The sequence below is a fragment of the Agelaius phoeniceus genome, chromosome 4 (assembly GCF_051311805.1).
Source record: "Agelaius phoeniceus isolate bAgePho1 chromosome 4, bAgePho1.hap1, whole genome shotgun sequence".
Classification (NCBI taxonomy): Eukaryota; Metazoa; Chordata; class Aves; order Passeriformes; family Icteridae; genus Agelaius; species Agelaius phoeniceus.
Genome location: NC_135268.1, coordinates 54,970,702 through 55,042,790, shown reverse-complemented (window position 1 = coordinate 55,042,790; position 72,089 = coordinate 54,970,702).

Sequence of the window (72,089 nt, the reverse complement as noted above, 5' to 3'; positions counted from 1 at the left end):
TTTAGGTGTAGTGGCAGTGGTACAAATGTCACTATTCTTCTGCATGGGCTTCAGCTGCCTTATAGAATATCTGTGGCTTTGGGTAAGAAGCCTAAGTAACTTTTCCAAAATCAGTTTTTAAAGTAAACACACAACTTTAAATATATTCCCACAGTTCTAATGACACTGATGAGATTTTGTGACTTATGGTAGCCTTTTGCACCAAGCTTTTGCTGTCATTACCTATATATCTCATTTATTAAAAAAAAAAAATCATTTGGTAGAACCATTGCTCCCATAGCATGAGATAAATTGAAGAAAGGAACCATTCACAGAGTACACAGACATAGATTTTTTGCTGGTGGACACAGTCAATATCTGTCATATCTGGGTCTGTAATATTAAGATCCCACTAGAGAAGTCTTCTAGATATTCTTATCCATGGGAAAAGAATTGCTTGCACAAAATTTCTGTGTAACTTCCAGAAAAAAAAATGAACTAAGGTCTTCAGCTTTCTCAAGTTAATAATTTTTAAAATCAAAAGAACTATGTTAGACAGGTGATGAGAATATCTAAGTGAAAAGTCTCATCAAGCACCAGAGAATCCCTCTCAAGGAGTAGGGGCAAATAGATCTGCATATGTAAGGAAAACTCCTTTTTCACATGAGGCATTCTGTATCTCAAGACAGTAACTAAAAAGGGACAAAACACTGTATAGGAAAATACTATTAAAGCTTATCATTATTTTGTGTAAGACAGGAAATGGCACTTGAATGCACTTTTTTCATTTTGCAGCATTTCCATAATAGTTTAATTGAATGATTGCACTATTTGAATGCTTCTGTCCTTCAGGTTAAAACAAATGCACATATTGAATCTGAGATCATAACTAGAGGAGATGATTTCAAATCCAATTCCTTTTTCATTAGTAAAGAAAGTACACTGAGATGTTGATTCTTTAAAAAAAAAGTTCTTTATCAAACAGCAGGGGGCAATGAAACATAAATCAAAATAAAAAAAGCTCCTTTACAAAGTACAGGAAATATAAAATAGGATATTGCTACCTGAATATTCTATTTGCTTTAGTGAATGTTTTATGAGAAGATAAAAATACAATGGGGATTTTTTGGAGAGGAAAATAAGGAGAATTTTTCATGTAACCTACAAAACTATATGAGCAGAAGTATATGTAGTTTGTGATATATCAAAACCTCAATAATTTTTTTTCTGTGGAAATTTTTAAACATTTTTAAGTGGCTACCAGTTTCTGGTGTCTATAAACACCTTTATGTATCTGCAAGTTAAAGGGTGTAAAATCTAGGCAGAAATAAGATTCCACTGAAAGCGAATCTTGATTTCCTCTAAAAAATAATATTATGCTATCTTATCACTCTTTGATTGCAGCATAATTTTAGTGTATGTAATTAGATTTTTTGTCATTTTTATTATTTATGCAAAGCCATGTAATACTTAAACAATTGTGAGTCTTATCTATCATCAAAAATGCTAACTAGTTTCAAATTTAAATGCAATAATCAATATATGATCCAACTCCTTTTCTTAGCATGTACTTCATAGTTAAATATGTAATCATACATTTTGTCATTCAAATGAAAGAATATTCAACTTCTCATTTTACTGGTATGTGAAGTATATAGCATACACTTTTATGTCATATAGTATTTTATCTGAATAAAAAGGAGGAATTTTCTTATCAAGGTATTAAATCCCCCTACAAACAAAAAAAGATATAATGTTTCTGAAATAGGACCCATTTTAGAATTGCATTCCAAGGGAGTGAAATTAATTAAAATGCCTGAGAGCAAAAGTTGATCTATGCCAATTGCCAAAGCAGTGTGGGAGATGATCTATATGAGAGTCTCCTCAAAAATAAGTATTTGCAGAGCCTGTAAAGCTTTCCATTAGATCTAGCACTTAGTTTGTACCAGCTTTTCTGCCTATGTGTACCAGGAAGGAGAATGCTTCCCTCAGTCCCTATATAGGATAGTAAAAGTATCCAGTTTCCTGGACAAATCCATAAAAAATCAGTTGGCTCATACCTTTTACTAACCAAACCTATGCAAGCTTGACAACCATGTGAAAACTAAAATAATTTCATTTATTGCAGAGAAAGATTGGGATAAATGTTTATGTCTGATATTAGGAAAAAAAAAGTATTTTAAAATAATCTTGGATCTTCTGAACTTGTCATGTGATCATCCTCTCCTCTAAGGTAGTCTTTTTAACCTACTTGCTAAAAAACCGGCTGTTTGGGGGATTTCTATTACCTGCACCTATTAGCTTTAGTAAAAAGCACCAATTGTCACTCTGGACACTTTTAATGGGCTTATCTATGTTACTAGAGACCACTTTATAGCATTTCCAGCGCTCTCTTTTCTCTCACTAGGTTTTCCTCTTTCATCTACTCTGATAAATCATTTAGGTTTTCCAGAGAGTTCCAACAAGACCAGCACCAGCAGCAACACCAGCGAGATACATCAGTGACTTCTGACAGCTCTGCCATACACAGGATTGTTTTGCTGCCACTGGATTATTTATTACAAACACAAGTTTTAAAAACTGCTAGTCTCCATGATTCCTATGGTTTTTATGTGCATTTATGTTAGTAATGTGTAGGAACACAGCTTGCAGAGGATAATATCATAAGTAATGGAAGGAGAGGAAGAATACACAAGTGTTACACAAAACTGAGATTTGAGAAGGAATTAGAACAGTGATTGTGTCTGGATATGTACCTAGCAGCACTCAAAAGATGCTCTCAGTTATAGTCCTTCTGTATAATAATGTGTAATTACATGTTTGTGAAGATATACCTGTTATAACCAATAGCAAACTATAAATTTTATGATGTTCTAGATATAGCAGATATGTTTCTAAGCAATGTCTGTTAAATGTCACAAACATTTTATGTTACATTTTGTATTCCACTGCAAAACTCTAGTGTTGTCATATTACATATTTAGCTCCTAAAGTTGATTGATTGCTTCAGAGAAAAGTGTATATGGTATTCTACTTCTTATCTGAGTCAATGTTTTTCTTAATACTGTGAAGTAAATTAAAATAAAGTGTTTAAATCTACTGCTTATGATAAAGAAGACCAAATCTTATTCTGAAAAACGTGAAATACAACTTGTCATATTCCTTTCACTTTGTAGAAATGCTACCACAAGGCTTAGCCAGTTAAGTCTAATATGTTGACATTTATTTTTGCTGCAATAAATGTTAGGATTATATTTTTGCATTAAATTCTGGCATTTTTAAAGATCACGATGACAAGTGATTTATTCTTCAAATCACTCTGGTTTGTTTTTACTTTTTGAATATGGATTTGGCCATGTGTCTCCAAGGCACAGTACAAAGCATATTTCATATGTTTTGCAACCTATTAGTTTGATTTAAATCCACTTTTTCTGTCAGGATTTATGCAAGGCTTTCTTGATGTTATTTGCTCTGAATTATTACCCAGAAATAATCACATGGAATCCAATTTCACACAGGCTGTGTGGCCTATGAGGTCTGTCACTGTAAAGCTCTAAAGCTTTTAAAACTTTTTCAATTGAGGTGATTCTTTAAATTTTTTTTTTTAATAGCACTGTCTTACTTTACTTTCATATTGTCCCTTCCCCTCAAAGTATGAAGAATTTGATTGGGTTCAGTAAGTAGTGTGTGGTGTCTGACCCTGGTTGGACATAAGGGCATGCACAAGGACAGGGAGACAGCACTCACCAAATACCATCACAGGCAAAACAGGCTTAGCTTAGGAAAATTAGTTTAATTTATTACCACGCAAATCAGAGTAGGATAATGAGTCCAAATCTTAAAATGCTTTCCCCCTGCCTGTCTTTTTCACTCTTGATTTTGTCTACATCATCCCTTTCTGCAGTGCAAGGGGCCAGGGTAATGGGAGTTGCAATCAGCCCATCACATGTTGTCTCTGCCACTCCTTTCCCTTCAGGGAGAGAGGACCTCTCACACTTCCTCTGCTCCAGACAGTCCTCCACAAACTTCTGCAATATAAGTCCTTCCCACAGGCTACAGTTCTTTACAAACTTCTCTGTTCCATGGGATCACAAGTCCTGGCAGCAAATCTGCTCCAGCCTGGGCTCCTATCTCCAAAGGTCCACAGGTCTTTCCCGGAACCTGGTCCAGTTCAGGCTTCCCAGGGGTCATAGTGTCCCATGGATATTCCCCTGCTCCAAGGTGGAGTCCTCCAGGGGCTGCAGTTGAAACTCTGCTCCCCATGGACTTGGGCTGGAGGGGTACAGCTGCTTCCCCATGGTTTTCACCACTCTTATCTGGTGTCAAGAGCATCTCCCCCTCATCATTTTCACTGGCCTTGCTGTCTGCAGGGCTGTTTCTCTCCCATATTCTCACTCCTCTCTTCTCTGACTGCAGTTGCACGGCAGCTTTCTCCATCCCTTCGTAAATATGTTTTCAGAGAACCATATCATTCAAGAATGTAAAAATAAATGAATACAGTTAAAATATTCAAAGCACTGAACTGTAACATACAAGGTTGGAAGGGACCTCAAAGATCATCTGCTCCAAACTTTCTTGGCAAAAGTACAGTCTAGACAAGATGGTCCAGCACCCTGTCCAGCCTAAATTCTAGGTTGTGTTGGCTCTTTCAATATACAAAATAAAGATACAATATTTACATTGTTGCATGTCATATTTCAATGGTTAAAAATTGATATGCATTCTTTGGAAGGAAATATGATAAAAGAAGTGTCCTTGAGTTTTGGAAATATACTAAACTTGCGTGCTCAAATGCCTCATTCAGAATTGACCCTTACAAAATAATCTGAAAGTTTTGTTTTCCAAAACATTTAACAAAAGACCTTAAAGTATTCTATTGCTTAATTTGCATATATAAACATGCCTAGAGGCAGACTTAATTTAATCCTGCATATTTCTGATTACTCCTTTTCACCTCACCTTCATTTAGTAAAGGTACATATGCTGGCAGAACTGCACTGCAGGAAGAACTTATTTATCCTCAATATTAAAACAAACGAAATAACAATTCCCTGAATAAGTTAAAGATAGCAAAGTGGGTTCTTTAAAGTTTTTTTTTCTTTTTCTGTGGATTTTTTAATGTTTCTCTGTTTTCTCTTCAGAAATAATTTAAATTTTTAACTGAATGCTGAAAGGTTGCTTAATTATAGTTGCCATAAATCAGTAAAGCATCAAACAGCAGAACACTAGAGGTATGAGCTAGTTTAAATGGTATAATGTGTCTCCAGGAGAACTACAGTACTTGTTTATTCTCTGCAAAGGTAGTCTGATATCATGTTTTTTATACATTTCCAGAAGGCCTGATATTAGGATCTGACTGCATGAAGTCTAACCACCTTCAACAAAAACAAGCAATCAACCAAAGCCACAAACTCAAACATCATTTATTGCTTTCACAGCAGCAGATAGAAAAGCTATGGGGTAAAAAGGACATTCTAGAGATACTGGAAGTAGAAGACAAGTATTAAATGTCCAGAATCAAATTAGCTGTCTAAGACTATGTCTACATTTGCAGTCTGGATGGGAGCAGTAATGAGCTTTTGAAAAAAATTGCTTCACTTATTATGTGCTGAGTTAGTTCTTAAAGCTGCTTCAGACCACATATTCACACACACACCCCATCCACACACCCACCCCCTTCCAGAGGAAATTAAACCAATAAATGCCTGCACTCAATGAATATCAAAGTATTTGATATTCATTGCAATTCATCTATCATGCAAGTGTACTTGAGTCTTCAAAAACTCTGGACTTCGAAAACTCTGTACTTCAAAAACTGCTTTTCTTTGATATATAGAGAGAAAATGCTCTCATATATGCTTCCAGCCCTCAAGTCTTTGAGGTGCCACTAATCCTTCCTCATCTACCTATTTTATTCAGAGCTCATTTTCAACCATCCCTCACAGGAACTGATCAGGTTTATGATCTGCAGAAACTGTGTTCTTCAGTAGCAGTGATCTGTGGAAAAGATGACACTAGACAGAAAATTAATGTGTTGTGTCTTCAAAGATACTTAAGGACTGACAAGCTTATTCTTCTGCTCTCCTCTAATGAAGAGGTTTTGCAACATGTGTTCTCCCTGCTGATTTGTCCCCATGCTACCAGAAAAGGGAGGCAGCTTGGACCAGAAAAGCCATCCTGAGTCCCTTGTACTGCTCCAGTACCCAGGCAGGGACTCAGGCAGAGGAGAAGATGGAGGGAAGGGACACAACTGAGCTTGGGGTCCACACAGAGATCAGATGGAAACTCAGGAGCAGGACGTAATAAATAAGTGACAATGGTGGTGATAGAGCTGCCAAACCATGCTTCCAGGTAACAAAGATAAAACCTCAATAGGAAGAAGTGCAGATTGACCTGATCAACTAATTAATATGCAGTCTCAGACTATAGAGCCTTACAATTCCTTTAGGTGTTCAGATCTCCTGGAGGAGAGGGGATTGTTTGATCTGGAAAATGTGGCAATTGCTAAGATTCTTTCATTCTTAGCACCACACCGAGTGTATTGTTTGTCCCTTTAGTTAGACCATACGGACAAGATTTTCCAGAGTTAGTTTCTAGGGAATCATGTTGGCTAACATGATGATGATGATGATGATGATGATGATGATGATGATTTTGGCCATCACATCTTTCTCCCAGATTTCTGCTTCTGTTTCTGATTTTTAATAATTTAATGTCATGTTAACCCTTTTCCTGTACCATTCATACATTTATTCTTGTCAGATGACAGTGTCAGGACCCAGTGGCACAGGGGCAAACAGCATCTACCGCAAAGCAGAACAGCACCACCAAAATGTCACAGATGTTTTTGTAGCCCAGGAAGAAAGCACCAGTTTCTTATTTGAGTTTAAATTACCTTACTTATTCCATCCATCTGCTCTGTTCCAGGAAAGAGGGTGTCCTGTGACCTGGGTGTTCAAATTAAATCTCCCACAGCCTGCCTAGGGTGCCTCGTGCTGAGTACTGTCAAACTTAGTGGGAAGATGGAGAAGACAGCAGGCACATTGAACCACTTGAAAATTTCACAGGCTCTGATTTAAAGATTTGGCACATTAGTATTTGTATAGGCAATGGTGGTGGGGACAACAGACATGTCTCTTGATCTGCTGTCATCAGCTTCATGAGACAGGAGAAAATAGAATGTGAGGCATTCAAAGAGATTCTCCAAAGAGCCCACACTGAAAGAAACAAAGGTTTATGATATGATAGCTCTTCTGAAAACTTTAAATTACATTTACAGTTGGGACTTACCACATAGGAGACCAAATTAAAACTAATGTGAAGTGAAATCTTCCAACAGGATATGATGGATATAAAATGAGACCCAACATCAACATTTACCTACCAATAGTTTTTTTTTTGTGCCAAAACATTTTTTAAAACAAATGTAGCCTATAACAATCATGGTTTACTTCCACAAATTAATTTTGCATAATGATTACACTAATTTTATTAGTACTTCAAGAGTAAATCTTCAGTTCTGTGCTTCTTTCTACAACCCTCCCTTAATTTTGCAATATCATTCCTGCATATTAGCTACAGATAATCCATCATATTCAATGCTAAAAATATGCAGATTATATAACCACTATACAGATATTCAGTATTGCCCTGTTCATACAATGTACTAGCACCATTGGTTAGTGTCACACTGGAAACATTCTGTTAACTTCTTCCTGTCACTTCCAAGTTATTTTGAGAAAAAAATGTGTCAAGTTCCCTGTCACGAAGTACAGCTTACACATTACTAGATATATACTGGGAAATTTTCTTTCCTTATTAATTTGTGGGTATAGATCAGTGTACATGAGTCAGCAGCCTTCTTCATCTCTTTAGAATAATAACTTCTACCATGCAACTAAAAGGCCAAAACCCATTCAGATAAGGAACTCAGAAGAAATATTTCCACTAAAAGTCCTATGTTTACTGTACTACTTTTGAGATACCATATAGATGTAATTTGACTCTTCTGATTTCACATCACAATTCCTCAGTACATGTCTGATCATGTTCCTCCTTGTACATACAAATGTACATTTTTTTGCTACTGCTACAGATTTACTGACCATGTATATAAACAATGAATTGATGCTAATATGGAATATAATTCACTCCAATTGCTTGTACGCTGATTGCAGTGGTCTTTGAATCAGTCTGCTGTCATTAGAGATTTACTGAAGGAATTTGCAATTTAATAAGAATTCTGTGAAATTCCCCCCAAGTCCAGCTTAGACCATGCCTCTTCTAAGCAGTGATAGCAATGGATATGAGCCATCAGTAGGGATATCATATATCCCAAAAAAAACCCCCAAAACTAAAATCAAAACAAACAAAAAAAAAAAAGAAAAAAAAAGAAAAAAGAACAAAAGCTTCAGGATGTTGTTGACTTATTTTTTTCAGAGCCAGTTCTTCTCCTGGAAGTCTGTTACAAATTTTTCCAGGAGGTTCACATAAAGATTACACAGCTGGTTGACATAATCCCTAAATTTCTGGTAACTGGAGACAGGGAGATGATAAGATAGAATCATACCTACGTGCATGGTACATTGTTATTTAGCTGTTTGTTAAACAAACCTGTACTGATGAACAGTCTCCTTGCTGAAATTTAATAGATTTCTTTTGGCTCAGCTGTCAGCTTTTTAAAGGTCCCTCAGGACATTAGCTCTGACATTTGGTATATCAGCCACTCCCCTTATATAGTAATCATGCATTTGCTGAGAGAGATTCTATGTTAAGATCCAGATCATTAAGATATCAAACACTTAAAAACCCCAGCATTTCCTCGTTTTGACCATTGAGGTATTCCATTTGTTACAGGTCACTGCTGATGTCAAACCAGTGATCACTTTGATTCTGTTGGCTCAGCCAATTTTACACAACCATTTATCCTTAGTTGTTAAATGAATTTGTCTAATTTTATGAATATATATTGTAGTTTATGTAGATCCTAGGGTTACACCAGATCAATTCTGTGATAACTCCTCACACCCACTGCTTCCTTGTCCTCAGTCACTTCTAAACCTCAATATAATGTTGAAACACCACTGCCAGAGCCTTTGCAACTGAAAGCTCACAAGGGGTTTCATTGTTGAGAGGTCTGGTGGAGAGATTTTTCTTTAGGGGATACAACTAGGAGGACAGACTTTTAAATGGGTGGTGCACTGTGGATGTTAAATGGGGTACAACTAGGAGGACAGACTTTTAAATTGGTGGTGCACTGTGGATGTTAAATATGTATGAAAAGGGTAATATCATGATATCCTGAATAAAAACTACAAATTGAACCATACAGCCTTGAGTGGAGTGCAATGACTCTCCCCTCAAGCACCCTCCCTTGGCAAGGTAGCAGAGAAAGTGAGTTAGATGAGGATAAAAAAGAATATATCCTCTTGTCAAATGATGAAAACATGCACCTTCCTTCATGTCATTACAATTCTCTAAATCTGCATTCTTTCTCATCTCTGTAGTGCTTTTCTTCTCTTCTTGTATAAAGGACATTCCTGTCATTATCAGCACACCATCCAGCCTTAGGCAGTTATGATTACCATATACTCAAGAAGAAGAATCTTCACTAATTACCAATACATATGACTTTCTCATTGTTCATCAAGGGCAAATTGTGATACTATCCCTGAATCTTTATAAAACATATAACATGCACTAATGTTAAGGTATTTATTGGAAGACTAGGTCTCCACATAAGATATGTGAAAAACGGAATAAAAAAGGGAAAAAATATAAACTGAATTGTGTACTAAAAGTATTATTGTTGGGAATTTTTTTTTTATGAAACAGGAAAATCCTTGCTGTTCTGGAAATTATTAATAATTTTTCATTTTAAAAGGACAAAATATAAGAATAGGGCCCCTATTTCTTTCCTTCTTCTTCTACTGCTACTTCCTTTCACATTTTGACCCTAAGTACTAGGCCTGTTCAGCAGCCCTCAATCCTCAAAAGAGATAGCGTGGTATAAAAGCCAAATCTCTGTATGACACAGCTTGTGCAACCAATGATTGATCTGCAGTACCCATTTGCTCTTAATCAAGCCTTTCTCTTCAACCATTGGGACTGAGGAGAAACAGTGTGGCTTTTTACGCCCTTCAGTCTCACAGCCAGAGCTGTGAAACAACTCTTGATGTGGTTGACACTCCCTTCACAGTACCACTGGTGCCCATGGGCATGAACAGCAGCAGAAAATAATCCAAGGGCTGGACAAATCTCATAAGCCTCTCCATATCACCTGGCATCTGGATGATGGCAAGCAGCAAGTCTCAGGGAGCAAACCGGCCTGGCAGATGGGGGCCTCCATTTGCCTTGGGAAAGAGTCTCCAGCTATCACTGCCTGCTGCTTTCCTTTGATGCTGACTTGCATTTCAGGCTTGGCTGCTCTCTCACTGTTCTGGAGCCTTCTTCTCTCCCAGTCTACCAGGGCAATGAAGCTGTTCTGAAGCTGCAGGTCTGTGTCTTACTCCTCCCACTCTTTCTCTAGAGTAAAATCAGTCAACTTACAGGTTTGAGTGTGGCTTTTCTCTCATTTGTGCATATTCAAGCTTTGCACCCTTGCATCTAGATAAAGATAAACAAATCATGGTTTGACATAAAGATTGGTTTGGTAGATCTTGTTGGCTTTTTTGGTGTGTTACTTTTAAACTGAGCAAAGTAAAATATAGAATCCTTCTGAAGGACTGCTGGTTTTACAGACTTGGCAAGTGACTTGTTTTATCTCCTTGGAATGAAAGAAATCAATGATACAAAATAGGTGAGCACCCTATATTTAGTTGAAAAAAGGACAAAGACTAAATCTTTCCATGAGCAATTTTCATGAATCGAAATGGCATAATGCTACCAATCAGAAAAAAAAAATACAAAAAGTCTTGAAGAACGCTATACATGAAAACTATAATTATTTTAAAAATATATGGATTTATTAAATGTTTTAAACATCATTTTAAGGCTAACTGCTGTCTCACAAGCCCACAATTTTCTCTCTTTTTAGAAATTTAGTATAGGGTAAAGCAAGTTTGTTGACCACTCTGGTAACACACCGAAAGGAGAAGATGGTTTTTTCAGTTTCCACATGCCAAAATGTCACAGTTACTTCTTGGGTTTCATACGGTCAATAAATTCTTATTTTTTGCTTCCTGAATGTGTGTACATTTATATACAAGGGAGATCAGGGAAATTCAAAGGCAGTTTACATCTCAGCTTTCTAACAAACTTTTCCTCTAGCTCTTTGTTAAATTCGCATTAAATGTGAAGGAAACTGCTAGAACAAATAAGCCTATCAGTGAAAAATTGTTTGATCTTAGCTTCCAAACAAGACACAACAAACCCCACCAGGTATATGATTCATATATGTTGTACTTCAATTTACAGAAAAAAAGTCAAAGCTCCAGGATGTTTGCACTGTAATAAATGAAACTAATCATAGAGTGCAGCTGCAATAACCTCAATACAGAAGAATTTTCAGTTAGGCTACTGAGATACAAGAGAAAGAATAATAAAAAGAGAGATAATGGGTGTATCTAAATTAAACCGTGAATACAGAAAAGAATGAAAAAACTGCTGAGGAAATATCTGAAAGAAAATGAAAATACTCTTTTAAGTATAAATCTTAATAAAATTTTTCATAGTGGATATAATATAAATCAAGCATCAGGACAAAACCAAAACTCAATTTGTATTTTATAACAAGAATTCAACAGATTCAGAAGTTTTCTGTTAATACTGTAATATGATTGAAACAACCCTGTTTCAGAATTACTCAGATTTCTACTTTTTTTCAAGTTTTGGTTTTTTTTTCAGGTAATTGTTTTTTAATATTAAGCATCTTTTGAGTATTGAAGTTTTAAGTGTTTATTATCCTGTTACTTCAGAGCTTATACTTGAGAATTTTTATGTGCCTGTTGGCAGGCAAAATACACAACAGCTTTTGGGGCAACATGTTAAATTTGCTATAGTTTTGTAAAGTTTCAGGAAAAAAATATCTGACCCGGATTTTTTTTGCCTGTATTTTTTTCCTTAATGTTTGCCTCTCCAATGTAGAAGGTTTTGAGCTCATTCATGGACAGAAAATCAAACTTTGTGATTCTTGGAAGATAACCCAGGTAAATTACAGTGATCAAGGTTACAAAACTTTTTTTTTCTTGGGAATTAATCTCATTTTTCCAATAACAGTTTTGGAAAGAATTTTTTTTTCTAAAATTCCTTTATTAAATATTATTTTGCTCTAAGGGGTGGACTATACCATATCATGTCCCATACAGAATTATGGGACAAAAAAGGCTGGGGGGAAAAAAGGGAAATTTGTCTTTTAACTTTTATTTGGTCTTTTCCAATGTTTGTAGGACACTACAGACTTCTCAAAAAGTACTGAAGTATTTTATCTTTAACACCTAATTCTTCCACTATAAAAGCCACTTTATTGTTTCTTTTTGCTTCCAGAACACAAAGTCTGGTGCTTTGGATTAAAGATTAATTAAAGAAAATTACAGCTCTTCTATAATTTGACCTTTATTCTAAAAATAAATGTTTGCCTAGACGTTAAATCAAGCAGTTCCATTTCAATTTGAACTCACTACCATTCATTGACACTTGCAGCTGGTTCTAAAGTTTGTATACTAATGAACCCCAGAATTAACTTAGTTCTTTATCCATAATCTAACCACTCTGACATCAGGAAAATGACAGTATATGGAAAGATGTTCAAGCTACTCTTCCTGTTCCTGACTTAAACAAATTTAGTTCAAGTTCCTGTTACTGGAATTTTTATCATGTCATTAATTTTTTAGGAAATCATAGATCACACAGAGAAACTGTCTCTACAATAGCTTGATAATGAGCTGTTAATGAAAGAAAACTTATTCAAGAAAAAATCAACACAACTTTGAAGTTTCCCTAGTAAATATCACTAGTGCAAACCTAAAGCCTAAGAAATCAAAATTAACTGCCATCAAAGATAAAAATATTACTCATGTTTTTAAGTACTGTATATAATTAAAAATGGGACAGAGAAGTTTAACATTAAAAAGAGTCTTACATCCTCCCCCTTTAATGTATATTTGTATTTGTTTGTATTGCATTTGTATTTGTATTTGTATTTGTTTGCTGTTCAAACTGGCAAACTAACTTTCAGACCACGCAAACACCAAATGCATCATAAACATACAATTTTTTACAAAACCAGGGCTCAAGGAAAGGCAGTAAGATGGATCCATCTTTTTTTCCCAGGGAAAACAACCTTCTAATACCCAGCTGAAAAGGTTTTTCATAGCATTGAAAATTATAATGACTGGCTTGTGAAATTAATGACAGAATTTAAAATAGATTTCTTCAAGGTTAATGAATTTAAATTCCCATATCCAAAACCTTCCAAGCTGTAAAATTCTCCCACTTTGAACCATTATTGGTGTGATATCACTAAATGTTCACCTCAGCACAAAATGCAGCATTATACATTTCAAAAAAAATTATATATTTTTCTGTGGTATGTGATATACAAAGAACAGTTTCTGTAGCAGCCTGCAGGCAAAATTTCAAGGTTTAAAAGCATTCTCTGGAGAAGTTTAAAAAGATGACAAAGTCAATTAAGTTATAAGAAATAATTTATTTTTATGAAGAGGGAGCATATTAGGAATTTCATCAACAGTCAGTGCTGTACTGCATGTTTCTCCTTTGCACTTTAAAAATTTTGACTTCTGTTGCAAATTAACCACTACAGTTCAAATAGCTGAGGTGCTCCTTAGAGAAACACTATGTAGGGCTTACAGTCTCTGTTGAAAAAGGACATGTATCTGAATTTGGAGGCTGAAGCCTACTCCAAACTGTTTTATTTCTTAGACCTTGATAAATATCTTACAAAAAGATCTTATTTTTAGCATGAAGCAAGGCATTTCAGACAATGCCAAAAATTGCCTACTGAACTCAAAGTAGGCTGCATCTCTGAAACAATCAGTTCCAAATGCAGAACGAAATGTACAGTGATAAATGAAGCAGTCAGAGACTGTCACTAGTGCCTCTAACTGAATGATAAAGCACAAGAAACCTTCCACAGATGTTGAAATTATGAGGGAGCAAAGCAGGTGCTTAAATTCTATTTACTAAAAATAGAAACAATCATCAAGTTACAAAAGGAGCCTACATTTCATATGTCAAGCTCAACCTGTGCTGTGCAGTACTCTACTGTTTTATGGTGAGCCTAGTACTTCACATTTTGGTCCATAATGATGCATGTGCTCTACATTTTACAAGTATGGGAATGATTCACACTACATTAAATAAATCTTCCTATAAGCTTTTTTAAAAAATAAGCATTATATTAAAATAACTTAATATGCTAACAAATATTAAGTTTTCAATCCTATTAACATTCCCATTTATTTTTCTCTGCTAAATGTTATTAATATCTAGGAATAAAACATTTTGCTAATTCTGACATTTTAAAGTAAGATAATAAAATCATTGTTTAAATTTTAACCAGGGAGACATTGTAGCCACAATTATAGTTATTGTAATGGTCTATTTCCATTAGGGAGAGCATTGCCAGCAGGCTGAGGGAGGTGATCCTGCCCCTCTACTCAGCCCTGGTGAAGCTCATCTGGAGTTCTGTGTCCAGTTCTGGGCTCCTCAGTACAAGAGAGACATGGAGCTCCTGGAACAGGCCCAGAGGAGGGTGACAAAGATGCTGAAGGGATTGGAACATCTCTGTTACAAGGACAGGCTGAGGGAGCTGGGCCTGTTCAGCCTTGAGAAGACACAGCTGGGAGGGAAGCTCATCAATGTCTGTCAGTACCCCAAGGGAGGGTGGCAGGAGGATGGAGCCAGGCTCTGCTCCATGCTGCCAAGCAACAGGACCAGAGGCAGTGGGCAGAAACTGATGCTGAGAAGTTCCACCAGAATATAAGGAAGAGCTTTACTGTGCAGTGACCACACCTGGAACAGGTTCCACAGAGACTTTGTAGAGTGTCCATCAGTGGAGATATTTGAGAACCATCTGGACACAATCCTGTGTCATGTGCTCTAGGATGGCCCTGCTTGAGCAGGGAGGTTGGACCAGATGACCCACTGTGGTCCTTCCCAATCTTACCCATGATTCTGAGGTTCTGTACTTTTGAAGTGATAAAAATATGAAAAATTTGCTATGATTTAATAATTGAATAAATATATACTTATATCTGGGGGGTTTTAGTTTAAAATTGTATTAATTGTCTCATAAGAAACAAAGCTACTGAGCCAGAAGTTAATTGGACTTGTCTAAGAAATAAGATAAACTCAGTAAATAATTTCAGCTGACCTCCTTTAAAAATTAGGGTAATATTTTCAAAATATCAAAATATTTTACTTTCTCAATAGAGTGACTCCACTTGGAAATGCCAGTATGTTTTATTTTCACATCCTGACAATGAATCTTTTTATGTTTTTACTTTATTCTCTATAGAAATAAAACAAACAAAAACACAGTAAGAAAAATAATGGGCTAAATAACTTCTGTAATATTTTGTTCTATAGAAAATAGATTATAGAATACACAATTATTGTTAAATATAAATTCATTCATGCAGAATGTGATTTGTGTCTGAAGCAACTAAGACATTATTTAGAAATACATTTTTGGTAACGGGTTCTTAGAATTATTCTGATCAATAACCCCTTATATTTTACATTACAGCTGATCATAGGATTGGAATGGTTTACCATGGTTATTGAAGCAATTATCACTGATGGAAACAGAAAAAATATAAACTTCTTTAAAGATCTTTGCCTATTATTGTTTTATCAATAAAGGTAAAAAAAAATATAGAGGCAATATACATAATCAAACTATAAACACAGTTTAGCAGATATTCTTATTTGGTTTTATACACTTCTTTATTATCTCCTCAGCTGCAACGTGAAAATACACCATCAAATTCCCACAGGTTAATTGGTGCTTTGACAGCACAAGGGCAATAACCACAGATCTGTAGAAGACAAACACTAGCTTATTATCAAGCTTCTTCAAGAATTCCCTCCCTACTAGAGAAATAATTCCTCCTTTCTTATGAATACCAACTCCTACTTGTCTATTAGAAATTTTCCACTCTACTCTTTCCCATGAAACAGACCTGTCTCCTATTCTTACACTGCAGACAGGCTTGTTGGTCTTGCCCTTCTTTTCTGAAGATAATGGCTCAAACAAACACTCAGGGGAGAAGTGTACAGTTTTGTTAGAACAAAGCTACTGGATATCATTCAAAAAGATCTACCAGACTGCCAGCTCAGAAGAAAAAATATTTTATATAAAGCTCCTGAAAGTCTCTCTGTCCCTTTGTCCAGATTTATGTGTCAGGAACTTCCAGTGATTGGGAACCTGGGCTTCCTGCCCAGTAAACTTAAGGAAGTGGTGACTAAACTAAAAAGATACTGATTCCTTTGTTGGAGCTAGAATCTTTATAAACTAAGGCAGTATATTTTTTTTTTTGTGGACATGCTCTTGGTTCCATTTATTCTATTAAATAATTCAATGAAGTTTCCTTAAAGAACATCTGTAAAACTTCTGTTCCTTCAGTGACCTACAACACAGTTGTCATTTCCCTTTCCCCTCTGAAGGATGAGATTGCCCTCATCGATATAACAAAAGTGCACTTTGCATGTCAAATAACCTTGCATCTGGATAGGTCAAACTGCCACAGAGACACCACCTGCTGTTTTTTTATAGACTTGCTCAGTACAGAAGGTCACAACTACTTTTCAGGTGAATTGAACCCTAAGGACTCTGTAAGAATTTTTACCTTTACTCTGCCTTGAAAGGAGATGAGATTCGGATAATGGGGGAGCAATTTTAATTTGTGCAGGACTCTTTCAGGAAAAAAAACAAAAAGAGACCCTCAGAGATTATTATTTATACAGTATTAATTAACCAATTAGATCCTATTTTACAATTCTGTCTGTTTTAACATTAAGCAGGGTTTCCAACTTTTGTTTCAAAAACTATTCTGAATTTAAGTTGCTTCAGGCATTCCTTTTCTATAGTTTAACTGCCCTTCCTGAACTATAAGTACCTTGTGAACAGATATTTACATATATTTAAAGAGACCTTAATAACTTTCTACTTCATCTACATGTTTTATGAAGTTGTAAGCTGTACATTGCTATAAAATTCAGTATTTGAGAAGGTAAAAATTGAAACAAACTACTGATGAACTACAACCTGACATTGGCAAAAATAACTATATTGTGACTTCTATAGCTGGCCATAAAACCTCTGAACACACTGCCCTGCACCTCACTCTAAACTGTTCGTTTGTTTCATCTGTTTATAAAGTACCATGTGTTAAATGGCAATCCCTTTGGGAAGAACTGCTATTTATAGCAGGTTTCTTAAAATTTTGCAATCTTTTCTCACTAAGATACCTTTAAAGCATATTTAATATACTATTGTTGGAAATGATACAATTTTAAATTATTTTTTTAACTTCAGTCCTTCCTAAGTTTGCCTTTGTCCAGGGGATGGGGAATTGAAGTTTCTCTTCTAAAGACTGTTTATTGAGCATTTGAGTTTCCCTGGGTGAGGCTTGATGAGCCTCAATCAACAAAAAGAAGATTCCAATACTCTGAGAGTTTAACATCAGATTGTGAGTAGCCAGAAGATACAGAGGAGATAAACAGAGGATAACAAACCCTCTGGTGCAGTCAGAGACCCTGGTCTTGGAAAAGATCAATAAGAGAACCAAAGAATGAGGACAAAATCAGCATCGATGGTGAAGGGATCAATAACCAATAGGAGATCGAATACTAAGAACTGTGTAATAGAGAACCAATGAATGAGAATTTCTTTGGCTGTTTTATGAATAAACATGAGAAAAGTTTGGTAAACAGCCATATGTGATGGAATGATTTCCACTGCACAACATGGGCATGTGTGGGTGTAATTATTTCCTTTACACGTGCTGGCCAGAACAAAGTAATGCTTTATTCTCTAACACTTAAAAGATGTTGTGGGAGAGTTTCTGTTTCTCCTGCAGTGTCAACGACACTATTTTATTGCATGTTTTATGATATGAATGAAGTCACAGATTATTCTGTTTCTCCTCTCCATTCCTTTTCCTCTCAATAGGAACTTGTATTTCATAGAATCGTGGAATGGTAGAACAATGTCATGGTTACAAAGAGCAAGCTGCAGTTTACCCTGGAGGTCCCTGAATCTGCATGAATTAAAAAAGTACAGTCTGTGAAATGTGTTAGGGAGGAGAGAACTTCATGGAGAAAGCATATCAGAGTAAAAGTTTAATCTTTACAAGATTAAATTTTGGAGAGAAGTTACTGTGTGACTTGCTCATATTACATTGAAAAGGCTTTTCTGCTTTCCTGTTTTTGGCATAATGAAGAAACATAAAAAAAAAGGACCAAGAAGCCTCAAATCTTGAAACTTTTGGTATGCAAAAGCATGCCTCCAAAATGGATGTGACATGGAAATTTAAAACTCTCATAAAGGTCCATAAAACTCAGTCATCATACTCACTGGTATATTAGAAAGCCTTAAAAGCATTCAGTACTTCTTTCATAATAAGGCTTTTATATATGAAGAGTAATTTAACTGTCTTCACAGCTGTTCTCCCTCCCAAAACAATGACAGAAAGAATACATTAGATATACTTTTACAATATTCTTTCTTTAGCAAAAATCACTAAGAGCTGCAACTGTTTAACACCTCCAAAGAACAGCTTATTAAAGCATACAGTGCCACAATATTTTAAAACTAATGAAAGTATTGGAAAGTGCCCAAAGATGTGAAAAAATAAAGATACTTCCTAGTTAAAAAAAGAAGAAAAGACACAGAAAAAACAATACGACAATATAATAAAAAGAATAAAAATCTTTTGGTTTTTCAAATGGGAGAATAACATCTAAGGCAGTTGAAAAATAAGATATATTTTTTAGATTGATCCATTTGAAGAAGGACCTACTATTCAGCTCACTGAATGCTCTAAAAGAGAGTGAATTTTCCAAGAACTGAGAAAAAACTTATTTTCCAATGTTCTTCTCACTACTTGAAACCATTCAGAGAAATTTTAGACGAACAAATTCTTGCATTTGTGTTTGATATGGGGACATTTGAAAGTTTTCCTAATTTTTTCATATTTCCTTGAGCTATTTCTTTAAAACATTATTGGAACTGTTACAACTTCAAAACATTAACAAGAATAAGAAGGTCCACCATCCCTTCTGTGTCTAATTGCCTCTAAGTTTCCATGGTTTATGAATCACCGAATGACCAGCTCTGCTCAGAGAAATGTGTAGTTTGTCCCCTTGTCCCACGCTCAGACAGATATATATACACACACTCCATACACCATTTCAGAAGCTCTGCACTAGCTCTTATATTATTACTAATAATCAACTGCTATGCAGTTAATTGCAGTAAACAGCAATAACATTCATTTCAGATGTTATTTCCATTCTAATATTATTGCTTTAAAAACTAGTCTTGTTAAGATTATTAAATGCATGTAGATTTAAATTACTGTGCTACATAAATAGGTGTAGTATAAAAGAAGCAGATAACCCATCACCCTTTCTTGGTTGCTTTTTCTTTCTCTGTTTTTTTAATAGTTTGACCTCCTAAATTACCCTATTCTCAGCTTTTGAGAAGCCAGATGCTCCAAAAGATCTTTATTCCTACAATATGATAATGTAACATCTCATTTGCTTTGCAATTACTACTGTTTAAAGAAAAAAAAGAAAAAAGAAAAAGAAAGGCTTTCTCTAAGTATTTACAGGATTCCTATTTCAGTATTATTTACTAGGAGAAAAATTCAGCCTAAAACAGTTTCATAATTTTAGTAGCATGTTGAAAGAGCTACTGAGTTTTACATGCACAACAGTCTCATTTCATAATGACTTTCCCAATATCTACAAATTATTTTTCTCATACAGAGTGGAAATCCAAAAATGAACAGCATTAATAAAAAATATTTCTACTTATTCAAGGATGCTTCATTGCAATGTTGTCAAGATACAAACTGTAGAATGTAAAAGCATAAACCCTGGAATGCATCAAGAAGGGTATTCTAGAACATTAATATTAAGACACATGCCTATATCCTCCAAAATCAAATGTATCATATAGTTACTCATAACGCTGAAAGATTGCCTTAAATTCAAACTTAAACTTACAAGAATGGAGAGGAGACTGACTGGCTTGCCTTGTCTAACTAAAAGAAGTGGGCTGAAAGAATAACCTTTACATGTAAAGAGGCATAAATTAGATATTTTTTCATTTTTTCAGGAGAAACACAGAAATGCTACATTCAGCTTTTTCTGTTCTCTTTCAATAAATGATGCCCTAAAAGAAGCACTTTCACCGTTCAAATGTTTGCACATATATATGTGTGTATGTGTGTATATATATATATATATATACATATATATATTTTTAATCGGTTCCATTTTTTAACAAAGAACTGTAAATTACATTTCCAGTCACACACATAAATCACACAATACAAAATGTACACAATGGTAGAGACATAATACTGTTACAGAGACTTCATCCTGGTGATTCTAAATATTAACCAAGCCTGCAACTGTTCTTCAGTCAAGACTTTGTATTTCCTTCATTACATCTTAGAGCAACACCAGAATGACACCAACTGAAGTATTAACATTAATTAAATGTCTTTTGATAAGCTAGTTAAATTTACCACCTCCAAAAGTGTTCTAGAAACAAATTGTTTTTATATTTAGCAATCCTGTGTTTGACACTCACAGACAAATCTTGAGCTGCTGTATTTTTAAAGAAAATAAACTTTTCTAATTGTCTTATCATTTGTATATTATAAAAACAATTATTTACTAAAATGTGATAAAATGATGGCATTTGATTTTTTTTTTATGTCAAATTCCCATGTGAACAATGCTGGCTTGTCCACATGCTTCCGCCAAAATTTATAAAATAAATACCAAAATTTAGTGCTTTACACAATTTATTAGTCTTGTTTCCATAACCAGAACCTTGGTTCTAAGCATACTAGGTTAAGCATATGGAATAATTTCTTTACTGTGAGGGTGGTGAGGCAATGGGACAGGTTGCACTGAGCAGCTGTGGATGCCCCATCCCTGGAAGTGCTCAAGGCCAGGCTGGATGGGGTTTTGAGCAAAGTGGTCTAGTGGAAGATGTCCCTGTTCATCATGGGGGCTTGGAACTAGATGAATTTAATGTCCCTTCCAACCCAAACATTTCTCTGATTCTTTGATTCTGTATCCAGAGCACTTGAGGAAGAAAAGGTTACAATTTACCTCTGATGTCTTTTTCTTTCACTCTGCTCCAGCATGAGACCATTTGGATTCCAAATAAAGAATTCAGATTTTAAAATAAGAATATACAACATATAGTGATACTACTTCAGCCAAGTATTAAATGGCAAATGTGCAGAATTACAAATATAGTTTATAAAAAAATTCTATATGATCAAAGACATTCAGTTTCTTATTGGTAGTAGATATAAGCCTTTTGTTTGTTTGTTTCTCTTTAGCTGGTAAGGATCACCTCCCAGCACACAAATAAAATTCCAAGGTCCTTTTTTACATGCAGAAGTCCGCAATATTTACCTTCACTGAAATACTTGACTGAATGAATACACAGAATTATTATAATGTTTTTTGTAAAGTTTTTTACCATTTTATCCCTATGGTCACTTTAAATGAAGATTAAATTGCACCCAAGAGAAACATGTAGTAACAGAGTTCATGAACTATGGCAAAGACAAAACTGGAGCTGAGATTCCCTTGCAGCCCATGGTGCAGACTGTGGTGAGGCAGCTGTGCCCCTGCAGCCCATGGAGGAGCACGGGGATGCTGAGATCCACCTGAAGCCTGTGGAGGAGATGCACACTGGAGCAGGAGGGTGCCTGAGAGGAGGCTGTGCATCTATGGGGAAACTGTGTTGGAGCAGTCCCATGGGTTCTGGCAGACCAATGGGGAGAGAAGTTCAACAGAAGAAGGTCTCCTGGCAGGACTTGTCTTGTATTTTCTCTCATCTCTCCAAAGAAAGCTTTGGTGAGTGACTGGCATCCAAGAAGATTCAATAAACTACATCAATATTTTACACAATCATTCTTTAGTGGAAAAGTAGAAAATAAAACCTGTCCAAAAAATAAACAAACAAACTGAAGAATGGGTCAAATTACAATTATTGTTTTTTTTCTGTCAATTATCATTGACAGAAACAGTATCAGAAATGTCTTTTGTAACTCAAGATGGGATTGAGATTGTGAGGTGAAGTTGAAGGCCAGAGTCAGGAAAACAAGCAGTAGCATTATAAATTGTCATAGAGCATATTTCAGCAACTTATTTTGGAAACAGCATTGAATACAGTGTTTCAAAGAGGAGAGATCATCAGATGAATAATTTACTCTGTAATTTTAATACAGTCTCTGCTCAACATGTGGCTAAGCTGAAATAAAGCTTTAGATTAAATAAATTAATTAGTGCACATAAAGGTCCTGATAAAAATCATAGATTTTCCACTCTATAGAAATTCCACACTGATAAGTTTCCTATATCATATATTCTGCACAAAGGCTAAAGTCATAATTTCAAATTAATTTCTTCAATGTAAGGGACACATAAATCATCTAGAAGCAGGTTACCTCTAACATGACATGACACACATTTCCTCTTTTGAGTTAGATATGTAGCTTATATAGTGTTTTTAGTCTTTGATCTTAAAAGTTTGAGGGTTTAGTAAAATTATGAGTATTTCATTACATCTGATGGTCTAGGAGCATTTGAAACGTGCCAACGCCAATACATTTTCTTAAAATAATGTTAAATTCATCTAGCACTAGGAAGGGATCAAGTCTTAAAGGCTCACAAAATCAGAGATGAAGAGGAAATTACCAGGATCAGCACAGCTATTTTTTTTTTAGAAAGTGTTTAAAACTCTACCTATAGGTTTTCTTAGTTCAGACTTCTCCAATTCAAAAGTTCACCTGCTTCTACCTGATATAAGTACATCTGCTGTAAAACTGGGAAGCATTTTCTTCCAACATGGGAAGATCTTCAGTTTTGACTTTTATCTTGTTTGGAAAATCTAGACAGTATTGTAGAATTATTTTGCCTGTTACTTTGAGAGAAGTGTGATATCTACACAGTGGTTTTGTTGTTTTTTTTTTTTTTTTAATAATTCCAGACTTCTCCACCAAAATATGAGATATATGTTTGGAGAGCTGTTAATAGTATCCACATAGTCTAATGTGTAAAGTAGTGGGAAAGTTTAATTAATTAAAAAGGCATTTTATTATGTTGATGGCTTGATTACATACTTATAATGATTGAACAGTCCCATGTAATTTTCCAAAGAAGTAATAAGAAAAACACAAAAAGCCTGAACTTTTAGCCTTCCCTAAAAACTAAAAAAGTTGCAAGTTATTATCAGAGACCTGGTTAAAGGATAATGCTGGATAAATGATATTTTAATTGGTAATGCAAATTTTGAGATATATCTATGAAGTAAGATAACCTCAGTAAAGTTACTTAATTGAGTCAACGTTAAGGATACAGTTCAGAGTGGTAGCCTTGACAAAGTCATGTTTAGGAAGCTTTCTAAAAGAACATATCCTTGTGGGGGTGGGGCTTATTTTTAGATATCCTTTAATTTGAATACTTATGAATAAAATTGTGAAATTTTGCAGGAAGGTGTTGAGTTTTTTGAATCTTTGTCAGAAACCAGGCAGATTTCCCAAGATAAGGTTTCTTGCCAACAAGCCTATCTCTCTGGCAGTCTGAAAATGTCAACTATCTGCCATGAAACTGGATACCTCATCACCTACCAGGTCTATCTTTAGCCAGGATACTCCATGGAGAGAGGGTTTCTTTTTAGCATATGCAGGGAACCTGAATCCTGAAGCGGAGTTGGCAAGAAGCTTTGCATTTCTGATGTTCTGGCAGCATCTGCTTAAATAAGATTTCTTTGGGCAGAGACTCATTCTGCTTTGTGATGGTAGTCAGGAAGCTGAGACTTCAGATCTGCAGTGGGAATTTTATTTCCAAGTTAAAATGCCTAAATATCAGTTGTTTAAAACTATTATAAAAAAATTTTTCCTACAATGTGAGAATGTCATGAAGAAATGTATTTCTGAATCTTCTTTCATAAAAATGCTGGAGTTATGAAGGATTAAAAGGAACAACACAAATAATAAAGACAAAACCAATTTAAATCATCATAATAAAATTGCGTTATGCCTTAGAAAATTTGAACTTACCTTGCTCTTTTCCCATTGGCACGCATAACTTTGCTCTTTACATATACTGTGAGCCCATTTCAAAATATCTTCTCTTTGTGTTAACAGGATAAGAGCAGATTTCAACAGGTCTGATGTACATTAATTTGAATAGAAGAATTGAACAGTCTCATTATCTATCAGCTTGGAAAGAACACCAGGTTTAGGTTTTACTCTTTGCTGGTAATATATTAATCTATATTTATCTATTTTCATATTTTCTTGAAGAAACTACTGTGTTTCAAGAACAAGAGCTCTTAATGACTATTTTTTAAAATATGTATTATAATACGAATACTTAGAAATTCTAGTGGTTGAGCCAGAAATATACATTAATTTTCTAAAAGAATTTTAGAAATTAAAGTCCCACAAAGCTTTCAAACTACATTATTTTCTTTTACGTCAGAAAACACTTAGAACCTGTAAGCCATTATTTGACTTAAATAAAATTTTAAGTTGTGGGTGGGGTGTTTTTTTTGTTTTGTTTGTGTGGGTTTTTTTTTCTGGTTAGTAAGTTCAATATTGCTTTAAAATTGGTTATTCTTCCATGTGTTTAAAATAAAAAAACTCTCAGCAAATTCACATTCCTATAACTTTTGCTGTGGCATTCAGAAACCTGTATCTCTGTGCAATTCCTGACAGGTTGTGCAAACATTGTACTGTGGCTTTGGCTGGGATAGCAATAATGTTCTTCACAGTAGCTGGTATGGGGCTGTTTTTGGATTTGTGCTGAAAACAGTGCTGATGACACAGGGGTGTTTTCATTATTTCTGAACAGCACTGACACTGAGTCAACCCATTTTCTGCTTCACATGCCGTGACACCAGTGAGGAGACAAGTCATGCAAAGAAATTAGGAGGGGACACAGACAGGACAACTAATCCCAAATGCCCCTAGGGATACTCTGTACCATATGATGTGCTCTGTACATAATGCTGGGTGCAAAAGAATTAAGGCTGACATGCTCAGAATGATGGTGTTTGTCTTCCCAGGTCACCATTACATGTGATGGAGCCCTGCTTTCCTGGAAATGGCTGAACACCTGTCTGAATGTGGGAAGTGGTGAATGAATTCCTTGTTTTGCTTGCCAATTCCTTATTTTGCTTTTCTTCCATGTGCAGCTTTTGCTTTACCTTTTAATCTGTTTTTATCTCAACCCAAAAGTTTCCTCACTTTTATCCTTCTGATTCTCTCCCCTCTTCTCACCAGCAGGAAGTTACAGAGTGGTTGTGTGGTACTTAGTTGCTGGCTGGGGTTACACCACAACATGTATTTTCATAAGTCTTACTGGAACTTAAAGGAACTATCCAATTATTGTGATGACTGTACTACAAACAAAATATATTTTGGTGTATTTTCAGTGAAAAAGATGTGCCACTGAATAGCTGTAATAAAATACTGAATAGAGTATGTTCAGTGTATTCTGTTTTCTAGTATACTAGAAAATGGGGACACACATACACCCCCACCCACACCCCCAAACACAGTATCTCAGAAAGTGGAAATAAATTTGAAAAAGAAGCATACTAGAATGCTAATCTTGAATAATTTGTATGATTGTTTTTGTATAAATGCACTGCAAATGCAGGAGTTGTGACTTGAAAATAAAAGCAGCTGTGAATCAGCTATGGGGTGTATGAGAATTTATGGGATGGATTTTAGGACTAGATATATGTAGTTCTTTATTTTAAAGAAGTTGTTGCCACTAATTAGTCTTGGTGCCCAAGGTTTTTTGCTCTCTGTCACATCTTGGACTGAGAATTTGCTATTTTTGCCTGCAGTATAAATTCAGTCCTAAGGCGACTGTAACCTTCAAAGAGTGTTTATGTGCCAATTGTGCAATCCATCTATTTCCAAACTCCCCATCTTTTCTACATACCCAAAAAAAAGCACAAATAGGTAAATCCAGTGAAGAGTTTCTCTTGTCTCAGTCTGTAACAGTGTTTGCAGTGAATCTAATAGGGAAGGTAAACACATCCACCAGTAAAAGACAGAAACATAGTTTGATATTGCATTGCCTTTGGAAATCCATTAGTCTACTAGGCTTAGAAATCATGCTTCTTCACAGTTGACAAAAGCAAGAGGAGAAAGGAAAAAAGAATCTTCACTTAAAATTTGGAAGAAGAAAATACAATTCTGCTACCCTTTCTTTTTCTCTGTCCAAGGAGAGCTGCCTTGTCAGTCTTCCTGTCTCACCAATAGGTTTTTCATTTTGTGCCTTTACAGAGGGTCAGTATTTAGAGTGGAATAGTCTGTGCTGAACTATACCTGCTCAGTGTGAGGAAATTCTTTTGTCTCTTTACTCCCCTTATATTTTTAAACAGAATTTATTGCACAAAATATCCAGAACTCAGAAACAAAAAATATGGTTGGGAAGTTATGGGTTTGTAATTAAGAAAGGAATGAAAAGTTGAATGACAGCACAAAATTGTACCTCCTGTGCTCACACTAAGATTGACACGTATCTTGACTAGTGGAGTGGAGAAGGGCTACAGATTTTATCAGTACCTGGAGTGACAACTCATTGCTCTGCTTCTGTTTTGTGATGTACTGGACTTTTTTTTTTGGTCAGGTCTCAAAAGTGTGAACTGTGAAGAGACATTTTATGTTTTATTTATTAGGAATTGGGTTTTATGTATTTGCCCTGCTCCAAGACACAGTCAATAACCCTACGTGTTTGTTCCCTGAAGTAATAGGGGAGACATGGAAGAAAGGACTTGCTTAGGAATACTGAGGGGAAACAAAAAAAATTAAGTGACCTGGTCAGCTAAAAACTGTTAAGGGTATTCAAAGCTATGTGTTTAAACACTGTGAAAGACTAATATATTTCGATATATTTTATATGTACATTAAATGCACACATATTAACATTTTCAATTAGCATAATCTTTTCAATCAAGGAAGCAATTATTACGGGTAAACATGGGTTCTGACAAAATAAATAATTATTTTACAATGAAGGTAGGTCTAGGTTAACCATTTAGGTACAGTTATGAAATACAGATGTTATAAAGTAAAAAGGAAAAGTAAAAAATATACTTGAAGTAAGACTGTTACACTAAACATAATATTAACTTTTTAAAATCCTATCTCTATGTGGAAATTTGCTTCTGAAATACTCTCCTTTATACAAGACAAGAAATTGCAATCCTTCATTACAATTATGTAATGAACAACATTGATTTCTCTGAAAATTTATAAAATTTCTACTACCTGAAAAACTATTTTGTCATAGGTTTACAATTTTTTTCTCTGTGTTCCTGCTTAACAGGCCTCTAGATAAGTACATATTTCAGCATCCACAACTACTCTTTTCCTTTTTTCCTGAATCTGCCTATCATAAAATAGACTACAATTAGATTAACTATTTAAAGAATATATATACAGGTTTTTAAGTTCAGTTGCTAGTTTTAACATTTTTTTGCTTACTTACATTAGGTTTCCAAAGACAAATATATTAACTTACTTCAAACATTCAGAAATTATCTACAGAAGGCATCCTGAAAATGTTAAATAAGTTTCAATTTTATCTCTTCAGACCACATTTGTTCTATAAAATTAGGAATATAATTCCAACATATTTCTCTGATAAATGTTTTGTAAATCCTGAGTAACATGTCAACCTTTTAATGCATTATCTAATCTTTTAAAAACTTTAAGGAATGAAAAAATCTATTTTATTGGTAAATCTCAGTACCTATATCTGGTACTATTGTACAGGCTATGATGGTAACACAAATTTTTGTTATCTTTTTGGCCATTCAAAAGTAGAGGAATAAGGGCATACCTTTGTGTTTCCTTTTCTCCTAGAACCTTTTGTTGGTGGTGGTCTTTATAATAAGCATTATACTTTCATTTTAACATATCTTGGAATAAGAGGAGAATTCAAATAGCATGATCTCTTATGTTTAGGTTCTTCAAACCTCCACCTTATTATTTCTTTACACTTTTTAAGTCTTTATTAATCTTACTAATTGCTGCCTCTGGGAAGTGTCTTTTTAATTTTTTTTTTGCAGGCATTCATAGCAACTCTCAGCATGGTTTTTGAAACAGCTCTTGCCTCTGTCTCTTTCTGATCCAGCAACAGAAGGACTTGGTATCTGATTTCTATCTTCATTATTATTAACCAGAATAAAACTAGGTAGGGTAGGGTATGTTCTAATATAAACAGACTCTTCCTATTTCCTTTATTAATAACTCCTAGGTTTTCTGACATTCTCGCTTAATCTCTTAAAAATTACTTTGGCTTAGATTAAGTAGGAAAAAATCACACAGGTAATACAGCTTAGACATGACATTTATTAAAAGTACAGTACAAAACGTATTGCTCTGAAAACTGAACAAAAGTTTAAGTTCTGTTGCACAAAATTTTGTACATAGATATATGGACACTGTCTCTGTCACAAAAAGTTTAAAAATTATAAACTTTTACTACCCAAAACATTATAAACAGATAACTTGATCTCTCAAAAAATATAATCTGACTTGAACCTTCCCAACCTAAATCAGTAAGAACATTTCTACTTATAGAACTACATTTAAGACAGTAAGAAGAATAGATTACACAAGATAAGGAGAATTTTTTTTTTGCGGTCTTCTAATATTCATCAAAGTGAAAAGATTGACATTAAAAAAGTCTGTTAAATCTTTTAAATAGCCTACATAGCATCATATCATCTGTCCACTGCCTTCAATATCTGATCACTTATGTTAACCAAATCATACACAAATGAATAAAAACAATTTTTTTTACAGAATGTCAGAAAGCATAAAACTTAATATTGAAGATACAGGAAGAAATGTGTTGAAGAAGGACCTATAAAAAATAAAGTGCTCTGTCACTTGCAAAATATTCCTAGGATCACTGATTGTTTTTAAAACTGAGTTTTAATTTCTCATTACCCAACTCTGATGTTAATTGGTAATAAATTAAATTTAGGTCATGCTGATTTTGCCTGTGATGGTATTTGGTGAGTGATCTCACCCTATCATTATCTCAACCTTCAGGCTTCCTTGAGTCTTCCATTGTATTTTCTCTCATCTTTCCAGTTGAGGAGAAGGAGTGATAGAGTAGCTTTGGTGGGCACCCAGTAATACAGTCAGGGTCAATCCACCATGTGCTCATCCTGTTAACTTCCTTTGTTCCTCTTTGAAAATACATATAAAGACACTACATATAGTATATATAAATTAGAGTAACAATTGACCATGAAAGTCTGGTGAAATGTTGTGGTTGATGGGAATTTGAGAAAAACTGATATGTGTCAAAATACACAAGAATCAGAAAAATATGTCCAGCCATACAGAGTATGAAAAGAGCAAGCACTGATCTAAATGTTCAGAAAGAGTATTCTAACTGACTCAAATTTTTGCATATTCCTCTTGAAGCATTGTCAAAGGAAACAGTCTTCATTTGATTTGGCAAATATGCCTGAATGTAAGAAGTTTGTAAAGAAACCTCAGACTGAGCTATCACAGTGGTTATTCATCTTGAAACACAGAAGACACAGGTTTTTGACTCTCTGGGACTGATACACCACGACATGACACATAGTCATGCTCTGTATCAATCAGAATCAATTTATCTTTTCACATGTAAGAGTTGTTTGAACTAAAAATACAGTTTGTTAGCCATAGCTTAAAATTTAAAAGCTTAAAAAACAAAAACAAAAACAAAAACAAAAAGCCAGAAACCAAACCCAACATTTGTAACATCATTAAACTATCTCTGCATTTCACTATGCAGTTTGCAAAGACTCTATTTCTGATGTTATTATTCAGGTCTCTAAAATCTTTTTATCTAGGAGGTTAGACAGAGAGAGCAACAGACATAAGCATATGACTGTCAGGCTTACAAATTTGAAACACAATTTATTCAAAGACTCAGTATTGAATAGTCCTTATTTTAGACTGCTTTTTCTTGGCCAGCTCAGTGTATCAGTGTGTGTCTTTGGACAGTGTTGAACTGTAAAGTGAGAAGATCAAAACAAAAAAAAAAAAAAAAAAAAAAAGAGAACACCTGATCATTTACAATAATCAAAACTTATCTTCTCAAGAATAAAATTAGTCAGATTCTAAAGATTGCTTGTCAGAAAAAAATGGCTTTGGAAGCACAGAGATACTGTTTAATGGAGCAGTATTTTTTCCCACTGACTGCTCATTGCCCCTTGGCATGGACTAATCAGATGTAGAGACAGGATGCTTGAATTTTAACATGATTCTGAGCCTTTTAAATTCACAATTAGTCACTGAACTGACACCAAGTATATCAATGCAGACAATTTATTTTAATATAAAACTGTCTGGAGACTTTCTTTCTAAAAGAACTATGACTTGTAGCACAGTTAAATGTTCAAGTGGAAAGTGTGTATATCTAAGAAAAGGATAAGGTATGGTATTTACTTTCAGTGATCTGTAAAGAATAAGTTACCATTTTTATACTCTGCGTATGTTCACTCTGTACTAACATCACAATAAAATTCCAATGAAAAAGACTTTGGAACATCTCTCTTTTTTGGTTTGTTTGGGTTTTGGGTTTCTCGTTTGTTTGTCATTATCCTTTTTTTATTTTATTTGTTTATAAAAGAAAGGCCAGAAAATATAACCTGACAGAAACTGTAAAATACGAGAAAAAAATCTGTTATTGATTAGACCAATGGTAAAGGTTTCAGGAGTCTCTGTTCTGTTCTTGGCTTTATCATTCATTTTGTTGGGGTCTTAGGAGTGATTTGTTTCCACTTAGTGCATCTCTGTGCCTACATCTGTTAGTTCTAGAGTAAGAAGAGGAGATTGTGTAGGGTTAGGAAACCTGGACAAAATGTTAATGGAGTCAGTTTGGTTCTAAATAAAGTGAAGAAGGGGCAGGGGACATAATGAACCTTAATTCTGCTGTACTAGTTCTGTATTTTGATAGTGAACTAGTATGAAGTGGAAGATTGGGTTCTATAAATACTCTAAAAATTTAGTTTTATTTGGTGTTCATGCTGTTGGTTTTTTACATTTTCTTCATTTTTTTTCTTCACCATTAAATATGAAAGAAGTCTATAATTTTCAAGTACAAAACTTTATACAAATTCTGATGGATTTAAAAACATTTGCTTATGACTTGGAGAAAATGTATTTAATATAAAAAGAGAAGTTGATTTCCCCTGGAAATTTGCATTTGTTAGAATAAAAATTGTGCTGTGCTAAATAAGAATTACACCTGTTTTTGTGTTTCGATTATATAAATAGTATAGCTTTTGTTTAAATCTGTATCATTTAGATTAAAACCAATTTATGTTCTACTTCTTTATTTTAAGATTTTTTTTTTCTCTTACATTTATGACTTACTGTATTATATCTATACAGTAGTTTATAAATATTTCTTACTTATGTGACTTTCTTACTTGGAAAACCTAAAATTATCATCACTTCAATCTGTTAAGGCCAAATAAATAAAATAAATAAGGTCATTGATATCTATTTACTTGAATAAACAAATTCATTCAAAATTAACCCATGAATTTCTATAATTTTAAAAAAAAACAGCACACACAGAACTAAATTCCAAATTGCAGATTACTTATCTACAGACTTAGTCTTGAATTTGTAATAATTCATTTTCATAGATCCTTTTATTTGTTCCAATTGGAAGCACATTCAGTACAAGACAACAATACTGGCTAAAAATATAAGTTCTCATTTTCTGAATTCTATGGAATAAAATAGAGCATTCAGGCTTGCAACTTTTCCTTTTCCACAAACGACCCCAGCTGACTCAACTTTAAATATAGCATGCATTTGCATTTGAGTAAATCTATGTGTTAAAAAGAGCATCACTAAAGGATCCCAAGCATACAGCTTCATCGTTGTTAAAAAAAGCAAAAAAGCTGGTGAAATTGTATTTTCCTGCCTGTGTTTGTGCAACACCTATCACTAAGTTCTAGCCACTTAAATTGTTACGAAAATATTCTTCAGTGATTTTTGTGTATGCTCCTATAATTCTCAAAAGTACTGTTCCTTAGCTTGCCTCAGGATCTCAAGTGTTTTTATGACTTTCAATAGAGAAGTGAAATTTACTAAGACTTTTCTTCCAGATGTTGCTCCTTTTCTAAGGATCTTATCTGGTGATTCATAGTGACCATCCCAACAAGTGTGAGCACCTGAATTTGGTCATAGAATCATGAAATCAAATTCCAGTAAATCAAGTCTCTGCAAAAACCCACTGTTATTTATTTGGAAGAAAGATAAACAAGAGAAGTTCCATTTTTATTTACTACCAACAGATGTATTTTTCAGTCTTCTGAAATTATAACTCATTTTTCTCATGAAAAGTATTCTGAAATCTGAAAAAAATTTATCAAATTTTATGTTTAAAGTTGATTATTGGTTCCATAGTTTCAGTTTTCAGATGACACTTCACTCTGTGAGACAAGAGGGATCATTCTATAAGCTTGAAATGTTTTTTTTTCCCCACAGTTACTAACTACTGTGTTAGGTAGAATTGCTGTAATTTTTTTAATACTGTTAATCCCATTAAAGACAGAAATTTCTTCTTTTTTCTTTTTAGTTGTTGTTTCATTGTATATATGCCACAAAAACCATCTGGCATCACTGTATTGAACACCAGCTTCAGTTCCTGTAGGAGGCAATCTTTATCCTTCAGTTTAACTGAGAATGCAATCTTTGGCAAGGCCATAAAGCTGCAAAAACATTTATTAAATTAATACATTGGTCTCTGAATACTGCATGATGCTGCAGCATCTGTCACAGATTCCTTCATGCACCAATAGGTGAAGAATGGAGGGAGTTTTGGCTGCAATCTCTAATATGACATCCACCAGAGAGTAGATATAATAGAGGAAGAAGAAAGCTGGCAAAGGGCTTATGGTGATAACTTTCACACAGAGGAAATGAGGCTGCACTTGCTGACTCTGTTATGCAGTTCTGCACTATTCCCTGCCCTATTTGGGGCTGTTTCTTGATGGGAAATGCTATATTAAATATTGATACTGTACTTCAAAATAACAAGGACTTGTTTTTAACTAGCAATAAATTCAAAGCAGATGTGAAATTTTTGTGTTTATGGCTTGAAGAAGACTGGCAATCTGTAATTCACTAACAGCTCAGAAGACATTTCACTTTCCCGTTCCTGCATTATTATTCTGCAAAATAGTCTTAATCCTACCTGAATAATAATAATAAAAAAAGACAAGTGTAAATTGTTGTTTTACTAAACTAAAATATAATAAAACACTTTCATTCAGCTTTATTTGAAACACAGAACAATTAATAAAAATTATTCAAAGGCTTCTTTGTATTCTTCAGCTGTTGTGCTGTTAAACATGTAAAGAGAAAGAAAAACGTTTACTTTATGCTGTTAGATGATTATGCTAACAGAAAAAAATTGCTTCTTTTTATACTAATTTTGTTACAGAATGCTCTATATTTGGAGGTGTCTGAACTGGCAGCAAATCTGAAAAGCAAATATCTTTTTTTAGTTTTCTAAAGGAATTATTATTAAGCCAATATTGCAAAACAAGATGCAATCCATGTGCTTTCTTCATACTAATACTCTAGATTTCCTCTGCAGTCACAAAGATCAATAGAATCCTATAAAACTGATCATTTGACCTGTTTTAGATGTCTGTTGCAGAGTTAAATAAAACCTGATACATATTTATTTATCACCACCAAATAAAAAGGAAGCCTAAAACACTTGTTCAGTTTTTTACTTCTTAATTTTAGCTCTATAAAAACTATAAAGGATGAATCTCACTATATTTAAAGCATCTTCTATCTTTTTTAGGAAAAAGAAGTAACAGTTTATGAGAACTACAAGATGACTGAATCAGAATTATTTTTATAAAATGTAGGAAATCTTTTAATATTTACAAATATTAACAAGTTGTGTCAAGTGTGATATTAACAGAAATTATGCAATTTCATTGTTCTCAAGTGCAGTTCTTCAGGTTCTCTCACCTTCAAAAACTGTATTTGTATACAAACAAACCCAGTAGTTCATTTGAGACTTTGATTTCAACTTCCATCTCACTTACTTTAATTAGCTAATCACACTCTGGAATGCACATTCCTTGCACGCAATAAAAACATTTCAAGTACCAAAATAATGCTCCTATATTTAGCATGCAGTCAACACTTAATCAAAAAACAATAAATATCATGGTGATAATATAATAATGTTTTAGACTAATATGCATAAGCAGAGGAGATAGTAAGTTCTGAGAGTGGGATAATTATTTTACCTTTCCTTTCTCATACAACTGGAATGAGATGACATTATATAGTAAAATCTTCTGCCCTTCAGATTTTTTTCCTTCCTGGTATTTTTCCAGCTACTCTAAAGTCTGAAAAAATTTAAACCTTTTGGGGTCATATTTCTATTTAATTTCAATGATGAAGTGTTATGAGTTTATTAAAAAAAATGGAATATCCAAGGTTTCCAGACAGAAAATGCTTACATGTGAACTTGTAAATGTCAAGGAACTGAGCATTCATCCTGCTTATCAGGAAAAACCTGCAAGAGAAGGATTAAAAGACTTGATTATGAGACCTGATAGAAGAAGAAAATACTAAGGTAAGTGTGGTGGTTATGCTGGGATAACTTTCTTTGCAGAGCTGGTATGGGGATGTACTTTGGATTTGTGCCTAACCCTATACTGATAGTACAGGGATGCTTCAACTGTTGCTGAGCATCTCTGACACAGAGTCAAGGCCTTTGCTTCTCATCCCACCCCACCAGCAGGCAGGCATGGGGTACACAAGAAGTTTGTTGGGACATAGACAGGACACCTGATTCTCATTGACCTAAGAGATATTCCATACCATATGACCTCAAGTTCACCATATAAATCTGGGGGTAGAAGGAAAGAGACACTCAGAGCAATGGCATTTGCCTTCCCAAGTCAACATTCATGTGACGGACTCCTACTTTCCTGGGGATGGCTGAACACCTGTCTGCCCAGAGGAAATCATTAATTAATTCCTTGTTTTGCTTTGCCCGCATGAAGCTTTTGCTTTGCCTCTTAAACTCTCTTCATCTCAATCCAGCAGTATTCTGACTTTTCTGCTTCTCTCTCCCCTCCCATTGTTGGGGGGAATGAGTGAGCAGCTGTGTGGGGCTCAGTTTCTGGCTGGGGTTAGACCACAGCAGTAACCGATATGCATTAATGGGGAGGACAGGATAGCTATGTTGTGTGTACATTAATTGCTAAGTGTGCATTCATTTATTTGTGTATTAGGTACACTGAAAATGAAAATTTACACATATGACCTTTTCATGAGCAAAGCAGCCTTGACTTGAGGAACATCACGTAGTTTAATTCACTGTGAATTAACATGTAATTTTAATTACTGATTCAGGTATTAACAAGGGAAATTAATTAAACCAATACTTAGACTACTTTTCTACTCATTCCCCAGGCTCTGCTTCAGTCCAGCATTTCTCTCCTGCTTGCTCAATTTAATTCCCTATCTTTTCATCACACATGACACCCAGTCCCTTCCAGGCCCTTGGTGATCCCGTAGTCAGTGTACAGTAGTTTATTTCTGTTCCTTGCTTCTTACTCTTCTCCTGCCTCAGCATGTGTCCTTCACAAGCCATAGGTCTTTTTGGGGTGTCTTTGATCTCACATGCGTCCTCCATGGCCTGCAGTTTCTCAGAGCATTCCTCATTCATTCAAAAGTTCTCTTTTCTTGCCTCCTCACAGCTCCTTTTTTGAAATTCCTCCCCACCCTCCTCTCACCTTTTTTCTTTTCTGTTGTCTCCTGCCTCTAGCAGCTGCCACCTTTCCTCAAGCATCTGATCAGAGGCAGAGTGTGCTCCTCTGGCTGATTGAAGGTTTGAGGCATGATGGGCTGTCTCCATCCTTTTTACAGTCACCTAGAACCTGCCCTGACTGGCACAGGGAGGCTCATGTCCTCCTTCGACACAAGCACCCTCAGGCCCTGTTACTAAGCCTTGCCTTAATGGCTAATACCGACCCACATTTCTTTCATGTTACACTTGATCTGTTTCCACAACCCCATAGAGACATTCATGAATACACAATTTGGCTACAGTTTATTCAATAAATGAGAACAAATCCATTTTGTCATTTCATTACTATGTTCTTCATATTGTGTTTACATTAATATGCAGCTATAGCTTTTGAGAACTTCTCTTACATTCATTGTCACATTATAGGCCTATGTAGGGATCATCAAATCAGTGTTTGAGTGTCTTTAAGAATGTGAAATGGAACCAAGATTCAAACTTATGAGTCAGTCCAAAGTGTGAATCAAATATTCCTCTTCTGAAAGACATTAGTAGTGAGAATTGAGGAAAAAGAACAAGGCTTCCAGCCATCTGAAGCCTTGTTCTGAGCCATCTCTATTACTGCCTGGTAAATGGTAAATTTCGATCTTCTTGATCTACAAATTGCATTCAGGCTTTGATATTTCAGTCAGGGATGTATCTATCCTCTCTTTCTTGAAAATCTTTGAAATATCTTTATGCTCAAGTTTTCCACGATTTATTCAATATTTTGGGGAAAAAAACCCACATCACTAACAACAAAAAAACCCCACCCTCCTTATATTTACATTTAGTGTATTATATGGGCATTTATACAGGAACATGTTTGTCCTTGTGAGAGAAAAGCATTAATTAGACAAACATGACCAAGAGACAGTTCATTTCATTAAAGAGATTCTAGTTTCTTGAAACACTCTTCATTCTCTTGCCAGAATATAGATGTTAGTCATAATTTCTACAGAGAGCAATGCCTGACACCAGGGCAGAACTGATAGGAAGGAAAAAAAAAGATTCCTTTAAATCTAGTCTAACTTTAGTAGAGAGAATGTTCACAGCTGAGCCTAAAACCTGATTATCTATAGTCCTGGTGGGCAAGCAATAGTACAAGGCTTGACTTGATAAAGAGAGAGATAAGGTAAAAAATACAGCTTTTGGTAAACAGCTGAAAGTATTTTTCAGCTGAAACTATCATGAGATAATAAAAAAGTTGGCATTTTATGATGCTTTCAGTTTTTTGGGTTTTGTGGTTTTTTTTCACTGATAGAGGGCCAGAAATTTTTTTTTCAATTTACTGCAAGAAAATGGAGAATTTTCACAATAGTTATCACAATATAGTAGGGTTAAATCTGGTGAAAACTTTTTATCTTACACTTGCAGTGTGTTTCTAGAACATTGACCTGCATAGGTCATTATTTAGCAGATAAAAAAAACATGATAGAAAATCAGAAATAAGCAAGTAAATTCATGTACTGTTTTCTCCCTGGTATTGGGTAAAGGACAGCGGGAGAAAAAAAACAGCAAAAAACCATCACAGAAATGCAGACATTTTAAGACAAACCCAATGCAGTGGTTCACATGCAAATCCTACTGACTGTTAGGGCTGGTTTAAGTGCACATGTCTGTGTGGCCAAAAATGAGAAAATTGGAAGTGACTTACTGTAGATTTTCAAACAGCCTACTCAGGTTCTGAAGTGATATAAGATGCAACTGAAGTGAAGTTCCTCACTTCAGTGAGATTTTCTTATAAGCCACAGAACTGATGAAACGGAAATGAGAGGGTCCATTGTATTTTGTTCTTTAACAAGGGAACTTTTATGGCTTTAAAAGAATTCATATCCTGTCTGATCTGGTTATACAGATATGCCTTCAGTAGGACTCTTTGTGTCAGTCTCCACACCAATTAAGCTTTATAAATTCATTTAAAATCAACCTAATTCAGCCTTATATAATTTTAGAAGTATTATGTATCAGTATAACGTAACAACATATCCTAGAAAAATTAATTGTAGCAAGAAGCCTGAAGGTGAACAGCAGGCTTCTCTGTATATAGTCAGGATCATGAAAATATCTGACCTGAAACCATACCTGTTGTGTCAATCTCTTTCCCATCTGCATCATGATATGTTTTTCATGGTGGAAAAAATATATCTATTATCGAAATTTACCTGTGTCATAAGTATAAAGAGAGAATCAAATTTGATAGAACTGAAAAAAAGATGACTAGGATTCTGAGAAATGCAGCAGAAATAGTCTCCACCACAGTCTTGAAACCAAGTTGTTTTGCCACAGAGAGCTGTTTGGAATTCAAAACCACAAAGCAAAAGGCACAAAGCAGTTACATGATTTTAGTTGCTGGTTTGCTGTAAAATTCTTGTAAGATGTTGGCTAAATCACCTGTCATCTGGTGACACATGGCTTGCTGTCACACTTTTAGTGGGTCTAGGGTCTTCAAAGAGACATGAGCAGTTGTTGGTTGTTATAAGGCTGTTTATTGCATGAATACATCCGTCTTGAGGGCAAACAGTTCAAGGTGTTAACATCTATGCAAAAGCTTTCTGGCATTGAGTCCCAAGCTGGAGCAGCAGCTGCAAGGCTGCTTTCTGCTACAGAGTCCCAGGTTCCATGCACGAGCAGCAGCAGCAGCAGCAGCAGCAGTTGTTCTCAGGCAGTCTGATATACCAGGCAGCAGCAGAAGTAATAGAGTCTGATGTTCCGAGCGGCAGCAGCAGGGACCACAGCCTTTCTTTCTTTTCTTCTTTCTTCTTTCTTTCCTTCTTCTTTTCTTTTTCTGTTTTCTTCTTCTTCTTCTCATGGTTGCTGATGTGTTGATGCTGGGGTGGTTGATGATAATGATGATGATGACGATGAAGCTGATGTTGAAGATGATGATGACGATGATCCTTATACCCCACTACAGGACTTTTCATTTGTACAACATCCAATTAGCTAAAAACATGATTCTAAAACATTCTTTCTAAACCAATCTGAACTTGATTCTGTTGTGCGAAAGTAGTACGAAAGTAGTGTCAGTTCTTACCTAAAAAACCTATGTATATATATTTTCTATTTACACAAATGTTCTGTTTTCTTACTTAAAATTTACATGAATAAGTTTATCTATTTATATGCATAGTTCTATCTATTTACAAGTGTAATTTTATGTCTTTTACGTGAATAATTCTATCTGTTCTAGTGGAAAGGTTTTGCTATGTTTTTGTTATGACTCAGGCTAAGTTGCTGAACTTTTAACTAGGGCCTTTGTTAGTTAATGCAATTTCTTAAGGCACTTAGAATGCATTTCTACTTACTTAAAACCTAAAATTTAAACTAAAACTTACTTAAAACTATAACTTAAACTTCTATTTGCTTAAAATTTAAACCTACACTTCTACTTCATATTTAAATGGCTTAATATATGTTAGTTCCTCCAAAGGTTTTAATTCAACCCCTTCTTAATTCATCTCCCTCTCTGAGGAACTCAGAGAGGCTTGCATTCCAACAGCTTCCATCTATCCATCTTTCCATCTTTCTTTATCTGTCATATGTTGATAATAATGCCAATTCACTTAACAGGAATGCAGTTATGATTAATTAGATACCTCGGAAAACAAGTACTTGTGAAATATGAACTATCATCTGCATACAATACAGATTGTTTTTTTCCTTCACATGGACTGTTAATTATCTGCAAAACTCCTTGGAAAACATTTGAGCTGAAATTTTGTAGAAAAGGTTATGTGAGATTTTTACAATTCTTTTTTTCTTTTCTCTTCCCCCTCTTTACAGAAATACTGTAAAGCAAGACAATTTGTAATGCTAACCTTGCATTTTTACACAACTTTAGATTAACTTTTAATTAGATTAGATATTGACCTGGCAGCTATGTTGTGCCTTAATAATCTTTACATGTAATCTGTTAACCATTTATAAGTTTCATGTAGCTGATTCAACAGAGATTGATTCACAGAATGCTGAGTGTGGTAATAAAAGTTCAAACATTTATAGTATGGTTAATTATGAAATTGTGCTGGGTGTTCGGACAAGCATATTGCTGTTTGCAAAGGAAAATTGGTATACTGTAAAGTATTAAGTGTCTGAATATTTTCCTATCTTTCTGGTTTAGTATCTGGAATACTTTAGGTCTATCCTATTTTTTTTAATATATATATAGTAGAACTGCACCTAGCAAAGATAATTGAAGCAGGAGACAGCTTCTCAACAGCACAGCTAAAAGCATATAATTAAACTGGAGTACATCTGGTGCCCTGTGCAGGCAGAGAGTTGTTAAGTTCCCCAGCTTTAGTAATAGGATTGCTAGATGAAGTAACAGAATTTTTAGCAAGTGATTTTTCATTTGTTGAATATCTCTAATCAGGTTAGGATCTGATTTTTTTCAGAAGTTAGAACAGTCAGCCTTTGGCAGTAATATACTCATTATTGAATTAAAGTATTTAGTAATTTCTTCATATTTTCATTTGTGAGTTACCCAAATATTACTCAGTCATATCTCATGTCCCACTAAATAGCAAGTGATTCTAAATGTTCTAAACCTTTCTGCAAATTAAGGTCCAAGGTGCTCTGTTAATAAGAAATTTTACAAAAAAGACTTTCTTGCATGAAACCAAGTTTTAGACATGCCTAATCTATTTTTAATAAGTCTATAACTTTGGTTTCTCTAGGTGACCTTTGAGAGTTCTAGGTTGAATATAGGAAATAAATCAGTATATAATTTTAAATAATTTTTATCTATTATTACAGCTCTAAAAGAGTTTTCTATCCTTTTTACAATACCTTTATCCTGTCTATTACCTTTGGCATTCCCATCCTAAATGGCTTGATTATATTAATTAGCTGCAACCTGAAAAGAAAGACACAGAAAATTGTGTAACATTCTGTTTTTCATTATTCATCAGTAAAAGAAAATGGAGATAAATTTAGACTACTTCAGACTGACAAATGATATTTTCAGAAAGTTATGAGTAACTGAAGAATTAGTCTATGTTAGCTCCTGTTGCTTAAGGTCAGCAATTAATAAGCAGTGTTTATACAGTATGCATCCAGTTAAAGTTTCCTCATTGTGCTCTGACCTGACACTGGCATAAGACACATTGATATAACTGGTGTACTTCAGAATAAATGCAAGTTTATCCACTTTGCATTTGGACAATGCCATGGTTTCACCTGCTTCCTACATACACTGAACAACAGTTTACTTATTCTTCAATTTCCTAAGTCACTGGCTACTCCTAATTATGTCAGTGATTTGTAGGTATTAAACCAACTGTACCATAGACACCATACAGAGTTATTTCTATCACACCTTACTGTATGGTAAAAATGGAAGGATCTGGTTCTCCTAAACAATGTCTTGGAATACATCTCTGGGAGGGTTATTCTTCATTCTAAGTCAAATTAATTTTAACTCCTTATCTATATTGACAAGAAAGAAAGAAGAATTATTGTAATTACATAATGATTATATGATAAATTATAATGATGGAACCATGTAACCAATACATGTAACCATACTCAAACCCTAACATAACACTGAGTTGACATATAGAGAAACAATCCACATCAGGTTTTAAATGCCATCCTGTCTTCAAGTACTTCTTTGCACATTCCAAGATAGAAAAAAATATTATAATCTTCTTTTAGAAAACTCATTTAAACATGTAAGTAGTAAGTAATTATATCTCTAAAACTAATAATATTATATTTTTTTATTATTTCTTGAGAGCTTTTTGTATTGGTCAAAGGAGGTGGTTCTGCCCCTCTACTCCACTCTTGTGAGACCTCACATGGAGTACTGTGCTCAAATCAGGACAGGAAGGATGTAGGCATGCTGGAGTGAGTCTCGAGGACAGCCATAAAATGATAAGAAGAATGGAACGCCTCTCCTGTGAGGAAAGGCTGAGATAGTCAAGGGTTGTTCAGCCGGGAGAAAAGAAGGCTCTGGGAAGGTATTATTGCAGCCTTTCATTACTTAAGGGGGCCTATAGGAAATATGGGGACAGATTTTCTAGCAGTACCTGTTGTGACAAGATAAAAGGTAATGATTTTTAACTGTAGGAGGTTTTATTAAGATTATGCATAAGGAAGAAGTTTTTCATAATGAGAGTTATGAAACACTAGAAAAAGTTGCCCAGAGATGTGGTTGATGCTTCACCCCTGCAAATCTTCAAGGTCAGTTTGGATGGTGCTCTAAGCAAGCTGATCTATTTGAAGATGTCCCTGCTCATGGCAGGGAGTTGGACTAAATGACCTTTCAAGGTCCCTTCTAACCCAAACTATTCTATTGATTCTTCAGTTCTATAGATTTTCAGTGGACCTAAGTTACAGAGGTCTCTAACAGCACATTAAAATTCTCCTCACTTTATCGTCACTTGGAATGAACCTAAAAATACTATTCTTATATTTCTATATATTCCATTCTGAATCAAACTGTACAAAAATCCTTCTGTTGCTTAGCTGCACTAGTATCCCCAAAATATGTGGTTGCAGCTACACACAAGGATATAAAGGTACTTACAGAAGCAGGTCCCTCTGTGATGGATATAGTCAAGTCATTAATCAACCTAGTAGTAATTCTGTACCATCTCCGAAAGAGATAGAGCCTAAGCCAGTATTGGGTGAAGCACATATCTAGCTCCAATCTGTTCTCTGAAAACCCATGAAGAAACAGTCACACAGTGAGCTTGGAGCACCAGCCACGTGACTGACATATGAATGGTTTTCCAAGGCTCATTTATCAAGGAACAAAACTAAGGAGTCTCATGCATACCTCTCTCATTGCATGTAATTTAACTACAAGCTAATCACTTTATTCCATAAATACGACAGCCTAAGCAAGCTTTGTTTGAGCTCTTCCTGCTCAGGAGCTGGCTGCATCTGAGCTGGGAGATGTCTCCTGAGCTGGGACGCCTCTCAAGGTTGCTCATTGATGGAAACTCCTCTTATGAACTGTGGATCTTTGGTCAGTGACTGACATCACATAGACCCTTATATTGTGCTAATATTCTCTATTGATAACTTTGATTTTGTCCTGATAAATTTGATTCTCACTTGTTTTTTTGTCATTTTTACATTATCTGTGAAGTAAGTAATACAGTGAACATTGTAATCAAACTCTGTTGTCACACTTTTATAATATCATATTTCAATATAGGTAGTTTTGCTGATACTTTTGTTGATGTTTGAGCCATCTAAATCACTCATTTGTGAAACCTTCTGCGTGACTGTAGAATTTTTTCTTTTAGCCTTTCTAATGAAACATATCCTTCTCACCATTATAAACTACAATGATAGATGTTGATTATTTAACAACACCTTGCTATCACAGATTAAATACAACAGTAGGAAAACAGACAACTATTTTGATCTGTCTGTTTTGATCTGATTTGGTTGCTTTCCCAACTTACATTAAGATAAAATTTTGGAGGTGGGTAACAAATATATAAACACTTCTGACATCTATTCTCAATGTATGAGCTGAGGCAGTGGTCAGTGGAGAGATCCTAGGCGATTTCATTCTTTGATAGAAATTCTGGCACAGCCCAGACTTCCCTTGCAAGCTTGGTGCTAATGCTGTATTTCTCTCTTAAATTTAACTCTGCCAAAACCCAGCATCTGTTCCCATATAGGGTGTTGACAGTTGAAGCATTTTTCCATTGTGTTGTAACTCTGCCGAGACCTGGCATCTGCTCACAAATAGAGGTGTTGACAGTTGGAGCTCTAGCACTTTCCCTTTGTGCATCAACTCTCTGGAAGTCTGGCATCTGCTCACACACACAAGTTTTGACAGCACAAACTACAGTCTAACACTAAGTTACTCCAATGTAGGGGAACATGTGTAGTCATAATTTTGGAAGGAGATTACTTTCACATGACATCAAACCCAAGAGATCAGAAGATAAAATAGGTATAGGGCTTGGAGCATCTTTTAGCAAGCAGAAGTGTTCACAGGATCAACATACTGTGATCTATATGGAGAATTTTTCCTTCATAATAGGTACCTGGAGAAAGTGAACCAGCACTCCAAAGACTCAGCTTTACGCCTTTTCTCCATGACTTAGGAGGTTTCTCTGTGAGTCCTTGATACTTGAGTAAGATAATTTCTGTTTCTTGCTATGCTGAACAGAAGAACTATTGTGATCTTGTTGATATCTCTTGGAGCTTGTCTTGAATCCTCAGCCATTTTTAAGGTCTCAGTAACCTTTTCTGTACATTTTAATGGCATTTGCATGAGAAACAGACTGAATTGTAGTTCAGTAACTTTAACATATATTTTTTCTGAACTATGATGTGAAAGCTACATTCTATTTTAGGAAGTCCCTATATTCTATTTTAGGAAGAACAGATGATTAAGTAAGTCACTTCTCCCAGAAGTATTTTGCTCTTTTTTTATTATTATTTTTATTGTTTTTACAACTAGGTCTGCAGAGATTTATTTCTATAATAAAGTTTATCATTTATTATAGAAAACAGTCAAAAGGATTCTTAGATATCTTAGTCTTAAGGTACTAGGTATAAACAAAAATACTTAGAGAAAATACATTTTCCTTTAGATTAGTTCCTTTGAAACAAATTGGTAAAGTGAATGAGAAAATCAAACACTTATTATGAAAGCAAACACAAGTTTTTTGTGTGACATCATTATTTCAACAGTATATAAGTACCATATGTACTTATGTATGAATGCTTACTTGTGACATGTACTTGTAATGAATACTTATGAATATGTTGCTTTTTAACTATTCTTGTTCTAATTTCAGATTTTAAAAAGGCTCCAATTATATTGTGGACACAAAAAATAAAATAAATGGAAGCAAATATCTAAAACCAGAAAAAAGGTAGCAAAGAGACTCTCTCTGAAAAAAAAAGCTTTGACATATACAAAATTAAATTTAGATATGGGTACATTAACAGATTTTGCCTTGAACCTAGGACTACTCCATTAGTATTTCTCTACTTGAGATTCAGTATTAATTTGTACATGAAAACACAAACCCCGAGATGAATAAGTAGGGATTAGGGGTATTAAATATGTCATGCTTTGAAAGGTCTATAATAGGTAATTTTTAAATGGTAATATGAATTGATTATCTGCTGGACTAGTTTCACAGACCTTATGATGTAGCATGTGAAAAATAAATGCCAGAGTTATAAATTGGATTCTTTCTGCCATAAGTTATATTCTACTATTTTGATTTATTTACCCATAGAACTATATCTGTAGCTATGCATATATGTATACACATACATGTATATTTATATCCTATGCAGATGACATACCCTCACATGTGCATGTGCAGTTCTAAACAGTTTCCATATTTAGAACTTAATAAGTTTTGCATTAAAACTTATATGAATTTGTAAACAGAATACCGTGTAAGACTCCTTCCACCATGTTTTTTATCAGCACATGTTATCCTGGATAATGTTAACACAGGTCAAGATGGAACCATTTAGTTTCAACCAGAAAATCTATGCCTCTTTCACTGCTGTAATTTCAATCCATGACTTACATCAGACAGTTGTTTGTTAACTGCTACACACAGAGAGATAATTCAAGTGGTGTCTAGCCAGCCATCCAAGAGCTGGACGGTTGCCTGGAGACTAAATTTCAGTGTTCAGAATCTGCCTCTTTTAACAGGAAAGAACAAAAAATTGCAGCTCACTCTAAAAAAGATACTAAGCAACCATCCAGACACTTGTTGGTTTTAAGTGCTATTATTAAGGTATGCTGCATCCTGAAATTACAGACAAGCATAAACTAGAACATAAGAGTGTGTGCATGTTCACCATACTTCTCACTCTGCTAATAAATTAAGAGATTCAGAGCTCAAATGAGACATTTTCATGATTGAGCCATATCTTGCCTTTATCTCCAGAATCTTCAGCTTTCCACTGTCACCATAAATCTCTGCCCCAACTTCTTATTGCATATCATAAGATCATAGAATAATTCAGGTTGGAAGAAACCTGAGGAGACTGTGTATTACAATTCCATGCCCTAAGCAATAGATAGGTATTTAGGAGGTAGTTTTGTTCCTATCCCTCACATCACAGACACATTCACCCTTGTTAGATGCCTGAACATTTATTTCAAACCAAAAATCACACCAACTGAGTTTATAAAACTTAACAAATGTAGTTTCTAAGGACAATTCTGATGAACAGCATAACACCACAGAAGATATGTTTTCTGCAGATGTTCTCTGAAACTACAGACAAACCACAAACGAGGCTTTCCAAACTTCTTCTCTGAATAAAGTGCGCAATTTCTATGATTTAAGTCTAGCCAAATGCTTTTCTAAAGCAAAATACATTTTGATTATTTATGCAAATAAAACAAGTATTTTGAAAATGTACTAACTTAATTGTTAAATAAAATCAACCCCACATCAACCCCTAAAATCTTCAGTGTTGAATCACAGAGCATTTTAGGAAGATTAGAGAAAAATCAGCATGTTCCCAATTTGGGCATTTCCCTATACTCATATTCCATTAATTCTACCTTTTTTAAGACTTTGATTTTGGTTTGTCTGTGTTTTGAGAGGAAGTTCTGTCTGTTTCACTGAGGATTCTGTTCAGGTATTTCAACACAGCTACTTTTGGTTTACGATATGACAGAAAAATGCTATTGGTCATCTTTTCTTAATATGAATGAAAATACTTTGTCTCAAAGCAGCTATGACTAAGTGCTCCTTGCTCACCACTTCAAAGCAAGCTGGTCTTGTAGAATACCCAGCTACAATCACTTCCTCTCTTAAGACCACAAAATTGGCTGTTTGTCTTTGCACAGAAGTCCCTCTACAGAATATGAGTGACTGAAACATACCTGACACTTCTGTAGAGATGCCAGGCTGGGTGACAGGGTCGCCTTGGTTGACCTGAATCAGATGTTTGGAGTCCTTCTGCAGGGACATTGGAAAAAGTGAGGAAAACCATTATTCTACTGGTTAGAGATATATTTAAGATTGTAGTTAAAGCTGAGAAACTTTGCATTGTTCCCAGGAAATAGGAGACCCTGTCACAAAGCGTTTAAAAATCACTCTATATGATTAGTTATAAACAAAAAGCACAGTTTACCTTGTTAAAGATGCAATATTTTAACAGAAGAAAGATGCTAGAGCTCACATGACTACTTGTGCCATGTCACATTTTTCAGTTTCATTAATATACTTCTTCTAAATGTCCTGTCTACTGACATTCTCCTTATTGATTTAAGGGAATCATTATCTGAGGACTTGAATTTGATCTGCTGCTTTCTTATGATTTATTGCATTCAGTTTTTCTCTTTGCTAAGTTTTATAACACAATAGTGGTAACATTTTTAACTATTGAATTTGAGATACCAAGACATAACAATCAAAACTTTCTAGTTTTCTGGGCTCTAACTGGAATCCGTAGGAGATTTAAAATGTGTACTCAGTGGTATTAGGCTAGGAAAGGAATTCAGAGACACAAGATGAGAGTGTGCTTTTCACTGTGATTTTTCTGCATGTCATATCTAGGTTGTGAAATGGGAATAATTACATTATCTTATTTTGGGAAAGTTTAGTAAAAATTAAGTTATTGTTCAAGCGATAGATTTGCAGGAAAAAAAATTTGTATTCACAGTAGTGTGGAAATAGATTAAGTAAGCAAACCAAGGAGCATGCACCACATGAGTGTCTCTTTTTAAGCCAACGCTGTTAGCTTTGTTGGCTCAGTGATGTAGATGTAGGGTCATAACACAGGAAAACTTGGCAAGGGTAATGAGAGAGTACCGCACTGAATTTGTACTGCACAACTGACTGTCCTGGCCAGCTGGCAGCTCCCTGGGGCCAGGGAACAGGACTAGAAGGGGCCCTCTAGGGCAGCAGGGCTGGGCCTCACTGCCTGGCCTCTCCCACTACTGCAACCACGGCTTGCCAGGCACCTCAGCCCCATCCTCGGGCATTTCCCCGGGGCTGGGGCCAGCCAGGCACCTCAGCCCCATCCTCGGGCATCTCCCCGGGCCGGGGCCAGCCAGGCACCTCAGCCCCATCCTCGGGCATTTCCCCGGGGCTGGGGCCAGCCAGGCACCTCAGCCCCATCCTCGGGCATCTCCCCAGGGCTGGGGCCAGCCAGGCACCTCAGCCCCATCCTCGGGTATTTCCCCAGGGCTGGGGCCAGCCAGGCACCTCAGCCCCATCCTCGGGCATTTCCCCGGGGCTGGGGCCGGCCGGGCACCTCAGCCCCATCCTCGGGCATCTCCCCAGGGCTGGGGCTAGCCGGGCACCTCAGCCCCATCCTCGGGCATCTCCCCAGGGCTGGGGCCAGCCAGGTACCTCAGCCCCATCCTCGGGCATTTCCCCAGGGCTGGGGCTAGCCGGGCACCTCAGTCCCATCCTCGGGCACCTCCCCGGGCCGGGGCCAGCCAGGCACCTCAGCCCCATCCTCGGGCACCTCCCCGGGCCGGGGCCAGCCAGGCACCTCAGCCCCATCCTCGGGCATTTCCCTGGGGCCGGGGCCAGCCGGGCACCTCAGCCCCATCCTCGGGCACCTCCCCGGGCCGGGGCCAGCCAGGGCTGGGCTGGAATGTGGAGCTGTGGGTAGCCCCAGTGCAGCCGTGCCCACGGCCATGGGAGCCCAGGCTCTGCAGCACTGTAGGAATGTGCCCCCTGTTGATGGAGTGATGAAATTATCCTTTGTCCCCTTAAAAACGAAATAAGCCCAGAAGTTTCTCTCCTCTATTAGGTGAAAAAGGCATCTCATAGGACCCGGGGGACTTCACCTCAAACTGAAGGATAGCTAATTGGACAGTATCCAAAAAGTCCTGCCTGGGCAATTTAGTAAAAAAAGAAGAGAACAAAGAAACTAATCACTTTTGTGAGGTGTTTTACCAGGGGCAGGAGGGCCTCTTGCACCTGGATCCATTTTTCTCTGTAAAGAGTTTGTTATTTTGCCTTTTACTAAAACCTTTTTGTTTCCAACACTGCCACAGAAGCCATCCTGCTGATTTTATGCCTTCTAAGGTAGCTGAGCCATCTTGTATATGAAATAGATCTCCAAGAGCTTTTGAGACCCGGCTCAAGGAGACTTCTGTTTCACAGCAGTGCAGGGAATGAGGCTCACAGTGCTGGGGGTGGAGATGTGGCCCTGGAGTCTGGGACACGAGGAGGCCAAGAGGGATCCCAGGGTCTGTTGGGCTCTACCATGGAAAATGAGATGACATAAATGAGATGCAACATGTTTTATTTCTGATGTGAATGCTTGACTTATCAGAACATATTATTATGTTATTATATCTGTGTCATAAACCTGTGAATTTTATTTCTAAAAAATGTTCTGTGGACATCTTTGCTACTCTGCACTGAGGTACTTTTCATAGACAAAGGAACCATGTCATGTCCCAGCTGGCCAGCTTCCTCTGTTTACTGAAAGGATTTTAATAATTCTAGCAAACTAATTTGTTCCTTTGAACTTTTCAGAATTCTGTCAACTTCTTTGCTAATTTCTCTCTTCCTTATAAATCATGTTGTCTTTTTTTGTGAAATCGTTGAAATATTCAAAATAGCAGGTTAGGCTGTACGTATTTCCTTGTCTTTACTATTAAAGCATATTCAGATTTTTACCAGCAGTATGTTATGTGTTTCATTTTCTGAACTATTTTTGAAAATACATCCTTTCTTACATTCTAGTCTGTCAGACCTTTATGTTTCCTGTTTTTATGAAAACAATTCCATTTTCTCCTGTGCATCCTGTGTGTTTTCAACCTCCATCTTCCTGAAATTTTAAATCTGCTTTCATATATCATGTTCTGGATTTTACATTTTCTTTTTTTCTTTTAATTTCTGTGGAGTCTTTTGTTGAAAAACCATATCTCAACTAATGTATTTATTGACTCTATCTATTTCTCATTGGTTCTATCTCTTACTTTCTACTTTTATATCTTTTGTATTTCCCAAAGATTTTCATAATGTATTTTGTTTCCTTTGAATCTGTATAATTTGCTATCATACTCCTTGATCAAATGACTTGAATTTTTTCAAATTCATGATGGCATTTCATCTATACTCATAAATTATTTTGATTTTGATCACAGATAGGATGAACTCCATAAAGGTTTGTTAGATTGTTTGTTTGGGGTTTTTTTTGTGTTTACTACTATCAAAGCTTTATAAGAGGAATGTCTCTTCCAATGTAGGTTACCTGCTTCAGCATCTGTAAATATCTCAATATCCACGCAATTTTATGAGGCTTGGCTTCCTTGGAATATGGTCTCATTTCCTTTTGGTATGCTAATAAATTGCACATCAGTTTTCCTGTGTTGAGTCTGTATCTCTGCCGGTATCACAACTCATTTAGTGTTCAAAAATCTGTCAGCCGTGAGTTTTGGCTTGCAGAAAGCTTGCTCAGAGCCTAGATAATAAGTAATGACACACGATTTACATTTTGATTGAAAGATCCAGCTCAATACACTCAATATGCATGCCAGTTGGTATGATCTGGCAGGAAAGCTGGTCAGCTTTTCATTTCCTTTTGTCTTCCCTGGCTGAAGACAAATGTTTCATAAACCATATTATTTCCTAGAGAGAAAAGGTCAGTTAGAATACTAAGGGCATTTTCAAGGACATCTTCATCTCTGCCACTTATTTTTATTCAGTGAATCATGTCTTCTACATCACTGCCCATGCAATAAAGATGAAATGCAACTTCTAACGTACTTTCGATTTTAGTGCATCCAACATTTATGTGCTTCCTCTTTTCCAACATTGTTGAACAGCATCTCTGTCCTAGAGAGAACATCATGCTTGAAATAGAGCTATTGCAAATATCAGATTGCTTTATATCTCTTTTTGTTCTGGTCTGCCTCTAAGTTTTTCTTCTTTAGTCTTTATTTCACTATAATGTGCTAAAAATTTGTTCTCGCTAAATTTTTATGATTTTTGTTGCTTCAGATTTTATGACCTAGTCTCTTTTACTTAGTGTTAAATGACTTGAATCTCTGAATTAATGACCACATCAGAGTGAACAAAAGTTTTATACTATGAGGTGGTTGCCCTTGGAAAAAGTACCTTTGAAGAGATGCCTGCTAACAACTGTAGTCCCACAGCTGGAAGATAAAAACTCTTCTTGTAATCATAGAATCATAGAAGGGCCTGTGTTGGAAGGGACCTTACAGATCATCAAGAGCCAGCTCCCCTGCCATGGGCAGGGACAACTTCCACTATACCAGATTGATCTGAGGCCCAACCAACCTGGCCTTCAACATTACCAGGGACAGGGCATCCACAGCATCTCTGGGCAATGTTTGAGTGCCTCACCACCCACAGAAGTGAAGCTTTTCTTCCTAATATCTGATCTAAACCTACTCTCTATCAGTTTAAAACCATTTCCTCATTCACCCTTGTCTTACAGGTTTGTCTTGGGATAATTTATGGTGATAGTCTAGTCCCTGATCCTCTGCTGTATGCCCAAAAGGGTTGCAGTATCTTTAAGGTGTGTCCAGGGGAAGGGGGAGCCTTGGGCTTTTTCAAGGCCTCACTCCCCAGGTGTCTGAGGGTGCAGTATGGTTTGGGCTTTTGGCTTGGCTAGCTTGGTTGTTGTTAGTCCAGGCAAGAAGTTTTCCCCTTCACTGGCTTTGTTAATCCAGGCAAGAAGTTTTCCCCTTCCCTGGCTTTGGAGAAGATGCAGCAGCAATCCTTTGGCTATGTTTTGAGGTTAGCTGGACAGCTTTAGTTTAGTTTAGTCCAAGATCAAGGAAAACAGGACCTGTGGGAGAGGGGTTGGTCAGGATTGGTGGGAGAGGGGCCGCTTTGTCTCAGCCCCATGCCTCGGAAAGGCTGAGCCAGGGAGAGAAGGTATGCCAGAGGCTCTGGCCCATCTGCTTCATCTGCTCTGGAGAGTGAACCATTGCTGGGAGTCCGCAGGTTTTCATCTCTTTGCCTGAGCTGCTGCATGAATCTCCTGTTGTTTTTTCCCTGAGAGAAAAGCCTGCACCATCTTCTACTATGTGGTGTGAGCCAGAAATATTTTTTTTTTACCTGGCATTTTGGGTTTTTGTTCCACTGTGTGTGAGGAGGTAAGGTCTGGCAATTTAATATCTAACACTTATTTACCTTTTTCCCATGGCTTGTGGGCATTCTGTTTGTCAATAAACTGTCAGGGTTTTTTTCACTTTCACTAGTATCCACTTCTGGTGGAAAGGGATTCTTGGAAGCCTTATAGAGGAGACAACATTAATTCCAGAATGTTTTCTCATAAATTTGTCCCTAAACTGAGACAATGTTCTTGTAAATACTTTCTCCCCAGTCAGTCAGCTTATTCTCTTGGGTACCACATTGATTATTATTTTCATCAGTGAAAGTTCATTGCATTTTTTAAAAATTATTATTGTTATTTTTTTAAATTTTCTCTGATTTCTTTTTCTTTAACAGCTAAAGGGATCAAGACCATTGTATTTGTAATAAAAGATTTAAGGGGATATTTACCTTATAACACTCTGTGGTTTATGAATATCAATATTGGATAGGCATGAAGCATCTAGGATGAGAAGAAATGTCCTCAAGTTTATCTAGGAGAGGATTAAATTGGATATTAGGAAAAAATATTACTGAAAGTGTTATCAAGCATTGGAACATGTTGCCAAGGAAAGTGGTCTATCTCCACCATCGTTGGAGATTTTGAAACATCTTAAGAGATATGGCACTTGGGGACATGACTTATTGGTGGACTTGTCCATGTTAGATTTGTGGTTGGACTCAATAATTTTAAAGGTCTTTTCCATGCTAAATTATTCTACGATTGCATGTTTCTTGATTATACTGGTGGTTGGATGAGGAGTTTCCAGGAATGAAGATCCCAGGTGTGTGGGCTGATTGCCATATTAGGAAATAGTTTGGTATAAGGCTTTGAACCATGTATGTTTTGGCAGCAAAATGTTGATGTAGTATCTGTTTTTCACATTCTGACATTGTCATTTTTATACTGATTGTGAGAAATAGTGCAGGATTGTTATTCAAGGGTCCCCACACAAATTTCTTATTAAGGGAAGTGACAAATTAAATGGTTAATTTCTTTCAGAATTAATGTGTGTTAATGGCTCCTTAGTCTACAGAACTCTCTATTAAGTGTATCATGAATAAAATCTGCTCATTTTAATGACTATAAAATAACCTCAACTCTAGTATTTCTGTCAGAACTGCAGAGTTAGAGGATGCAAACCTAATAGGGATTTTATTTCCAAACCATATGGTTGGATTTGATTTTATTTTTTCCTTGTGCATTGACAACATTATCATTGTAAATACCACAAAATGAAAGATAAGAGAGTAGTGATAGCTGGTAAGTTAATTCAACTCTCACTATATTAGCTGGACGTGATATTTTTTCTGGCAGTCATTTATCCAGAACAGAATCATGCTATTTGATACAAATATACCATCTTCTTGCTCTCCATTTTTATCCATCAAGCACATGAAAAGCACAAGACCTTTTCCACTTTGACTGTTGTTGTTTCCTCAGGTGTTGTCTCATTTTCTGTGAAGAATATGTACTGTGGAAATACAGACCTCCGGGTCTGCAGCTGGCATGTTACATCTGCAGTTCCCAATCCCATCCCAGCCCCATGAGTAGTGGCCAAATGGCCAGAAAGGCAAGAGTAGCTTACATGTCTGAAACAGACATAATTTCCGTACACCACATTTCAGGAATCCCACTACAACTGTAATGCTTTCAAATGATTATGTACACTGGGTAATTTCTAAGTTGGTAAAATAAAGTTTTTAAACCAAACTTCACAGTCTTCCTTCACTGATGAACAAATTTTGAAATACCTTGACTGCACAAGGCTAATCTAATAAGGAGGGTAAAATTCTTCCTAAAGCTAAAATATGACTAAAATGAATTCTGAAAATAAAGTGCCTGAAGACTGCTTAGCTTTAGTCACAAAGACACTGTGGGGCTTTGGGAGAAGAAAAATGCGTGCATACATTGAAGGAAAGACTCACATTTCCTATAGGTTCCCTAAACAGTGAGATGATGAATAATTTTTTTCATGTACTGCAAGTTTTTAATTATTTATCCTAATAAAAGAAACACTGGAAAATACCCTGGGAGGGGTACTCTACATTGAAAATACAGTACTCAGTCTGCAGTAAAATCCTGCACAGCATCAGAAGAAAAAAAAAATGCAATAAGTTTCTTGATTCCTTAGCAATATTACACAATTAGCCCACTGGGAATCCAAAATGAATAAACAGGTGCAGTTGGCCACATACTAGTGCTTATCTCTGTGAGCCAGCCATTTGTGCCACTTGACATTTCAGTACCATCCAACTTGGTTGAGTTCCTGTTTGAGTAGGGAATCCCATTTTAAGCTTGCAAATCTTCTGTGCAATGCATAGGAAAAAGCTGTTGACAGTGAATGTTCTAGGACTGGTTAGGAAAAAAAGTATTTCCTTTTTTGGGGGGATGAATGAGTGAACAAAATCCTTAATTCTTTTTGATGAATCTTTCTGACAAGTGACAGTGCTTTAAATAAGGAGAGAGGAAAAATGAGTAAATCTGCAACTTATTATTTTCCTGTCCTATATATTTCTTAGTAATTTATTTCAATAAGCATTAATTTTTATACAAAAGTATTGTTCTAGTAGTATTTCCTCATCTGCTAAATGAATGATGGCAATTATTTACAAGTTTCTCAAGATGATAATTTTGAAATTAAGCTTTTAGTCAGAGCAGTATCATTACATGATTCCTAAATACATATATCAAACTATCATGTTTCTTGGAGGAGCTGGGAGTGAAAACTGGTAGGCGCATATGTTGAAAAGTCAATCGATAAGCCTGTTTTGATCTCTGCTGGATTAGTAATAACTCCCTCTTTCACAGAAATAAATTTTAGATGAGTGTTACATATGTTCTGTTTTAAAAACTAAATTTTGTATGATATATACTAAAGAAGCTTAAAAAGTGTGGGAAGTACTCATAATTGCATACATGGAAATTAAATTAGTTTCTAATTTATATTTTTACCATTCAAATTATCTTTATTAAGATTCTCCATCCAATGAATATAACTCACCATTTTACTTCAGAGAGAGATAAGAAACCTCTAAAGGCAGGAACCAAACTGGTGCTCCTAGGCACTACTAATCACTGAAGTTTGCTGGAATACAATAGGACTACCCCAAGAAAACAGAGGGGAAAATGAAGAGTGTTGTAAGACCCTTTTTTAGTTATATTCCTTACTTAAAAAATCTGAGTTTGCTATATTTCAAACATTACATTCTTGAAGCTCTTATTCCAAAAAAGGCTAATGTCAGAGCTCACTAACATTTCCAGAATTGGTAGAAGACTTGCAGATTCAGATGTTGCATTTCACGTGTCTGGCTGACTTAGAAACCTGCTAATTTGTGACATTCTCAGAAAAGCCAGTAAGACTGACATTCAGTAAGTGATTAAAGTGCATAAGCATGCTTCAGGCAGTCTGTAGGTATTGTACTCAAACAGAATGTCTGAAGAAGAATCACTTAGCTGCTAAAGCACCTCCTCTTTTGCAAGTCTCATGGCTTTCATTTAAATATATTTTATAGTATTCAAAGCACTAATATAAGTTACTACTTTTAAAAAATAGTATATAATACAGAGTGCAGACTGGTGCCACTATCCTTAAAAAAAGGAAGAGCAGTGATTCATTGATTTCATCTGTTCCCTATTGGGTTCTATGGCTATTTGTGACCAATCAGCTGTAACAAGAGCAAATTCAGAGATGATGGCAAGGGCAGCATGCTTATGAAACTTAGGGAAGAATGAGTGAAGTGACTACTCCTGATGCAAAGAAGGACAGACTAACACAAAGGGAACTACAGGGTGTCCTTTACTATATATGGATAGATACATTAGTTGATGGGAACACCTGGTTGTGTAGATTTTTTATTCTAAATTGTTTGATAAAAAACAATCAACAAGAAGAATTGGAAGAGAGCAATAGGCTTGAGCTTGCTTCAAGCCATGCATTTCTTCCTTGAAACAGGGTACATCCAGCATCATGACAGACAGCATATTATAGAGATCTGTACTAAGCATCACATTTATATTAGATCTGGTATGATCTACCAAGTGTAATTTTTACTTTTAGTGTGATTTCAGTATACTACAGTATCACTCTTATAAATGAAAATACTGTGTAATGTCAAATAATTTGAAAGAAGTAAATTCAGTATTAAAATGAAACCATCTACCTTAAACAGTGGGCCTCCCACCCTCTTGTGCTAAAATAGCCTTCTCCCCCCACCCCTTTCCAAATTTGCCATATTCTGAACAATCATCTTTTTCATGTTATTCTGAATTTTCTTCATAGTATTATTAAGAAGTCCAAGATTTGTGAACACCAGTTCTAGGAAAACATCACCAAATTCTCCTCACTGAAATGTTTAGCACAGCACAATTTCTGTTTCTGTAAAACTCTTGAGACTTCAGAGCCTGTGTCAATTCTCATATCAGTAGGTTAAAGCAGTCAGGTTAAGCCGTTGAAATCCCATAGATCCTAACTCCATAGCTCTATTGCCAACCTCACATTTTTCTTCATCTTGAAGCTAGTGCATCTCCTCAAGTCTTATGTTCTGAGATAATTTCAGTGTGCAGAAAGATCAATTTACACTTTTAGAAGCCTAATCATATTATTAAGAGCAAAGGCTTGAGGCCAGTAATACTAAAGCCTGATTACCCAGAAGGTAAATTAAAAGACCACAACATCTGCTATTTTCTAAATATAATAAAAATAATGAAATCAACTTTTTAAAAAGTCATGAGCTTTTCTATCTGCCCAATTACTTTCTGAACATGTGAAAAAGGTCAAACCATTATTAGTTCTTCCATTAATTATTTCACTTTTATTAAAAAAACCCTCAACTGCATTGACCTCGTACAGTACAAGAAAGAATCTGAGATTTAACTAAGAATATTCAACACAGTTTTGTACCATGATTTTAGCAACTAAACACCATGTCAAAATGGTAGAAAAAATAGACCCCTGAATTCATGAAACTATTGCTTCCATATCTTAAAAAGGCATTAAGAAAAATCACCAGCAGGCTACGCATGTTAAAATGAGAACTGACATAAAGACATGCAGTTTGGAGATAGATATATTCGACTTAACTTTCACATATTGATTAACGAAGGTAATAAATACATTCTATACCATACTACAAGCTAATCAGTAATCCTAGCAATGTATTCTGCTTACTACACTGTACTGAAATGTGTACCATGATGACTTTTTCTCTTTTACCTATTTCTCAGAGTAAGCTGGACTAAGATGGCTATGCCAACTCACACTGTTCTTGAAATTTCTTTTGTATAGTCATGCATAATTTTTATGTGTGTGTGTGTGTGTGTCTATCTATCTATGTAGCTACCTAGCTAGCTAGCTATCCATCCATCCATCCATCCTCAGGAGAGTTTCATTTTATATAACTATAGACAAATGCAATGAGCCTCAGTGCCTGTTCTTTTACAGTTTCTGGAAATCTAGTAACTAAAATCAAAGGAAAATACAAGTAATTCAGGTCATTTTATTATAGATCCCTGCAATTTAATCAAATAAATTGCTTCAAAGCCTGCACAAACTCTATTGATTAATTCTCCAGAGATTATAATTGGAGCATAGTGACTGTTTTCATGTAGAGAACTACGTGACAGATAAATTTAGGAAAAACAAATTCTACTTACATGTATTTCAATATGTTACAGACTTTTCAGTATCAGATGCAAATAAGTGTTTTCTGTACAGAGTCTATTTAGAAATGGCTCTTTCCTGTCTTCATGGTTTGATAAAGTTCCTCTGAGTCAAAGAATCATAAAATTATTAACACTATTGGGGGATGACACCCCAATATCATTGAGTCCAGTCTTTGATCCAACACCAGTTTGTCAACTAAACGACAACAAGATGGTTTCATTTAGGTGCCACATCCAATTTTTTTGAAAACTTTCAATGATGGTCACTCCACCATTTCTCTGGAAAGCTTTTTCCAATGCTTGACCACCCTTTCCGTGAAGAAATTCTTCCTGGTATTCAATCTGAACCTCTTCTGGTGCAGCTTGAGGCCATTTCCTCTTGTCTTGTCACTACTGAGAGAGACTGACCTGGCTAGTACCTCCTTTCTAGTACTTGTAGAGAGTGATAAGGTTTCTCTTGAGCCTCCTTTTCTCCAGGCTAAACACCCCCAGCTCCTTCAGCTGCTCCTCATATGACTTACTCTTTAGAGCCTTCACCGGCCTTGTTGCCCTACTGGGGACATGCTTAAGCCACTCAATGTCTTTCTTGTAGTGAGGGGCCCAGAGCTGTACACAGGACTTGTGGTGTGACCTCACCAGAGTCAAGTACAGAGTGACAATAATTTACCTATTCCTGCAGGCCACATTGTCATTGATACAAGCCAGGATGCCACTGTCCTTCTTGTGCACCTGGGTAATGTGGTGGCTCATGTGGTTGAGGTGGCTGTTGACCAGCAATCCCTGCTAGGCCCCTTTCCAGCCACTCTTTGCCCAGCCTGTAGCTCTGCAGGGTTTTTTGTGGCTGAAGCACAGGACAAAACATTTTGCATTACTGAACTTCATACAACTGGTCTTGGTCCATCAATGCAGTCTGTCCAGGTCCTTCTGCAGTGCCCTCCTACCCCCCAGCAGATCAACAATCCCAACCAACTTGGTGACATCTGGAAATATGTGGGTCACTTGGTCATAGAGGGATATCAGGTTGGTGAATTAAGATCTGGCTTTCCTAAATCCATGATGGCTTGACCTGATTCACTAGGTTGTCTTGTAGGTGCTGTGTGATAAGTAATGAAGTACAGCTTGGCAACTCTTGCACCAGGTCCCTCAGTAGCCTCAAGTGATTCCCATTTGGCCCCATAGGCTTGTGAGTGTCTAAATGACCCAGCAGGTCATTAACCCCTTTCACCTGGATTGCAGTGGATCTATTCTGCTGTCTCTCCCTGTCTACCAGCTCAGGCATCTGGTTGCCCTGAGAATAGCAGGTCTTTCTGTTAAAGACTGAGGCAAAGAAGGCATTAAGTGCCTAAGTCTTTTCAACATCCTTGGTTACAATGCTTCCCCCTGAGTCCAATAAAGAATGAAGATTTTTTTGCCCTTCTTTTTGTTGTTAATGTATTTATAAAAACACATTTTATCATCTTTTATCATAGTGCCAAGATAGAATTCTAGCTGTGCTTTTGCTTTTCTGTGTTTCTCTCTATGTAAAGTGTGCCCTCTGGAAGTCCAAGGTAAAGATTTTGCTGACTCCCTTCCTTACTCCATCAAGAATAAAAACCTATCATTTCTTGGTCACTGTGTCTAAGTCGGCATCTCACCACAATATCTTCCACCAGCCCTTTCCTATTCATAAACCGTAGATCTAGCTGGGCACTGCCCCTGGTAAGCTCTCTCAGCAGCTGTGTCAGGAAAGTTTTCTTCCAAACACTTCAGGAACCACTTAGACTGTCTACTCTCTGCTGTGTTAAGAGGCCATCAGGCATCTGGCAGGTTAAAACCTCTCACAAGAACAAGAAAATATTAGCCAGCCACCTATGGAATTCTTCATCTGCCTCTTCATCCTGGTTTTAGTGTTTTAGTTGCCTATAACAGACTACATCCAATTCTGTCTGCTCTGTTAGCTTTGTCTGAAATTGTTCTTAATTTTCTTTGAAACTCTGAATCAATATTCTTTATGTTGCAGACCAAATATTTGTTTTCAGTGCATAAAATAAGGAATAGTGAGACTGGAGGAACAAGTAAATCCAGTTAAGTAGATGAAAAGAAATACCATACAACAGGCAAAGTGATCAGTTTTGAAGTCCAGGATATTTGACAGAAATGGATGAAGACATAATGTTCATAAGTAAGTAATTATGCAAATTTACCTGTATTTGAATATTTATCTTGTAAGTAGATGAAAGCATCTTGGCTGTTTGTTTGGCAGCTCAGTTATCTCTATCACTTTTATAGTACTTTCCATTGAAAGAGAATAGCACAGCTATTTGTTGTTGTCTGTATTTAATAGCAAAAACAGCAAAATTCTCTCTACAGAAAGCCCAAGCTGGCACTAGAGTCACTGCTCAGCTTTTATTTAGATGGCTCATTAATATGTTCATATTTTTAATTGAAAAGCCTGTAGGTTTTTTGTTGCTTTTATTTCAATTTAGACAATTTAAAAAGTTTTCGTATTTTTCCCAAATATTTCCATCATTACTGGGGTAGAGAGATATTTAGTCATTTTTTATTTCCTCTTATATTATACCTCACTCTTGTTGAAATCCATCTACCTATCTTAACATTTTTCCAAAAAAAAAGTATTTCTATCTCTGCTTACAGTTAGGGGAGCCAATAAAGCCCTCACTGCAGCACCATCTTGCTGTGTTTCAAGCTTATATGTCTTTATTTGTACATGTTCACAAGTTCCTCCTCTACTTTTACATGCCTCCTCCCCACCAAAACAAACACTGTGAGAAATAATCTTTCCAAGACATTGTAGAATCCTTTTGTTTTACTATATGCTTTGAAAATGAGTGAAATGGTTAATAATGCTAAACTGTAAAATCTCCTCTCAGTTTCTGCATCACATGAAATAATCTGGACATTTCATGGCTCAGAACTGTGGCATCTGGCCCTTTGCATTCTCGGGCAAATGTCTCTCTAGGTAGCACTTTATCATTTGAATTTCAAAAGCTTCTTTTGCAAGCACATCATCCTTTTGGTTTGCCTTTATTTTTATAGTGAAAGATTAGGCTGTGAAGAACATTGGATCTCCCTCTTGGAATCTTCTATGCTACTGTTCATGTCCCATGAGGGAACATACATTTGAGAACACATTTTGGAAACATGGATTTAAGTAAAATTTTATTTTTATTTTAATCCTACAATAAGTATTTTTTTTCCTTCAATGTATATTCAGGTATGTATCATTATGATAATATTAGTAATTTGATTTTCTCAGGAATCATATGCAAACAGAAAAAAACCTTAAACTTTCAGATAGCACTGAAAGACCCCTGTAACTATGTTTTTAAGTTTGTTTCTAACATTACCTTCAAATAGAATTCCATGATACCTTTCCTGGCTGTATGAACCAGGTATTCATGTGTGATGTTGGGTATGAGAATAACTGAAATCAGACCTTTTTCTCAACATCAAAATCAAGAAAGAGAATACAATCTCTACTTCATTGGTTTGAGTAATTTTGGATTTGTTTTCATAATCTGATGACAACTGGAACTAAGCCTAACCAACTGCAATGTTTAATTTGATGCTCTTAAGTTTTAGGTTGACATTACAACAGGGTAACTTTTAAGGATCCCTAAGTGTAGTCGTGAAAAATACATTTATCTTCACATGTAAGTGTGAATATTAATGTTCAGATGGAACGGTTTGGTCATTAAAAAAACTATAGAAAAATGTTGGAAATTTTATTTTCTGATGGAAAGAACATCTAGCTTGTTGACCATCAATTATATGGTAAGCTGTATGTTACTGCCTTTTGTTTTGCCTTAATGTCTAAGAGGCACCAAAGAATACAAATGGGAAGGAGGGGGAGGGGGAAGGGAGAGAGAGAAAGAGAGAGAGATATTAAGATCAGAATGGAATGATCACTTACTTCTCCAAATATCCTAATGGAATTCTCCTTATTGGTCAATGGAGTTTCAGAAGAAGATCAGTACTTATGATTTATGTCTTATTGCACTTGTAAACATGTACAGTCTTCCACAGACTATACTTTATCCTGAAAAGATTTAAACATTTACCTAAAGTAATGATTTCAATGCAGTCTTGATCCGGCTTTCATTTATCTGTTATTGCTGCAGAGTAGGTAGGTAGGTAGAGTGGGTGGAACTCTAGCAGCCTAAATCTTATTAGATACCAGCGCCTCAGGGAAAACTATGAAGATTTTGGTAATTATTCTGATTACTCTTATCTTAATATTTTGTGCTAACAGCCAGTACTGTGAGCTGCAGAAATGCAGAGATGTGTTTGACCTTTTAGTCTATTAAATGAAATAACATTTATTTTGACAGTAATACCTTGTTTCTTTTAGTAGGAAACAGAAATGAGTAGAACAAATTATGATCTCTTCACAATTTTATTGGACTGAACCCTCATGTGCATCATCTCATTTTTATTCCTGCAGCACTTATTGCAAAAAAAAAAAAAAACACAGGCAGAAAAACATATACAGAAATGAAAAAGACAAAGAAAAATACAGAATAATAATATAAATTCTTCCTCACCCTTTAGACAGGTTTTTAAATCCTCTATCTAGCTTCTCTTTCTTTTTAGTATCACTCTAGGCAATAATTCTTACAGATATTAACAGACTGGGAAAGTCCATGTAGTGCTTTGACTCTACTGATGTACATTTTTTCAACAGAAATTCTAGGCAATTATGAAAGTTGTTCATAATATTTTATGAATAGTTCATTAAAAAAATTTTCAGCAGAATTAATTTAAACATATTCTGTGGGACAAATTCACTGCAGGTTTAAGTCAATGCAGCCTCTTCATGCATATCTTCTTCCAGTGCAGGGGAGTCACACACTACCTGTATGGCAATGACTGTAATAAATTTTGTTTCCTTACCTATGTCTAGATGCAAAACATCAAAACTAATAGTTTTAAGGAACAATCAAAGGATATGTATTTAAGGCCAGGAATTAATTGATGGTATAAGTGAAATATTAGCAGTCTCACCAACTTAGTCTGAATCTAATTATTGTGTGTTCTTGTTGTGGCCAGGACAGGGTTAATTTTTGCAGTAGTCAGGAGGGCTGTGGTTAGGACCCAGAGGTTATTCTACATGAACTCACATAATTTTTTAAGGATGCAGGAAGAGCTGGCTTCTAGGTTGGTGTAGAGGGGCTGAAGGAGAGGTCAGGTATTGCCTGTTCTTGGGGAGTTTCTGTGGGAATGATTTGCCTCTTGTACACTCTGTCTTTAGTATTGTTGCTGCTACTGTTTGTATTCTTGTCTCATTGCTGTTTCCAGTAAATTGTTTTTGTCTCAACCTGTGATCTTTACCTTCCTTGACTCCACTTCTCCTCTCCATCTCGATGCAGTGGGCATGAAGAAGGTGAGGAGGAAGTGAGCAAGTGGCACATGGTTTAGAGTCTCAGTGGGAACACTAAATGGGAGAGTAGCATTCCTAAACCATGACAGCAGGAAAGAAACAACACTTTTATGCAGAAAATCTTTCAGTGCTAACAGAGGTAGAACTGTTATATGTGCACTTCCAAGCTTCTACTCTATTGCCTGGTGGTGGGCTTGCTCTTCACCTTCTGTTTCCAGGTCTTAAGGCTGGTGCTTTCATTCCCATGGTGGTAGGGACATTATGGTTGGGTTTCAGCCTTGGATCTTCTTCACTGGAGATAATATAGCATTAGTGTATAGAGTTGATAACTTCTTCCTCCTTTATCTACTCATGCTCATTTTGAAAGGTCTGCTGACATACTTTTACACCTTGTGTTGGTCTAGAGCTTCCCATTACACCCAGCTGTACTTTATATGGTGGCTTTTACTGGTGTGTAGCCAAGAACCAGTGTAGCTGTATGTTTGATATTCTTTAACTGAAACATGATGAGTTGTTGATAGCTGTGAGTCTCTTGTTCCAGGGCCTTCTGTCCCCTGTCCTCACGAGGCAATGCTCTTCTAGGACCATTCTCTGTCTCCACTTCTCAAGGCCTGTGCTATCACACCAGGTCTACTTTTCCCTGTAGATTTTAAAAATCATGCTAATTACAAACAAAGATAAACAAATTAGTCATAGTCTCCCAGTTAGTTACAAAAGCTGGACTTATATCTAAACCATGTCACCAAGGTCAAGAAAAGGTAAGAGAAAACAAACTTTACAGGCCCAAGTCCTGAGGCTGCACAAATTCAGTTCAATGTCTTCCCCATATTGCTAGCCATGGCAATACCATGCAATAGTGAAACAAAGAGGACATAGAAGCACCCAAAATTTTAAGAGAATAGAAAGCTGATGAAGAGAATGGAAAGTCACTGAGCAAGCAGAGAAAGATGCCATGAAATTTGGGATGAGGGTGTTCTTTAAAGTCTGACTTCTCCCATGCAGTTGAAAAAGATACCTATCAGGGCCTTTTGCCACAGTGGTTTTCTTTGATATGATAATTTGGTCATTAGAGTTGTATCACATAATATTTACTGTTGGAAAATAAAAGAAAAAATAAGGAAGAAACACATTTCATACACAAATTGTCAATAGCATATTATTTGCACATTTGGAAAATGTTGTGGTTGAGCTCACAAACTGAATTTATGGAAGAAAATAAAGTTAAGTATATACTGAATATAAATATTCTGTATTTGTGAAAAAAAGAAATGAGAAAAAACACATCTCTACGCACTAGTGAGTGCCAATTTCAGAGGTATAAAGCCTCAATTCTTCTTTTTCTTTAGGGGTCAATTAATATAGAGATATTCCATACAGAATGAAGTGATTTCTAAAAAAAAAAAAATTGAGGTTTTTCCAAAATACATATAACTTTATGGATAGGTCATTATAATGGAAGAGACAGATCCTGATCCTCTGAGATAAAGAAGGTAATTGAACCTGTCTCTTTATACAAGCAGGGTAATCACTGAAATGCAAAGGACCTGATGAAAGAGAATATAAGGGGATTAGGAAGAAAATTATACCCCCTCCTCTTTGGACTGAATTCATAACATATGTCCATCAGTTTTGAAAGAAGTTAGTTAACTGAAATCTGGAAAAGGGTCATGTGTCTTATAGGACTAAAAAGCTCAGAGGGACACTACTGCTACCTCTACCTAAGACTTCCACTCTTGTTTCCTCAAGAGTAGATCTGTCAAGTCCTTTCTCAGAATATTGGATCCCACTCCAACCTGAATATGTTTCTCTCTGCCTCTCTATTAAACCAAAATTAATAAGCTGACTTTTATGAAAAACATTAATTACTAGTGATAGACTTAATAAAATAAATGCTCAAAATATTTGTTGTTCTTTGTTGTTCACAGCCTGATAAATCTGACTTAAAATTTCAGCTCAGAATTTTGTGCATAAGCATTTATGGTCTTTACTCTGTTGACACCACAGAATGCCAGCATGGCAGTGGAAATCAATGGGGAAAAAAGCCATAGACTAATAGGATTGTAGAATATCCTGAACTGGAGGGCAACCACTAGGATCATCAAGTGCTGTTCCTGTCTCAGCACAGGACAACCCCAAAAATCACAGGATATGCCTGAGCGCATTTCCCAAATCTTTCTTGAACTCTGTCAAGATTGATGCTGTGGCCACTTCCCTGGGGAACCTGTTCCAGTGCTCAACCACCCTCCAGGTGAAGAACTTTTTCCTAATATATAATCTAAATGTCCCCTGAGAGAACTTCATGCAGTTCTCTCAGGTCCTGTCACTGGTCTCAATAGAAAATAGATCAGCATCTGCCCCCCCACCTCCCTCTGTGAGGAAACTGTAGACTGGGATAGGACCTTGCTTCAGTGTCCTCTTCTCCAGGCTGAACAAACCAGATGCTACTTATATGGTTTCCCCTCAAAACCCTTCACTACATTCAAAAACCTCTTTTGGATGCACTCTAGTAACTTTATATCCTTCTTATAATGTAGGGCCCAGAACTGCCCCCAGCACTCAAGGTGAGGCTGCCCCAGTGCAGAGCAGAGTGGGACAATCTGCCCCCTTGCCCAGCGGGCAATTCTGTGCCTGATGCACCCCAGAACACATCTGGTCCTCCTTGATGCCAGGACACATTCAATTTGCCATCAGTGAGGAACCACAGGTCCCTTTCCACAGCACTGCTTTCCAGCATATCACCACCCAATCTATACAGGCATCCAGGAATGCCCCATTCCAGGTGCAGGATCAGGCACTTGTCCTTGTTAAACATCATACAGTTCCTGATTGCTCAGACATGTAATATTTAGTAATATCATAAAACTTGCTTAGTATCCCTTCCAGTCCTGCATCCAGATAATTTACAAAGATGTTGAAGAGCACAGGGCCGAGCATAGAGCCCTACGGAACCCCACTAGTAACAGGTGACCAATGATAACCTAAGAGCAAGGACTTAACTTTGGTTCATATTGTTGTATTTGGAGTAAAATATGCTCCATTTTATTGCCAGCTATTTGATTATGCAGAGAAAATATTCATCTAAATTACTTGCCCAGCTACTTATTCCGTTAGAGAACTATTACTACTGCTGACAGTGGTTAAAGACATGAAAAACATTTTAAAGGAGAAGTGACCACTGGAGCTGAGAAGCTGAAAAGGAAAAAAAATTAATTCAGAAAACTTAGTTTGTGTAATAGTGCTATGTCAGTGCTTTCTTATTCTTGTAAGAACAATGTAACCCTTTGGAGTCCCTAGTTGGCATTCTTAACAATGAGACTTGATGCATTCCAATGAGATTTGATGTCTTAGTAGTTCCTTGGGCAATTTACTATTGGTTTAAAAGCTGACAGTCAATATATACTCTCTAAGTACAGTACTTGACTGGCACTGAGGGTTTTGTATTACTAGAGAAAATTGTAGCCTTGTTCAAAATTATAATGAAAATCTTTTTCAATATAAAGTTCCACAGAAGAAAGTCTAGCTAATCTAGATTAAAATCTCTCTTTCTTTACAGCCCTGTAATGAGAGGAATATATGTTTTCATATGAATCAAAGCTTGCTTCAGAATAACAGCTGATTGCTCCTCCCTGCCATTAGCACATTTCCTGGAACAAATTTCATCCTTACATCATTACTATGTAGATGAGACTATGACTTACACATTATTGCTGTCATTAGATATATTTTTACTTCTAGGAAGTTTTTACACAGTGTCCTCTTTTTATATTGTTGTTAATCATTTACTTTAAACAGCTGTCCAAGTTGTTTCAACTTTTCTTGTACCCTTCACTTCACCTTTTTAAACTATGTGAAGAAGTCTGAGAGCCTCATTTTCTAAAAACATTTTAAAAAGAAATTATTTTAATCTTTTTCAACTTTACTGAGTTTGTACTTTGACATTTATATTTCTGCATCTAATTATGATACAGAAATTGCTCTATGTGGAACTCTGATATGCAGATTGCTAGAAATCTGTTTCAATTTTAAAACTTTATAAACAATTAAAGGTTTTCACTCTCTTCTTCTCAAACTTTGTTTTTGCTTATGCAACTCTCTTTTCAAAATGTTGTTTTAGATATTTGTCCCATGGATCATGTTGCACAACAAAACCTTTATTGCAAGTGTGATACACTTCCATTATAAAATACACTTTTATGTAAACTGGGTTAAAACCATTATTCAGTACCTATTTGGTAAAGCACAAATTATAATGAAATTATATCTTGAACATAATCTAATCAATTAATTAGTTAACTAATTCAATAAGTTTAAATAAGACTAATTTAAACCTGCAAAATCAACCCCAGTGAGGAGGTGGAGACATGAGGAACAGATACATAGATGGCTCATTCCAGTCCCCTAGTTTCAGAAGTTAGGCAAAGTTATCTCATTATGTTACATATCTTAAAATTCAAACGGTAACTGACAAGTTCTGGGCTTGCCTCTGATATCTCCATGTTCTTTGAGTTATCCTTTCAGGCAGAGTTCAGTGTTAAAATGCTTCTTTTTCAAACTTAAATGTCATAAATATTCATGCACAAGTTTTATTTCATTGATTGAACAATCCTATTAATGTTGTTAAGACTAATGCCTGAATCCATTAAAACACATGTACAAGACTCTGCAGGACCAGGGCATTCATTGCAGCATCTTTCTAATAGAGGATAAAATAAACCTTGAAGAATATATGGTACATAACAAAAGTATACAAATTGCTTCTCTACTCAGTTTGATAAATTCTAAACAATTTACTTTTAATCAGCTCTAAAATACTGATGTGATATGTTGCATGGGAATTGTAATTTGATAAATGGGTGTATTTTAGGTTCCATATTGAGTCCAGATGGTTACAGATTCCTTAATATATCCATCCATGTGGCATTTGCACATTTGTGTATCTCAGTCTTTTTCTCATTTTTGTTTAATGATGGATTGAATCCAAACAATGCAAGATGTTCTTCAGCATGCTAAGCTTCTGTTAAGTGGACTGATAGTCAGATTGTTCTGCACAGGATCCTCTTTTATTCAGCATAGTCTATTCCAAGACAATCAGTCTATATTTTATCGATGACATTTAATGTATAAAGAAATGATAGCACAAAGAGCCTCCCCAATTATCCATGAAGGAGTCTAACTTGACAATTGTGTGCAGCATCCTTCCTAGGTTATCAATGCTATTAGACATTTAAACCAAAGTTATAGTTTTGCATATACTATCTTTTGCAGGTCTGTATTTGATTGCTGCAAATTTCAATTAACTTGGAGCACTCAGATTACTCAGTTTTTTGTGGTTTGGGTTTGGTGGGTTTTTGTTGTTGTTGTTGTTGTCTTTTTTTTTTTTTCTTCTTGGGGGGGTTCTGCTTTGTTTTGTTTTATTTTGTTTTGTTTTGTTTGATTTTGGTTTAGTTTTTTTTTTTTAATTTATGTTTGGTTTGGCTTTTTGAGGGAAAGATGAAGACTTTCAGATTATTCTACCACTTTTATGTGTTCCATCCTCTCACCTCCATTGCCCCCTATTTCTTATCCACTGATGGAAGAGCTGCTTTTCTTTTGGTGAGGAAATAGAAGACTAATTAGTTGGATTCCCACCAAAGAATTCAATTAACTGAGATAACAACAACTTCCCTCAGGTCAGGGAGTCCTGTGAGACATCAGCTGAACTTTACTCATCTAATAGAAGAAACATCATGTTCACTTGCACTCAGTTCTGAATTTGTTGGTAACCATAAAAAAAAAAGAATTAACAAACAATAGCATTTTTTTTTGGTGTGTGTTTTATTGTCTTTATAAATCAATGCTTCAGTGCTGAAGATTCACAATATGTTATAATTTTCACTGCTCATTAGACTTCTTTGCAAACACATGTAGAGTCTGTATCCTTGAGTGGTGAAGGAATAATTTGTTATGCATTCACTTTTACCACTATTTGAGCTCTGAGTTCCTCTCTTCAAATGTGTCTTTGTTAGTTTCTCATTGGAGACATATGTCACTGCCATCTCACACATCTGTCATTAGTTATAAGACCTGTCTTAATTATATGGATAAAAAAAATTATCAAATAATACTTAATAGTATTTATAGGAAAATTAAGTTACAGTAATAAAATGGGTCTATTGTTAAGTATTTTGTCTCCATAATATTTTTCATAATTGTTTTTCATTTGGAAATCAAATATTTCCTTGTTCTGCATAATGATATCTTTTCCAGGTCAAACAGTTCTAGTACTAGATCATTAGTTCCTGTATTTCACATTATTAATGAATTTTGTGAATTTTGAATGAAACTCAGTGCAAATTTCTGGGATTTTGAAGGAAGTTCAATGTGTGCGATTTAGCTATTTTTTACCAGATTTACATCTAAATATTCTGGATCCTCCTAATGTCAAATATACTTCTAGAAAACAGCTTGACAGGCAGAAATTTTCAGTTCTTCTATTGGAAATTTCCATTAAACCTAAAATTATGCCAGATACTTTTGTTACATGCAATCAAATTAAATCACAGAAAGAAATAAATATTAGTTAATACTAGGGGAGGTTTTCATTATGGCTAGGTAAGTATCTTAGCTATTATAATACTTTTTTCTTCTGTTTTACTATTACTCAGCTTCTCAAATACACTTGACAGACCCTATCAATATTGTTCCTGGCACTTGTCATAAATTTTATATGTATTATAGAAAATGAAAAATCAAAATTTTAAGGTATAGAATTTTATGTAAAATATTAAAAGCTATATTAGATAGTTTTGTCCTTACTGAAATTTATGTAGGATTTTTCAGAATCCTTTATTTTGCATTGTATGACATTTTAATGTGTTTCCTGATTAGGAAAATATGGAACTCATACTTCCACGTGATTATTTTCATTCCCCATTACCTGAATTTCAGGATGCTGTCTTCACTTAGATGCACAAGGCAAGGATAAAGATTCATATAGTGCTAGTTCAAAAAAATGAGTTTAGAAATCTTGTTAATAACTAGATCCTTCTTAAAGGACAAGGAGCACATTATCTCACATCTTTCCAAGAATGGCGCTCTGAGTTATTCATCTATATGCATCACAATTTGGAATAAATTTTATAAATTTGAATTGTATATATATGGCTGTCTCTTGAGCTGATTTCCATTATGCATTTTAAACTAGCTGTTGTCTTTGTTTTGACAATTCATAATTTTCTCTATTTACATATCTTCTAAGTTGCCTTCTTGTTTCTTCTTTTGTTGTTTTACATTTATTATTTGTAAGACCTTCTTTCTGTTTATTTGTGACTCCATGCTTCTTTTCCAGGTGATTATTTATTAACAGACAAAATTAAATTTTCCTTACCAAAAAAAATTCTGTTTAATAAAAAATACTTTCTCTTTTTTCTTATTGTGACAGAAAGCCAAATTATGAACACTAGGGATTCAACTATTTCCAAAGAAAGTATTAAGTATTCAGTGCTTCTAGTGAAGTTTAAGTTGATGACAATTGCTTGTCCATTGCAATACAAAAGGGATCAGCCTGCCCTCTATCCCTTTCTGACTGATGAAAAACAATGTTAGATATAAATTACAGTACTGCAGATATTGTTCTTACCTCCTTGTCTAAGTACTTTTCCCTTGTGCCTGAAAATTTCCTCAGCAGTCTTTATTTAAGTATTGGACATTTAAAAAAATTCTGCAGGGAGAATTAGAAATTGCAGCTCACAGGATAATAATTTGGTCTTGTAATAAGCACATCAACTGACAAAAGAGAAGCAGAAACTGGACATCATTGTGTGCATTTGGCAACTCTTGCTAAGTCTATTTGAACATGGCAGCAAAAAAACAACAGGGATCAAAATTTGGCTTTTTAAAATAAATGACAAAATTCTTATCTATTATATTGCACCAAAGATATGCTGGAAGTCCTCTAAACAAATTTCTATGAGAATAGTATAAGAGATGCAGAAGGGTAAATATTTTAAATTGAAAAGTTGCTAATTTTGTGGCAATGATCCTGGTATGTGCCAACTATTAATATCAATTAAATAGATAAATTAAAATTAAGTATAAAAATCTATTGTTTACATTATGAAATGCAGCACAATAGACTTGCATATGTCAATTTCCTGGAATCTATTTTGAAATCATAACCAAGACCCTCAGAGTTTAGCTGCACTTAAGAATGGATTGGAAAGAAAAAACTCATTAATTATCTGTAAGAATTTTACATACAGAAAAAAAAATATAAAAACTCTAGGTACCTTTGTGCAGTGACAGGATGATACTAGAATGGAAAAAGAGGGATTAGGGTTTGACATTGGCTAGGTGTTTACTAAGGTTTCAATGATATGCAGACTGAAACAGCAGAAGTGAGAATTTTTTGGTGCAAATATTTTTCAAGGACTAGTTGCCCTCACATTTTCTTTCTGGAAAGGATGAACAAGAAAGGTTTCCATAGGAACCAGGTGAAAACTTAAATGTTCTGTTATTTAAATTGTATATAGAGATGTCTTACTATGTCAAGAGAAGGAAGTTAGTAATATTAGAAAACCATTCAGAGAAAAGGTGGCATAACAACTTAAGAAAATAGAATCAATAATCTAAAGAAGCACAAAACACAATGAATAAAAACAAACTTATTTAGTACACCATTTGTTTGTTGTCTTTTTAAAATTTTATTTAGTTGCATGTTTTTATTATAATTTTATGTCCTTTAAAAATATCTTCTTTTCATGTAATACAAGCCTGGGGTCAACAGAAATTATTTCAGTGACTCTGAAATTGCAAACATTCTCCAAAGGAAGCAAAACCCTTTGACCTCCAAGGAATGCAGAGAGAGATACAGGGTATTTTGAACATTCTCCCACTTGAAGTTGCCATTCAAAAGGCACAAATCAAAGGATTTTTCTCC